We start from the raw sequence: 72,089 nt of genomic DNA, 5'->3' as shown, positions 1-72,089 counted from the left end.
ATTTCCGGTTCGAGCAAACACTCAATCGACCATTTAGCCTAAGGGCTACATTAACTCGAGTTCGAGCAAACACTCACTCGCCGTAAAGCCTAAGGGCTACATTAACTTGAGTTCGAGCAAACACTCACTCAACCATAAAGCCTAAGGGCTACATTTGTTCGAGTTCGATCAAACACTTACTCGACCATTAAGCTTAAGGTCTATTCTTAATTCGAGTTCGAGCAAACCCTCACTCGACCATAAAGCGTAAGGGCTATTCTTAATTTGAGTTCGAGCAAACACTCACTCTACCATTAAGCCTAAGGGCTATTATCAATTCGAGGGCTACATTAACTTGAGTTCGAGCAAACACACACTCGACCATAAAGCCTAAGGGCTACATTAGTTCGAGTTCGAGCAAACACTCACTCGACCATTAAGCCTAAGGGCTATTCTTAATATGAGTTCGAGCAAACACTCACTCGACCATAAATCCTAAGGGCTACATTAGTTCGAGTTCGACCAAACACTCACTCGACCATTAAGCCTAAGGGCTACCCTTTCTTCGAGTTCGAGAAAACTCTCACTCGATCATTAAGCCTAAGGGCTACTCTTATTTCAAGTTCGAACAAAAACTCACTCGACATTTAAGCCTAAGGGCTACTTTTATTTCAGTTAGAGCAAACACTCACTAGACCATTAAGCCTGAGGGCTACATTAGTTCGAGTGTGAGAAAACTCTCAATCGGCCATTAATCCTAAGAGCAATTCTTAATTCGAGTTCGAGCAAACACTCACTCAACCATTAAGCCTAAGAGCTACCCTTTCTTCGAGTTCGAGCAAACACTCACTCGATCATTAAGGCTAAGGGCTACTCTTATTTCGAGTTCGAGCAAACACTCACTCGATCATTAAGCCTAAGGGGTAATTTTATTTCGAGTTTGAGCAAAAACTCCCTCGACCGTTAAGCCAAAGGGATACTCTTATTACGAGTTTAAATAAACACTCACTCAACTATCAAGCCTAAGGGCCACTCTTATTTCGGGTTCGAGTAAACACTCACTCGACCATTAAGCCTAAGGGCTACATTAACTCATGTTCGAGCAAACACTCACTCTCCATAAAGCCTAAGGGCTACATTAACTCGAGTTCGAGCAAACACTCACTCGACCATAAAGCCTAAGGGCTACATTAGTTCTAGTTCGGGCAAACACTCACTCGACCATTAAGCCTAAGGTCTATTCTTAATTCGAGTTCGAGCAAATCCTCACTCGACCATAAAGCCTAAGGGCTCTTCTTAATTCAAGTTCGAACAAACACTCTCTCGACCATTAAGCCTAAGGGCTATTCTTAATTCGAGTTCGAGCAAACACTCATTCGACCATAAAGCCTAAGGGCTACATTAGTTCGAGTTCGAGCAAACACTCACTCGACCATTAATCCTAAGGGCTACCCTTTCTTCGAGTTCGAGATAACTCTCACTCGATCATTAAGCCTAAGGGCTACTCTTATTTCGAGTTCGAGCAAACACTCACACGACCGTTAAGCCAAAGGTCTACTCTTATTTCAGGTTAGAGCAAACACTCACTCGACCATTAAGCCTAAGGGCTACTCTTATTTCGATTCGAGCAAACACTCACTCGACCATTAAGCCTAAGGGATATTCTTAATTTGAGTTTGAGAAAACACTCATTTGACCATAAATCCTAAGGGCTACATTAGTTCGAGTTCGAGCAAACACTCACTCGATCATTAATCCTAAGGGCTACTCTTATTTCGAGTTCGAGCAAACATTCACTCGACCATTAATCCTAAGGGCTACATTAACTTGAGTTCGAGCAAACACTCACTCGATCATAAAGCCTAAGGGTTACATTAGTTCGAGTTCGAGCAAATACTCACTCGACCATTAAGCCTAAGGTCTATTCTTAATTCGAGTTCGAGCAAACCCTCACTCGACCATAAAGTCTAAGGGTTATTCTTAATTCGAGTTCGAGCAAACACTCACTCTACAATTAAGCCTAAGGGCTATTATCAATTCGAGGTCGAGCAAACACTCAATCGATCATTAAGCCTAAGGGCTACCCTTTCTTAGAGTTCGATCAAACACTCACTCGATCATTAAACCTAAGCGCTACTCTTATTTCGAGTTCGAGCAAACATTCACTCGACCGTAAAGCCTAAGGGCTATTCTTATTTCAGGTTCGAGCAAAGACTCACTCGACCATTAAGCCTAAGGGCTACATTAACTCGAGTTCGAGCAAAGACTCACTCGACCATTAAGTCTAAGCGCTACTCTTATTTCGAGTTCGAGCAAACATTCACTCGACCGTAAAGCCTAAGGGCTATTCTTATTTCGGATTCGAGCAAAGACTCACTCGACCATTAAGCCTAAGGGCTACATTAACTCGAGTTCGAGCAAAGACTCACTCGACCATTAAGTCTAAGGGCTACTCTTATTTCGAGTTCGAGAAAACACTCACTCGATCGTTAAGCCTAAGTGCTACTCTTATTTCGGGTTCGAGCAAACACTCACTCGACCATTAAGCCTAAGGGATACATTAACTTGAGTTCGAGTAAACACACACTCGACCATAAAGCCTAAGGGCTACATTAGTTCGAGTTCGAGCAAACACTCACTCAACCATTAAGCCTAAGGGCTATTCTTAATTTGAGTTCGAGCAAATACTCACTCGACCATAAATCCTAAGGGCTACATTAGTTCGAGTTCGACCAAACACTCACTCGACCAATAAGCCTAAGGGCTACCCTTTCTTTGAGTTCGAGAAAACTCTCACTCGATCATTTAGCCTAAGGGATACTCTTATTTCGAGTTCGAGCAAACACTCACTCGACATTTAAGCCAAAGGGCTACTCTTATTTCGGGTTAGAGCAAACTTTCACACGACCATTAAGCCTAAGGGCTACATAAGTTCTAGTTCGAGCAAACACTCACTCGGCTATTAAGCCTAAGAGCTATTCTTAATTCGAGTTCGAACAAACACTCACTCGACCATTAAGCCAAAGAGATACCCTTTCTTCGAGTTCGAGCAAACACTCACTCGATCATTAAGTCTAAGGGCTACTCTTATTTCTAGTTCGAGCAAACACTCATTCGAGCATTAAGCCTAATGGCTAATTTTATTTTGAGTTCGAGAAAAAACTCACTCGACCGTTAAGCCAAAGGGCTACTCTTATTTCGGGTTCGAGTAAACACTCACTCGACCATTAAGCCTAAGGGCTATATTAACTCAAGTTCGAGCAAATACTCGCTTGACCATTAAACCTAAGGGCCACTCTTATTTCGGGTTCGAGCAAACACTCACTCGACTATTAAGCTTAAGGGCTACATTAACTCGAGTTCAAGTAAACACTCACTCGACCATAAAGCCTAAGGGCTACATTAACTCGAGTTCGAGCAAACACTCACTCGATCATAAAGCCTAAGGGCTACATTAGTTCGAGTTCGAGCAAACACTCACTCGACCATTAAGCCTAAGGTCTATTCTTAATTCTAATTCGAGCAAACACTCGCTCGACCATAAAGCCTAAGGGCTATTCTTAATTCGAGTACGAGAAAACAATCACTCTACAATTAAGCCTAAGGGTTATTATCAATTCGAGGTCGAGCAAACACTCACTCGATCATTAAGCCTAAGGGCTACCCTTTCTTCGAGTTCGATCAAACACTCACTCGATCATTAAACCTAAGCGCAACTCTTATTTCAAAGTTGAGCAAACATTCACTCGACCGTTAAGAATAAGGGCTATTCTTATTTCGGGTTCGAGCAAACACTCACTCGACCATTAAGCCTAAGGGCTACATTAACTCGAGTTCGAGCAAAGACTCACTCGACCATTAAGCCTAAGGACTACTCTTATTTCGAGTTCGAGGAAATACTCACTCGACCGTTAAGCCTAAGTGCTACTCTTATTTCGGGTTCAAGCAAACACTCACTCGACCATTAAGCCTAAGGGCTACATTAAAACGAGTTCGACCAAACACTCACTCGACCATAAAGCCTAAGGGCTACATTAGTTCAAGTTCGAGCAAACTCTCACTCAACCATTAAGCCTAAGGGCTATTCTTAATTTGAGTTCGAGCAAACACTCACTCGACCATAAATCCTAAGGGCTACATTAGTTCGAGTTCGACCAAACACTCACTCGACCAATAAGCCTAAGGGCTACCCTTTCTTCGAGTTCGAGAAAACTCTTACTCGATCATTAAGCCTAAGGGCTACTCTTATTTCGAGATCGAGCAAACAATCACTCGACCATTAATCCTAAGGGCTACTCTTATTTCGGTTCGAGCAAACACTCACTCGACCATTAAACCTAAGGGCTATTCTTAATTCGAGTTCGAGCAAACACTCACTCGACCATAAAGCCTAAGGGCTACATTAGTTCGAGTTCGAGCAAACACTCACTTGACTATTAATCCTAAGGGCTATTCTCAATTTGAGGTCGAGCAAACACTCACTCGACCATTAAGCCTAAGGGCTACCCTTTCTTTGAGTTCGAGAAAACTCTCACTCGATCATTAAGCCTAAGGGATACTCTTATTTCTAGTTCGAGCAAAAACACACTCGACATTTAAGCCAAAGGTCTACTCTTATTTCGGGTTAGAGCAAACACTCACTCGACTATTAAGCCTAAGGGCTACATAAGTTCAAGTTCGAGCAAACACTCACTCGGCCATTAAGCCTAAGAGCTACTCTTAATTCGAGTTCGAGCAAACACTCATTCGACCATTAATCCTAAGAGCTACCCTTTCTTCGAGTTCGAGCAAACACTCACTCGATCATTAAGCCTAAGGGCTACTCTTATTTCGAGTTATAGCAAACACTCACTCGAGCATTAAGAATAAGGGCTAATTTTATTTCGAGTTCGAGCAAAAATTCACTCGACCGTTAAGCCAAAGGGCTACTCTTATTTCGGGTTCGAGTAAACACTCACTCGATCATTAAGCCTAAGGGCTACATTAACTCAAGTTCAAGCAAACACTCGCTAGACCATTAAGCCTAAGGGCCACTCTTATTTCGGGTTCGAGCAAACACTCACTCGACCATTAAGCTTAAGGGCTACATTAACTCGAGTTCAAGCAAACACTCACTCGACCATAAAGCCTAAAGGCTACATTAACTCGAGTTCGAGCAAACACTCACTCGATCATAAACCGTAAGGGCTACATTAGTTCGAGTTCGAGCAAACACTCACTCGACCATTAATCCTAAGGGAAATTCTTAATTCGAGTTCAAGCAAACCCTCACTCGACCATAAAGTCGAAGGGCTACATTAGTTCGAGTTCCAACAAACACTCACTCTACCATTAAGCCTAAGGGCTATTATCAATTCGAGGTCGAGCAAACACTCACTAGACCATTAAGCCTAAGGGCTACCCTTTCTTCGAGTTCGATCAAACACTCACTCGATCATTAAGCCTAAAGGCTACTCTTATTTCGAGTTTGAGCAAACATTCATTCGACCATTAAGCCTAAGGGCTATTCTTATTTCGGGTTCGAGTAAACACTCACTCTACCATTAAGCCTAAGGGCTATATTATCTCGAGTTCCTGCAAACACTCACTCGACCATTAAGCCTAAGGGCTACTCTTATTTCGAGTTGAGCAAACACTCACTCGACCGTTAAGCCTAAGGGCTTCTCTTATTTCGGGTTCGATCAAACACTCACTCGACCATTAAGCCTAAGTTCTACATTAACTCGAGTTCGAGCAAACACTCACTCCACCATAAAGCCTAAGGGCTACATTAGTTCGAGTTCGAGTAAACACTCACTCGACCATTAATCCTAAGGGCTATTCTTAATTCGAGTTCGAGCAAACCCTCACTCCACCATAACGTTTAAGGGCTACTTTAGTTCGATTTTGAGAAAACACTAACTCGACCATTAAGCCTAAGGGATATCTTCAATTCGAGGTCGAGCAAACACTCACTCGACCATTAAGCCTATGGGCTACCATTTCTTCGAGTTCGAGCAAACACTCACTCGATGATTAAGCCTAAGGACTACTATTATTTCGAGTTCGTGCAAACACTCACTCGACCGTTAAGCCTAAGGGCTACTCTTATTTTGGGTTCGAGAAAACATTCACTCGACCATTTAGCCTATGGGCTACCCTTTCTTCGAGTTCGATCAAACACTCACTCGATCATTAAGCCTATAGGCTACTCTTATTTCGAGTACGAGCAAATATTCACTCGACCGTTAAGCCTAAGGGCTATTCTTATTTCGGGTTTGATCAAACACTCACTCGACCATTAAGCCTAAGGGCTATATTAACTCGAGTTCCTGCAAACACTCACTTGACCATTACGCCTAAGGGCTACTCTTATTTCGAGTCCGAGCAAACACTCACTCGACCGTTAAGCCTAAGGGCTACTCTTATTTCGAGTTCGAGAAAACACTCACTCGACCATTAAGCCTAAGGGCTACATTAACTCGAGTTCGAGCAAACACTCACTCGAACATAAAGCCTAAAGGCTACATTAACTCGAGTTGGAGCAAACATTCACTCGACCATAAAGCCTAAGGGCTACATTAGTTCGAGTTCGAGCAAATACTCACTCCACAATAAAGTTTAAGGGCTACATTAGTTCGCGTTCGAGCAAACACTCACTCAACCATTAAGCCTAAGGGATATCCTCAATTTGAGGTCGAGCAAACACTCACTCGACCATTAATCCTATGGGCTACCATTTCTTCGAGTTCGAGCAAACACTCACTCGATCATTAAGCCTAAGGACTACTCTTATTTCGAGTTCGCGCAAACACTTACTCGACCGTTAAGCCTAAGGGCTACTCTTATTTTGGGTTCGAGCAAACACTCACTCGACCATTAAGCCTAAGGGCTACATTAACTCGAGTTCAAGTGAGCACTCACTCGACCATCAAGCTTAAGGGCTACATTAACTCGAGTTCGAGCAAACACTCACTCGACCATAAACCCTAAAGGCTACATTAGTTCGAGTTCGAGCAAACACTCACTCGACCATTAAGCCTAAGGGCTATTCTTAATTCGAGTTAAAGCAAACACTCACTCGACCATAAAGCCTAAGGTCTACATTAGTTTGAGTTCGAGCAAATACTCACTCGACCATTAAGCTTAAGGGCTATTCTCAATTCGAGGTCGAGCAAACACTCACTCGACCATTAAGCCTAAGGGCTACCCTTTCTTCGAGTTCGAGCAAACACTCACTCGATCATTAATCGTAAGGGCTACTCTCATTTCGAGTTCTAGCAAGTACTCACTCGACCATTAAGCCTAAAGGCTACTCTTACGTCGAGCCCGAGAAATCATTCTCACTCAACCACAAAGCCCAATGGCCACATTGATTCAAGTTCGAACTATTACCCCAAACAAGGGACTACGTGTCAAGCTTAAGAAGGCTACTATACTTTAAGTCTGAGCGAATCGTTTCATTTGACATCTATCTATCAAGCCTAATGGGCCACCTCAGTTCGAGTTCGAACATTCACTCGGGGACTACCTATAAGAAACGGTCGATGCAGTACACACTATCGGTCCTTACTATCTCAAACTTGGACCTCCGAATATTTATTCAATACTAAGGCACTTTTGACCTTTGTACAAGTTAACAAAAGGCATAAGATTCAGAAGATATGAAAGGAAGAAAAGTTTTTATATTCAAATCAAAATCATTTACAAAGGCAAGACTGTCCGATCAAATTTCTTTACAAAAGACCAAAACGGTCTTATAACAAATACTAAAATGACTTAGTCCTCTCCAGGAGCAGCATCTTCACCCTCAAGGCCTCCTTCGCTCTCAGAACCGCCCGTACTCCCGGTATCATCATCATCGGGAAAGTCCAACACTCTAGCTTCGGCTTCGAGCTCTTTTGCATTCTCGATCTCAGCTGAAAGATTGAAGCCACGAGCATGGATCTCCTCTAGAGTCTCCCTCCGAGATTGGCATTTAGCATACTCGGCAACCCAATTTGCTCGAACTTGAACAGCCTCAACAACCTCTTTTGCTCGAACCTAAGAGGCTTCAGCATCAGACTGGTAAACATTCATCATTGCATCAGCATTAGCCGTGGCTATTTCGGCCTCCGATTTGGCCGCTGATAGTTCTGAGGCAAATCTCTCTCGATCAGAAGTCACTGAGCCCAAAAGTTGGGCCTCGACCGAGGCTAGCTGAGCTCGGGCAACCTCCTTTTCAGAAGCAAGGCGGTCCATGTTCGTTTTCCACTCCTCAGCCCCCGCTTTCACTGCATCCACCTCGGCATGAAGCTACCCAACCATATGGAGCTTTTGCTGAACCTGCTCGGATAAATTGGTTTGTTCTTTCCGAGTTGCTTCTAGCTCAGCTCGAAGTCCTCTTGTTTCTCCTTCCCTCTGCCCAATGGGAATCTTGAATGTATCTCTCTCCTCAGTAAGCCCTCGAATTTCGGTTTCGAACCGGCTTAGCTCCCCTCAGGATCGAAAAAATGCCTCGTGATAGAGCGTAAAAGCCTACAAACAAATAAAATGGAGTTATACAAAAGAAGAAAAATACAAGTATAAAAGTTAACAAAGAGAAAGCGGACTTACCCGATTCAGGGCCTGCTGAGCTTCGTTGAATATACGAGGAATCTCCGTCTTGCCCGAGCTTTTCTTCGAAGCCTCAAAATCGCTCGGACCAGTAGCATCTTCTACTCCAACAAAATAACCACGGAAAGGATCTTCCTTTCCATGGGCTCCCTCCCCATGATAAACCTCCACAGCTTGGGAGTCATGTATCATAGACTGTGAAAACGAAGGAAAAGAAGGGGAATCGCCGATCTCTATTGCCACGATTATGTCTTTCGAGGCGCCGCCTCCATCTCAGGGAACCTCAAACTCGGCTCCCGCGCCACATCAACCTCCTCTTCGACGGATTTGTTGCCCCGAGGCAAAATATCCTCGGTCTCCCTTTGCTCGGGAACTCAGTTTGAAGTCTTCTCCTCAACTTTGTCGGACCTGGGTGAAGCAGAATCAGTCCCCACCGGTCCCAAAGCTTTACTATCATCGGTGCCAGCCCGAGTATGGGCCACCAGTCCAGAATAATCTTCTTCTTCTTCTTCATCCCTAAGACGCAGGACCGATTCCATAGTCAACGGGATTATGTTTCCCTTGGGCTTACGGGTTATCCTCTTCTTAGGATTTAGAACCTCGGAATCCGATATCCTTTTTCTCTTACTTTCCTTCAACGGCTTCAAAACAGGCGGTGAAACTTCTTCATCACCAGACGGTGGCCTCATGACCGCATTTTTTTCGAGACCTACGAAGGGAGAATATAAGTAAAAGCATGCTTCGAATAAACATGTCACCTCGAAAGACAAACGAATCGGTAGACCAAGATGAAAGCTTACCATAGGTACGAGCTTCCCATCGACCTTTCGACAAATCATGCCATGAGCGCTCGACAAATGATAACGTCGAGACCAGGTTTTTGACCCAGATCTCGAGGTGGGAAATCGCACCCGGCATCCAAAGCAACGGCTGCATTGAGAAAGACACTATTATGAAAGGATGAAGAAGTAAGACAAACAGAAATTTAAAATGGGATCATACTTACGTTTCATATTCTACTTCTCAAGAAATGGCATGCACTCGGCCGGGATCAGATCTGAGGTCTTCACTCGAATGAACCGGCCCATACAGCCCCGATCCTTATCTTCATCTATGCTCGACGTGAACACCTTGGCGGCTTGACGTTGAAGCTTTATCAGCCCGCCTCGGTAAAGTCGAGGACTATACAATCTTATAAGGTGGTCGAGGGTGAAGGGAAGCCCATCGATTTTTCTCATAAAGAAACTGATCAAGATCACGATCCTCCAGAAAGAAGGATGAATTTGGCCGAGGGTCGCCTGGTATTTATTGCAAAAATCAATGATGACTGGATCGAGGGGACCCAACGTGAAAGGGTAAGTACAAACACTCAGATACCCTTCCACGTGGGTAGTGATCGATTCCTTCGGTGCCGGTATCACGACCTCTTTGTTTACCCAATTACAATCTTTCTTCACCACATCAAGGAAACTTACTGGTATCGAGCATATGTATCTCGATACCAGCTCGCATCGACCGGCAACCAAAGAGGGTTTGTCAACTTTAAAATCAGAATCAATAACACAACCCCCGGGAACGAGTTCTTCAAGGCGTGGCTCCACCACCATCTTCTCACCGGCCAGCCGAGATGAGAAAATAGCCTCTTTCTGAGGAACGGTTTTAGATATCTTGGCCATCTAGGTTTTCAAAGAACAAAGAAGACGGGAAATCGAAATATTTCGGCATTTGATGAAGAACAAACAAAGAACTTTTCAGAACCTGGAAATAGATAATTTTGGAGAAGACGAAGAACTATGAATGAGAAGAGTTGAAAGTAAAAGTTTAAATTGATGAAGGAAGGAGGCTATTTATAGATTTGACAATGACGATTCAAAATCTGTAGTGGTCGACCATCGTCTGACGCACATTTAATGCCTTGGTAACTGAACCGTCAGGACATTTGGCACATACGCCATAACCTGGCTTGATGCAGACGTCAGTATATATCTAGTCATATCATTGAAAAATCATATCGTTTCTTACCACATTCTTTCCGAGAAATGAGGGGACTATCTGTATACGGTCAAATCTGAGTTTGCCCTTCGTGTAATTAATCGAGGTTAGAACGTGATGAATTGAGGATCGTCACTATAGCTTCGAGATAAGAAGTAAAGTCAGGTTATCGGGCTCAAAACTCAGGGACCGATCCTCGAGTCAATATCAAGCTATGATATGAAGTAGTGTTATCGAGCTCAAGAGCCAGAGACCAAGCAATATCGAGCTCGAGTCAATATCGAGCTCGAGATCCGGAGATCGATCAATACCAAAACCGACCAAGATCGAGCTAAGAGATAAAGAGCCGTTGCAGCCGCACTTTGGGAGAGAATCTCGGCGGGAATTAAGGAAAAAACTAATTAACTAATCTATCATGAGATCCCCATTATGTATTTTTTACTATATCCAAAGTAGGATTTTTCCACTATATTAAGAGTGGATATCATTTCTGTAAAGGAGAGCAGATCCAGAGAAGCAAGCATTGATACACTCACATTCTAAAGATTATTACATTGATATATAGTTGAGATTATACTTTTTTGAGCTTGGACATTGATTCATCTTGCTTGTTTATAAATCAACCTCTACTCAATTTGGTTTGTATTTCATTCCTTTATACAGTCAATATTCGATATATTTCTACTTACTTTTTCGATTTGTACCAAACTATACCACGTATCCTTAGATCTACGTATAAATTTAATTCTATCCGTTTTTCGGATAAACAAATATAAATTGGCAAATGTTCATTTGGCGGAAATATAATGTTAGAAAATACTTAGTTCATGATAAAAGAAAACTCCAATTCTCAAAGAGAGTTGTAGCTCTGGTTCATGTGAACAAAACGTGATCGAGTAAAATCTATTAAATGTGATTATATAGTGAATAGAAGAGAGAATTTCAACTATAAATACCTCACTAATTATATGAGTTGAAGTTTATCAATCGTTTCCAACATTTTACATAACATACATACTTTGATAGCTAAAAATGAAGTTCTTGATAACCTGCATTATACTGCTTTTTAGTTTCAATACATCCGCAACAATTTATTTCTCAGTCAAACTACCACCATATGCCCTCCACCTCCGGACGATAGTGTAAAGACAGTGGTACGTATGGCTTGAAATACTAGTCTTGCTATTTTTTGTTTTATGATTATACTAGTAGTCGTATCCGAGCGATGCACGGCCAATATTAAAAAATATTACTTAAATTAAATTGTGATCAGGGCTTGTTTGAACATTAATCGTATTGTTTTATTAAGTTTTAATTATCATCTTATTTGTTAATATAATATACCCAATAAAAAAATTATTAAATTAAAGTGACTTATATAGTCATTGAATAACATTTTTGTTCTGTATTTTTCTTTATTATATTATCCAATGTTTAGTATTCTTACATTGTTAATAAAAACATCTATTAGCATATTACTTTATTTAATATTTGTCGTATATTTTATTAATCTTGAAGTATTTTTATTTTGAAGTATATTCTATTGTTCACAATAATATTTTTTGAATTTTAATGAATAAAATATCTATTAAATTAAAGGGACTTATATACTCATCGAATAACTTTTTTGTTCTGTATATTTCTTTATTATACAATCCAATTTTTAGTATTATTATATTGTTAATAAAAAGATTTATTAGCATATTACTTTGTTTAATATTTTTGTCTGTTAATTTATTTTTGTAATAATAGAAGATATATATTTTATTACTCCTGAAATATTTTTTATTTTTAAATTTTATTCTATAATTTTCAATAATATTGTTTGAATTTTAATGAATAAGAAACAAAGAATTTAACTAACGTAAACCAACACTCACCCATGTTTGAGTAGTTAATTTTAGGTAGTTAATTTCTTTATCTCTTTTTTTATTTTCTTTTTGTAAAAAAATAATAATTTTTGAGTCTCCAAATTTGTAGGAGGTTTGTCCTAAAATGTGACACTTGTTAAATTTTTGTTGTTACATTTGGATATAGACTATCATATTAGGAAGAAACTACTCCCAAATTTGAATTGATTTTTTTTTATTTTTCTTATTTTAAAATAATTTGAAAACTCCAACTTGAAACTTTTTTTTCTTTTGTTTTTTCCCAAATTAGGAGGATCTATAGTGTTTCCACACTTGCCCTCCAGCGTGACTCAAACTGAGGACCTAACGATCGTGGGTGGAGGTGCTTTACCAACTGAACGAGTCTCACTTGTCTCCAACTTGAAACTACTCCCTGAATTGGCATTTTTTTTTTAATATTATTTTTTTTAAATAATTTTAAAACTCCCACTTTGTTGGAGCTGTCTAAAAAATCTACATTTATCATCGTATTGGTTATGCCATTTGGCATCATATAATTATTTTATTTCTCTTTTCATATATATATATATATATATATATATATATATAATATTAGGAAGAAACTACTCCCTATTTTGAATTGGTAGTTTTTATTTTTTCTTATTTTCGAATTATATAGATATTTAAATTCAAAAACAATAACCACTAACTAATTTTGTAACTAAATAACTAATTATGCGAAGTGACTTTTTTTAGGCTGCCACTTAGCTTAATGTGGTGCTTTTTCTCTAGCTTTTAATAATATATAGATATAGATTTTTATACTTATAGAATTCTAAAAGCTAGCTTCACTCTTCTATTAATGTTTATGCTTAATTTGCATGTACAGTGGAAAACAACCAAAACTTAGCGAAAGTGACATGGATATTACTGCAGGCAAACCATCAACAACACTGATTACTTTAAGGCGGAAGTGACATTTTCCAAAGACGGAAGAATTAAGAAAAAAAATATTCTTAAAAATTTGTCGACTTGAAGAAATTGAGGCAGTTGCTTCAGTTATGTACAATATGCTATGTAGGAATATGTATAATAATCTAACAGAGACTTTAGCTCCTGAGGAATTTCCAGGGACCTGTACCAGTTCCTATCCTGTAAATGTGAAGTAGAAAGCAAACAGATTATTTGGTTATGCTTTTAAGTGCTTTACTTAAATGCACTTTATTTGGAGTACATTAGCAATTAACCATACCTCTAGAAACCTGCTAAAGCTCTTAGGCTCATATAGATTGTCAGAGCGATCCAAATTCCGACGAATTTATAACTTGATGAAAGAATGAACAAGAATACAATGCTGAATATAGCCACTGTAACCTGAACATAAATAGCATTCTCTTTTGTAAATATTTACTAATTAATGAAAAAGGAAAATATATATATTGACATTGTCTTCCGATCATATTCTATTGTCTATTGTTTATTTTCTTCTTCTTGAGCCGAGAGTTTTTCGGAAACAACCTCTCTACTCCTCCAGTCTGCGTACACTCTACCCTCCCCAGACACCACTTATGAGATTTTACTGGGTTGTTGTTGTTGTTGTTGTTATCGTCGTCTTCAGATCATAATCAAGGAAGATATCTGTAACAACCCGATCGGTCGTTTTGAGCTCTAACTCGTTGTTCGGTGGTTTAAGGCCTTGAGTAGCTTCACTTCAGGTATTATGACTTGTACGTGTGGTCGGAATTGAATTTCGGAAAGTTCGGAGTTGAATTGTGAAGAAAATTCTAACTTCAGAAGCTTTGAGTTGGAAGAATTGACTAAGGAATGACTTTTGAGTAAACGACCTCGGAATCAAGATTTGAAGGTTCCAATAGGTTCGTATGATAATTTCGGACTTGGGCATATATTCGGATCGAATATCGGATCACCCGGGAGCATTTCAGCGCTTATTATGGAAGGTTGGGATTTTAAAAAAGTTTAAGAAATTCTTAAGTTTGCCTTGAAGTGGATTTTGATGTTATCGATGTCCGTTTGGGATTCCGAACTTGGGAATAGTTCCGTATGGTGATTTTGGTCTTAGGAGCGTGTCCGGACGTTGATTTGGAGGTGTGTAGGTCATTTCAGCGTCAATTGGGGAAAGTTGAAAATTTGATGATTTTTGGGAACTTTGACCCGGAGTCGACTTTTTGATATCGGGGTCGGATTTCGATTTCGAAAGTGAGAATAGGTCCGTATTATGATTTATGACTTGTGCGCAAAGTTTGGCGTCATTCCGGAATGTTTTGGTATGGTTCGAACGCGTTCCTCGAAGTTTGAAAGTTTAAAGAAGGATTCGATCATCGATTCGTAGTTTCGATATTTTTGGTATGATTTGAAGGCTCGACTAAGTTCGTATCGTGTTTTAGGACTTGTTGGTATGTTTGGTTGAGGTCCCGGGAGCCTCGGGTGGATCCCGGATGATCAACGGATCGAGTTTGGACTTGGAAGAAATGCTGAAGCAGCTATCTTCTGGTGTAACCGCACCTGCGAGGTTTTGGCCGCAGGTGCGGAGCCACAGAAGCATCCAAGAGGGAAGCAAATGCGGATTTTCGTTGGGCAGTGCTGAGACCGCAGATGCGGTCATCTCGCCACAGAAGCGGGACCGCACCTGCGGAGTGGGCAGTGCAAAAGTATGGGCGTAGATGCGCACGAGGGACGCAGATGCGGCCAGCGACCTTGACTTGGTTTCTCACAGGTGCGAGACTTGGAGCCGCAGAAGAGACCTTCTCACCGCAGAAGCGTAATTGGTGTTGGGCAGTGAGGCTTCTTTAAAACGGGGGTTTGGCTCATTTTCATCTCATTTCGTCCATGTGAGCCGATTTTGGAGCACTTTTGGAGTGCCATCTTCATCAACTATAATGAGGTAAGTGATTTCTTCATATTGTGAGTTAAATACATAATTTTTATATGAATTCAAGTATGAAAATTGATAGAAATTGTGAGATTTTAAAGAAAAATCTAGAAATTGGTATTTTGGAGTTTGACCACGAAATTGGACATGAAATTTGGAATAAATTATATATTTGAGTTCGTGGTGTTATGGATAAAGTTTATCTTCGAAAATTTACCGAATTCAGGCACGTGGGCCCGAGGGTTGATCTTATAGACTTTTCGAGCGGAGTTGAGAATTTGTTTAAATTGATTAATTACGGGTATTAGAGTATTTTTTGATTGGTTTGCACATTGTTTGAATAGTTTTGGATCGATGGGCTTTGGTTTGAGGTGTTGGAAGGGCGTTGGAGTCGGTTATGGAACTTCGGAGCGAGGTGAGTCTCCTGTCTAACTCTGTGAGGGGGAAACTACTTGTAACGACCCGGCCGGTCGTTTTGAGTGTATTAGCCCCGATCCCCTATTTACTATTTTCTCCGTATCTGTTTCTGCTTATGTGACTTACCGGGAGGTCTTGTTTTTGATTTCAGAGTGTTTTGGGATACGTAGTCCCTAAAACGGAAGCTTAAGTCTCAGGATTTTGACCGTAGCCGAAAATATATGAAGACGACTCCGGAATGGAGTTTTGTCGGTTCTGTTAGCTTCGTTGGGTGATTTTGGACTTAGAAGCGTGTCCGGACTGTAAATTTGAGGTATGTAGCTAATTTAGGCTTGAAATGGCGAAAGTCGAATTTTGGAAAGTTTGACTGGGGGGTGACTTTTTGATATCGGGATTGAAATCCGATTCTGGAAGTTGGAATAGGTCCATAATGTTGAATATGATTTGTGTGCAAAATATGAGGTCAATCGGACGTGGTTTGGTAGGTTTCGGCGTCGTTTGTGGAGTTTGAAAGTTTAGAAGTTCTTTAAGCTTGAATCCGAGTGTAATTGGTGTTTTGATGTTGTTTTGAGTAATTCAAAGGCTCGACTAAGTTCGTATAGGGTTGTATGACCTGTTGGTATGTTTGGTTGAGGTCCCGAGGGCCTCGGGGTGATTCCGGTTGGTTAACGGATAGTTTGAAGTTGGAAAAAAAATGCAATTGAAGCTGCTGCTGCTGGTGTTTCCGCACCTGCGGAATGGGAACCGCAGATGCGAGGCTACAGGAGAGAAGGAAGAGCTGCAGGTGCGGCTAAGGAAGGCCTGGGTTCAGACCGCGGGTGCGATGGAAATCCCGCATCTGCAATCGTCGTAGAAGTGGATTGAGAGGCGTAGATGCGCAGTTAGATCGCAGGTGCGGCTTGGGCCTCGCATCTGCGATGGCCGCAGATGCGGTCAGGTGACACAGGAGCGTAGTCAGTCTTTTAATGAATTTCCGTAGAAGCGGAGCCCTTTTCGCAGATGCGGTCCTGCAGGTGTGGAACTAGGACCGCAGGTGCGGTTTTGCTGGGAAGAAAACACCAGCTCGAGGTTTTGTCTTTCATTTTCCAATTTTGGACTTGAGGAACTCGGGAGAGAGGCGATATTTCGAAGGTTTTCAAGGAGCAACATTGGGGTAAGTGATTCTAACCCATAATGGTATAAATTTCGTGAATCTATGGCTTTATTCATCATCTAATTAGGGATTTGAACTAGAAATTTGGGGGATTTAGGGCTTGAGATTTGGAGAGTGGATTTTGGGGATTTGAGTGACCAAATGAGGTCGGATTTTGATAAATTTGGTGTGGTAAGACTCGTGAGTGAATGGGCTTTCGGGTTTTGTGACTTTTGTCGGATTTCGAGATGTGGGCCCGAGAGCTGGGTTCGGGCCAATTTTAAATTTTTGGCTATAATTTAGTACTTTTCTTGTGGAATTGATCCCTTTAGACTATATTATTGTATTGTTCTGCGTGTGGCTAGATTCGGGATGTTTGGAGACCGATTTTAGAGGCAAAGGCATTTCAGAGTAGAGATTTGCTCGGTTTGAGGTAAGTGACAGTCTTAAATCTGGTTTTGAGGGTATGAAACCCCGATAATTGGTATGATGTGAGTGCTTGGAGGTGACACACATGCTAGGTGTCGGGCGTGTGAGCGTGCACCGCGTGGGATTGTGACTTGGTCCATCCCGTGAGACTGTAAAGTCAAATAGCGATTATTATTACTTGTTTTTCTTTATCTTTGAGCAATTGACTGCCTTTCATGTTAGAAATCATGCTTAGGCCATATGATATCGTTGTTGGGACCCGCAACGGTCGTATGCTTGTTGAATTGACTGCTAATTGTTGTCTTGTACTCAGTCATATTCTTACTTGTGTGTTACATCTCTGTTCCCTCTCAGTTCTTGTTGATACTTGTTTTATTCTCTATTTGGGCTGATTATTATGATATTCTGTGAGCCCGAGGGGCTGGAGAGGTTAGTGACTGAGATAGGGCCTGAGTGCCAAGCTGTGAGATATGTGAGGTTATATGGATCGGGTTGCACGCCGCAACGAGCCTTATGGCTATCTATGGATTGTGGATCGGGTTGCACGCCACAACGATCCTTATGGCTACTTATATGATTGGGTCGGGATGCAAGTCGCAGCGATATAGCGCTTGGGCTGAAAGGAGCCCCTCCGGAGTCTGTACACCCCCAGTGAGAGCAGGTACCTATTGAGAGTGTGTATTGAAGGCTGATAGCCGAGAGTATGAGTTGTTGAGATGAGTTGAGTGACTGCTTCCTTGAGAGGTTGTACTTGCTTTTATTTATTGTTGCACTTAGTTGTTATCTATTGTTGTGGTAAAATTTCAGGAAAATTCATATCTGTTTTACTTGAGCTCGAACTGATTTGACTTATACTATCGGAATTGAAAGCATGTTCACTCTTTACTGAAAACTTTTGAAATGAACTGTATTTTTATAGCTCGTCACTGCTTCTCAGTTCCTTATTTAATTTTGTTACTTGTTGAGTTGGTTGTACTCATGCTACACCCTACACTTCATGTGCAGATCTAGGTGTGTACGGTTCTGGAGGTCGCTGAGTTCGTGCACGAGCTGACTATCAGAGACTTACGAGGTAGTTGCCGGCGTCCGCAGTCCTTGTTTCTCCCTTCTTATTATCGTTTCTCTCTTATTTTGGCATTTGGCACAGACTGTAGTAGACTCTATTTCTAGATTGGTTGTTAGATGCTCATGACTTAGTGACACCCCGATGTCGGGCTATTTTGTTTTTCAGCACTTATGTTTTAATTGGGTTTTACCCCTTTTTTTATGAAAAACTCCGATTATTTTAAATGTCTTAATTCATTTCTGTTAAATTTTGAAAGTGTTTTGGAAAGGTCGGCTTGCCTACCATGATAGGCACCATCACGATGGGTTAAGTTTTGGGTCGTGATAAGTTGATATCAGAGCCTAGGTTACATAGGTCTCACGAGTCATGAGAAAGTTTAGTAGAGTCTTGCAGATCGGTACGGAGACGTCCGTACTTATCTTCGAGAGGCTGCCGAACCCTTAGGAAATTTCACATTCTTGAATTCTTGTCGTGCGAATCTGTTGATTATAGAAACTAAACATATGTTGTTTCATTCTCTCACAAATGGTGAGGACTTGTACTACCGGGCATGATGGACAACCACCAGTACCACTAGCCAGGGCCGCGAGAGGCCGAGGCCACGGTAGGGGCAGAGGTGCAGCCCGCTCAGCAGCTGGGGAAGTACCTACAGATCCACCAGTTGCCCCAGATCAGGACCAGATTCCAGTTGTTGATGCACTACCTCAGGAACCACTTGTGCCTATTATGATTCCAGGCCTTCAGGAGGCCTTAGCTCAGATTCTGACCGCGTGTACCAGTCTTGCTCAGGCGGTCTCTATTCCGGCCGCAACAGCCATTTCTCAGGCCGGGGGAGGTGCTCAGACTCCCGCTGCCCGCATACCAGAGCAGGTGATATAGGGATTCCAGACACTGAGGGCACCACCAGCCCAGCCGGTTGCAGCTGCTTAGGACTATGTGGTTCCTGCTATGCTTGAGGATGAGCAGCTTAGATTGGAGAGGTTTGGGAGACTCCAGCCTCCATCTTTCAGTGCTGCAGAGGGAGAGGATACACAGGGTTTCTTGGACAGGTGTCAGAGGATACTCCGTACAACAGGTATTCTAGAGGCCAGTGGTGTCTCGTTCACTACTTTTCAGTTCTCTAGGACTGCCTTCAGTTGGTGGGAGGCTTACGAGAGGCGTAGGCCGGTCGGCGCAGCACCCCTTACGTGGCAGCAGTTCTCCGGTCTATTCCTGGAGAAATTCATTCCACAGTCCCGCAGAGAGGAGCTGCGCAGGCAGTTCGAGCAGTTTCGTCAGGGTGATATGTCTGTGATGCAGTGTGAGATGCAATTCTCGGAGTTGGCCCGTCATGCTATCTGGTTGGTTCCCACAGACAGGGAGAGGATCAGGAGGTTTATAGATGGCCTCACTTTTCAGCTGCGATTGCTTATGACTAGAGAGAGTGTATGGTGCTACTTTTGATGAGGTTGTCGACATTGCGCATCAGATTGAGATGGTTCGCAGTCAGGAAAGGGTTGAGAGGGAGGCCAAGAGGCCTAGTGGACAGGGTGGATTTAGCGGTGTTCCTTCTGGGGGCAGTTCCACCACGGTAGGGGTCATCCTTTTCGACATGCTCAGACGGCTCGCCCAGTCCACCGTGGTGCATCATCTGGCCATGGTTCACACAACTATCAGTAGGGCAATTCATCTCTTAGTGCCCTCCCAGCTCAGAGTTCGTCCCGTGCTCCATCGGGTCAGGGCTTGTCTATGCCAGGCCTTCTACTAGTCATCCCGGTGCTTGGGGCTCCCTTTAATCCCAGCACCAGCACCGGGGAGTTGCTATGTGTGTGGAGAGTCTGGCCATATCAGGAGACATTGTCCCTGCCTTACGGGAGTTCCAACTCAGCAAAGGAGCTAGTCTACGACATCAGCACCAGTCTCTTCACCACCCGTTCAGCCAACTTGGGGTGGAGCCCAGTCAGTTAGGGGTCGCCCGAGAGGGGGAGACTGATCAGGGGGTGGCCAGCCCCGTTTCTATGCTCTTCCTGCCAGACCAGATGTCATTGCTTCAGATGCTGTGATTACAAGTATTGTCTCAGTTTGCCACAGAGATGCCTCTGTATTATACGACCCTGGTTCCACTTATTCATATGTTTCCTTGTATTTCGCTCATTTTCTAGATATTCCCCGTGAGTCTTTAGTTTCATCTGTTCATGTATCTACTCAGGTGGACGATACTATTATTGTGGACCATGTATATCGGTCATGTGTGGTGACTATTGGGAGTTTAGACACTAGAGTGGATCTCTTGTTGCTTAGTATGGTTGATTTTGACGTGATATTAGGTATGGATTGGTTGTCTCCATGTCATGCTGTTTTAGATTGTCACGCTAAAACCGCGACGTAAGCAATGTCGGGGTTGTCGAGAGTTGAGTGGAGCGGTTCTATAGACTATGTTCCCAGTAGAGTGATTTCATACTTGAAGGATCAGCGGATGGTTGAGAAGGGTTGTCTATCTTATTTGGATTTTGTGAGGGATGTTAGTGCAGAGGTCCCTGCTATTGATTCTGTTCCTGTGGTGTGTGATTTCCCGAATGTGTTTTCTGCAGACCTGCCGGGCATGCCGCCTGACAGGGATATTGATTTGGTGCCGGGCACTCAGCCCATTTCTATTCCACCATACCGTATGGCACCGGCTGAGTTGAAGGAATTGAAAGAGCAGCTTCAGGAAGTCCTTGATAAGGGGTTTATTCGGTCTAGCGTGTCATCTTGGGGTGCACCGGTTCTATTTGTAAAGAAGAAAGATGGTTCTATGAGGATGTGCATTGACTACAGGTAGTTGAACAAGGTCACAGTCAAGAACAAGTATCCTTTGCCACGTATTGATGATCTATTTGACCAGCTTCAGGGGGCGAGGGTGTTCTCTAAGATTGATTTGAGGTCAGAGTATTACCAGCTAAAGATTCAGGATTCAGATATTCTTAAGACAACTTTCAGGACTCGATATGGCCATTATGAGTTCCTTGTGATGTCTTTTGGGTTGACCAATGCCCCAGCAGCGTTCATGCATCTGATGAACAGTGTGTTTCAACCATATTTGGACTCGTTCATAATTGTATTCATTAATGATATCCTAGTGTACTCTCGTAGCCAGGAGGAGCATGCCTAGCATCTGAGGATTGTGTTACAGCGATTGAGGGAGGAGAAGCTTTATGCAAAGTTCTCCAAGTGTGAGTTTTTGCTCTGTTCAGTGGCATTCTTGGGACACGTGGTGTCCAGTGAGGGTATTCAGGTGGATCCAAAGAAGATAGAGGTGGTGCAGAGTTAGCCCAGACCGTCCTCAGCCACGGAGATTAGGAGCTTTCTTGGTTTGGCGGGCTATTACCGTCGTTTTGTGGGGGGGTTTTATCTATTGCATCGCCCTTAACCAAATTGACCTAAAAGGGTGCTCCATTCAGGTGGTCGGATGAGTGTGAGGAGAGCTTTCAGAAGCTCAAGACTGCTTTGACCACGGCTCCAGTTCTAGTTCTACCATCAGCTTCTTGTTCCTACACAGTGTATTGTGATGCCTCGCGGATTGGTATTAGGTGTGTTCTGATGCAGGAGGGTAGAGTGATTGCTTATGCTTCGCGCCAGTTGAAGACCCATGAAAAGAACTATCCTATCCATGATCTTGAGTTAGCAGTTATTGTTCACGCCTTGAAGATTTGGCGGCACTACTTTTATGGGGTCCATTGTGAGATTTACACTGATCATCAGAGTTTGCAGCATCTGTTCAAACAGAAGGATATTAACTTGCGTCAACGGAGGTGGTTGGAGCTTCTCAAGGACTATGATATCACCATTCTATACCATCCCGGGAAGGCCAATGTAGTGGCTGATGCCTTGAGTCACCGGGCAGAGAGTTTGGAAAGTTTAGCGTATCTTCCAGTAGCATAGAGATCCTTGGCATTGGATGTTCAAGCCTTAGCTAGCCAGCTTGTCAGATTGGACATTTCGAAGCCGAGTCGGGTATTGGCTTGTGTGGTCTCTAGGTCTTCTCTTTATGATCGTATCAGGGAGCGTCAATATGATGACCCCCATCTGCTCATCCTCCGGGACAGGGTTCGACGAGGTGATGCTAGATATGTGACTATTGGTGATGATAGCGTGTTGAGAATGCATGGCCGGATATGTGTACCCAATGTGGATGGGCTTTGGGAGTTCATTCTTGAGGAGGCCCACGGCTCGTGGTATTCCATTCGTCCGGGTGCCGCGAAGATGTACCAGAATTTGAGACAGCACTATTGGTGGAGGAGGATGAAGAAGGATATAGTTGGGTTTGTGGCTCGGTGTCTCAACTGTAAGTAGGTTAAGTATGAGCATCAGAGATAGGGTGGCTTGCTTCAGAGGTTAGCGATCGTATAGTGGAAGTGGGAGCGGATCACCATGGATTTTGTAGTTGGGCTCCCACAGACTTCGAGGAAGTTCGATGCTATTGGGGTGATTGTGGATCGGCTACCCAAGTCCGCGCACTTCATTCCAGTTGGTACTACTTATTCTTCAGAGCGGTTGGCTGAGATTTACATCCGTGAGATTGTTCGCCTTCATGGTGTCCCAGTTTCCATTATTTCATATAGAGGCACACAGTTTACATCGCAGTTTTGGAGGGGGGTGCAGCGAGAGTTGGGTACTCAGGTTGAGTTGAGCACAGCCTTTCACCCTCAGAAGGACGGACAGTCTGAGCGCACTATCCAGATATTGGAGGACATGTTACGCGCTTATGTCATTGATTTTGGGGGTTCATGGGACCAGTTTTTGCCGCTCGTGGAGTTTGCATATAACAATAGTTATCAGTCGAGCATTTGGATGGCTCCGTATGAGGCTTTATATGGGAGGCGGTGTAGATCTCCGGTGGGATGGTTTGAGCCGAGTGAGGCTAGGCTCTTGGGTACAGACTTGGTCCAGGATGCATTAGACAAGGTGAAATTGATTCAGGAGCGGCTTCACATGGCGCAGTCTAGGCAGAAGAGTTATGTTGTCAAGAAGGTCCGTGATGTGTGTTTCATGCTCGGGGAGAAAGTTCTGCTGCAGGTATCACTCATGAAGGGCGTTATGAGGTTTGGGAAGAGGGGCAAGTTGATCCCTCGGTTTATTGGGCCTTTTGAGGTACTTCAGAGGATCGGAGATGTGGCTTACAAGCTTGCCTTGCCACCTAGCTTGTCGAGTGTGCATCCAGTATTTTATGTTTCTATGCTCCGGAAGTATATCGGCGATCCATCCCATATTTTGGATTTCAGCACGGTTCAGTTGGATGGTGATATGACTTATGATGTGGAGACGGTAGCCATTTTAGAGCGGCAGGTTCGGAAGCTTAGGTCAAAGGATATATCTTCAGTGAAGGTGCAGTGGAGAGGTTAGCCGGTCGAGGAGGCGACTTAGGAGACTGAGCATGTTATGCGTAACCGTTATCCTCATATTTTTACCACTTCAGGGATGTCTCTATGCTAGTTCGAGGACGAACGATTATTTTAAGAGGGGGAGGATGTAACGACCTGGCCGGTCATTTTTAGTGTATTAGCCCTGATCCCCTATTTACTGTTTTTCCCATATTTGTTTCTGCTTATGTGACTTGTCGGGAGGTCTTGTTTTTGATTTCGGAGTGTTTTGGGACACTTAGTCCCTAAAACGGAAGCTTAAGTCTCAGGATTTTGACTGTAGTCGAAAGTGTGTGAAGACGACTCCGAAATAGAGTTTTGTCGATTCCGTTAGCTCTGTTGGGTGATTTTGGACTTAGGAGTGTGTCCGGACTGTGAATTTGAGGTCTGTAGCTAATTTGACCGGGGGGTTGACTTTTTGATATCGGGGTCGGATTCCGATTCCGGAAGTTGGAATAGGTCTGAAATGTTTAATATGACTTGTTTGCAAAATATGAGGTCAATCGGACGTGGTTTGGTAGGTTTCGGCGTCGTTTGTGGAATTTGAAAGTTTAGAAGTTCTTTTGGCTTGAATCCGGGTGTAATTGGTGTTTTGATGTTGTTTTGAGTGATTCGAAGGCTCGACTAAGTTCGTATAGGGTTATATGACCTGTTGGTATATTTGGTTGAGGTCCCGAGGGCCTTGGGATGATTCCGGGTGGCTAATGGATCGTTTAAAGTTGGAAAACAATGCAGTTGAAGCTGTTGTTGCTGGTGTTTCCGCACTTGCGGAATGGGAACCGCAGGTGCGAGGCCACATGAGCGAAGGAAGAGCCGCAGGTGCGGATAAGGAAGGCCTGGGTTCAGACAGCGGGTGCGATGGAAATCCTGCATCTGCGATCATCGCAGAAGCAGATTGAGAGGCGCAAATGCGCAGTTGGATCGCAGGTGCGGCTTGGGCCCCTCATTTGCAATGGCCAAAGATGAGGTCAGGTGATCGCAGGAGTGGAGTCAGTCTTTTAATGAATTTCCGCATAAGTGGAGCCCTTTTCGTAGATGCGGTTCCGCAGGTGCAGTTTTACTGGGCAGAAAACACCAGCTCGAGATTTTGTCTTTCATTTTCCAATTTTGGACTTGAGAAATTCGGGAGAGAGGCGAGTTTTTGAAAGTTTTCAAGTAGCAACGTTGGGGTAAGTGATTCTAACCCATAATGATATAAATTTCGTGAATCCATGGCTTTATTCATCATCTAATTAGGGATTTGAACTAGAAATTTGGGGGATTTAGGGCTTGAGATTTGGAGAGTGTATTTTGGGGATTTGAGTGACCAAATGAGGTCGGATTTTGATAAATTTGGTATGGTTAGACTCGTGAGTGAATGGGCTTTCGGGTTTTGTGACTTTTGTCAGATTTCGAGACATGGGCCCGAGAGCTGGGTTCGGTCCAATTTCGAAATTTTGGCTATAATTTAGTACTTTTCTTGTGGAATTGATCCCTTTAGCCTATATTGATTGTATTGTTCTACTTGTGGCTAGATTCGGGACGTTTGGAGAGACCGATTTGAGAGGCAAAGGCATTTCGGAGTAGAGATTTGCTCAGTTTGAGGTAAGTAACAGTCTTAAATCTGGTTTTAAGGGTATGAAACCCCGAGAATTGGTATGATGTGAGTGTTTGGAGGTGACGCACATACTAGGTGATGGGCGTGTAAGCGTGCACCGCGAGGGATTGTGACTTGGTCCATCCCGTGAGACTGTAAAGTCGAATAGCCATTGTTATTACTTGTTTTTCCTTATCTTTGATCAATTGACTGTCTTTCATGTTAGAAACCATGCTTAGGCTATATGATATCGTTGTTGGGACCCGCAACGGTCGTATAATTGTTGAATTGACTACTAATTGATGTCTTGTACTCAGTCACATTCTTACTTGTGTGTTACATCTTTGTTCCCTCTCAGTTCTTGTTGATACTTGTTGTATTCTCTGTTAGGGCTGATTATTATGATATTCTATTAACCCGAGGGGCTGGAGAGGTTAGTGACTGAGATAGGGCCTGAGTGCCGAGCTGTGAGCTATGTGAGGTTATATGGATCGGGTTGCACGCCGCAACGATCCTTATGGCTATTTATGGATTGTGGATCGGGCTGCACGCTGCAACGAGCCTACTTATATGATTGGTTTAGGCTGCACGCTGCAGCGATATAGCGCTTGGGCTGAAAGGAGCCCCTCCGGAGTCTTCACACCCCCAGTGAGCACAAGTACATATTGAGAGTGTGTATTGAGGGCTGAAAGTATGAACTGTTGAGATGAGTTGAGTGACTGCTGCCTTGAGAGGCTGTACTTGCTTTTATTTATTGTTGCACTTAGTTGCTATCTGTTGTTGTGGTGAAATTTATGGAAGATTCATATCTGTTTTACTTGAGCTCGAACTAATTTGACTTACACCACCGGAATTGAAAGCATGTTCACTCTTTACTGAAAACTTTTGAAATGAACTGTATTTTTATAGCTCGCCACTACTTCTCAGTTCCTTATTTAATTATGTTACTTGCTGAGTTAGTTGTACTCATGCTACACTCTGCACTTCATGTTCAGATCCAGGTATGTACGGTTCTGGTGGTCCAAGAGTTCGTGCGCGAGCTGACTATCTGAGACTTACGAGGTAGCTGCCGGCATCTGCAGTCCTTGTTTCTCCTTTCTTATTATTTTTTCTCTCTTATTTTGGCATTTGGAAGAGACTGTAGTAGACTTTATTTCTAGATTGGTTGTTAGATGCTCGTGACTTAGTGACACCCCGATGTCGGGCTATTTTTTTTTCCATAGTTATATTTTATTTTGGTTTTACCTTATTTTTATGAAAAACTCTCGTTATTTTAAATGTCTTAATTCATTTTTGTTAAATTTTGAAAGTGTTTTGGAAAGGTCGGCTTGCCTAGTACCACGATAGGCGCCATCACGACGGGTTAGGTTTTGAATCATGATACTACCCCTAAGTGATGTATTTGTTATGTGTTACTTGTTGAGAGGGATACGTACGCACCAGGTGACGAGAGTCCGTGCGTAGCTAGATTCATGTTATGACCTGGTAGACTTAGGTTCCCGCCATGCTATAACAGTACTATTTGAGTTGTCTCTTGCTTAATAAATTTCCTTCTATTACATTACGACTTGAGACTAGACTTGCGTAGAGTGATAGGCTTGCTATTGTATAGATTTGACGGGTTTCATGATAAGCCGCATATTTATTTGTACTCTGCTACGAGATTCTCCCGCGTTATGCGTTCTCATCGAAATGTTCCCTTAATAATCTATAACTCACACGACTATTCGTGAGTGGGGTCGAGGACCTGTCAAAGCTTCTTATTCTAATGGGATCGGGCCGTTCGCCTCGGCAGGATAGATACATATATGGTTCGTGCCATTCGACCCTCGGTAGTGCGCACACTATGATGGATCGGGCCGTACGCCACAGCGGTATTTATGTACCACACTCTCATAGGAGCGGGTCGTTCGCCTCGGCAATAAAATAGATGTATCTATGGTTTGTTAATATTAAGATGGATCGGGTCGTACGCCTCGACAATTCTATAAAATACTCTTATGAAATCGTGCGTAATAATTGGCAAGAAGCCAGCATATCAGTGAGCTTGTTCCTGATTGAACTGTGACAACCTATCTGGTAAGGTTCAGTATATATGTACTCCGATTGAGGAGGTAGCCACTAGCTGAGAGTCTGAGTTATTGCTGAGAGGAGGATTGTACCTCGTGTTATACTTGCTACTTCGTTTATCTTCTCTGATTCACATATGTTTACTTCTACTGTATCCGTCTTATTAGACTACTAGTAAGTGTCGATGTCGACCCCTCGTCACTACTTCTCTGGGGTTAGGCTAGATACTTACTGGGTACGCGTTGATGTACGTACTCATACTATACTTGCTGCACTTTTTGTGCAGGTACACATATGTCCGGTGGTCTTGGGGCGCAGAGACGCAGCCCTTTTCAGGGACTTTACCGTGAGCTGCATCTCATGTTATGATCCGCAGCCTGCAGAGTCTCCATCAAAGTTATTTATATTTTCTTGTTTAACTTGTATTCCACGCAGATGTTGTATTTTATTATATTTCTTAGTTGATGCTCCTATACTTGTGACACCGGGTTTTGGGGCTTCTTATGGGTTGTTCACTATTGTGGTTCGTGTAAATATTTTTATTCACTCTGTAAATTCTATTTTATACTGTTCAATTAAGGAAAATTATGATTTCAAGATATCTATATGAGTAATTAATTTGGTAAATCACCATTGGCTTTCCTGACGGCGGCGTTATGCGCCTTCACAACCTATAGTGGATTTTGGGTCGTGACAACTTGGTATCAGAGCATTAGGTTCACTTAGGTCTCACGAGTCATGAGCAAGTCTAGTAGAGTCTTGTGGATTGGTGCGGGGACGTATGTACTTATCTTCGAGAAGCTACAGGGCTGTTAGGAGCACTTTCCCTCTTGATTTCCCCATCGTGCAGTTTGATTCGATTGAGGCTTGTGCCTTTATTTCCTTCCTACTCAATCTTATGCAATGCGAAGCGCTTGTTATCAATTGGGCATCGAAGAGTTGTAGTGATACTACATACGTGGTGCTGTATGTTTCTCCCTGCGTGTTTGGGCTGGCTATTATCATCGCCTTGTGGAGTGATGTTCTTTTGTTCCAGTTTAGTATTTGTATCTTCTATAGTTTCGAGACTGTGTACGGATTGCTAAGATGTCGATGGGTTGTTATCGCACAATGTTGGTGAAATGGTAAGGCGCTCGTTTATGTGTTGAGGCAGTGAATGACTTGGAGAGAGGATTTCTCAGTGCGTGATTAAGGGGTCCAACATTTAATTCCAGTAGAGGAAAGACAATCGGACTATAGATGTTCAGGATTGGTTGATGAAGTAATAAGACTCGATACTTTCGAGCGTGGTGGAACTTTCATTGTAATGTGGTGTCGTTGTCCTTGTTTGAACGCATTACAGTTGGCCGGTGTTATGGTCTTCTTTGATTCTGCCTCCGGGGCAGGGTGTTGCAAAATGGTACCTGAGGGGCGGTTGTCATAGAGCGGTGTGCAGCGGTTCAGAATCGAACTGGTGTTTCTATTGTTAATGGCTCGAGAAAGATGATCTTCTAGGAGGTTTAGAGTTGGTAGCGATTTATTCAGTTCAGCTGCTACAGATATGGATTTGATTCGAGGCAACATTTGGGCTGCGAAGTATGAGGGAAGGACATGACGGGAAGTGTCTCGCAGTAGTTGAATTACTAATAGATCAAGTATGAACAACAAGGGTCGGGAAGTTGCTTAAAGAAGATGGTATGACCGTAATGGGAGTGGCAGGGTAGCATATGGATTCTGGGGTAGGAGAGACACGTACCTTAAGAAAGTGTAGAACGGTTTGGGAGTCGTGATTGAAGGTGATTTGGCCTATGGATTTTATTTGGAATGATGGTTACTGTACAAAGAAAGATTGAATATAGCAGAAAGGAGTTAGTTGAGATGAAGAGGGGTATGAAGATTTGATTATTGTTTCAGGTGCAATATGACTTGAGTTCTGAAAGTATTGTTGAACTTTTAGTTGATGTTAACAGGGAAGGAGCAGACTTATACAGATAGTGGGTGAGCATGAGCTTAGGAGAATTTACGAATTACGTGGTAGTTGTACCCAGTGCAGCGTTGTTGGAAGGTGTAAGTAAGGAATTCTACATGTGGGTTATCTCCTGTGAGCAGGTTAGCGGTGGCGTGATGTTGATGAAGCTTCTGCAAGGAATATTACTTGCTACCCAGTAAGAGGTCGAGTGTGTGACTGTGACTAGTAATTCGGGATGTTCATGACAGGTAAATAAGAAGGAGGAACCGTTGTGGGCTCTGCATTATGTGATGGTAGCTTAAAGCTAAATGGGGAAGCCCCACCGTTTATGATTGGATCGCGTGGTTGTATGCTTGTGCGGTTCCTGGTTATCGGTGCGTTGGCAGATTATTTATGACTAAGAAAAGGAAATATCAGGGGTAATTCAACAAAGAACTTGAGGGAGGCGTGCTATATTCGGCTTTACCGATGCATGTTCAGGTTTTGGGAAGACTCAGAGTTTATGCTTTGTAGATGTGACCTACAAGGAAAAGAATCCAGTCGGTTGTTTCTTTGAGAGGGTGTTCATGCGCTAGCAGAGGGTTAGATTTTGGTTATGTTCGAGATCAGGTCGGAGTGGGTGACTCTCAACAATGGTCCTAGTGGATTCAAGAATTAAAGTGAAGCGCCTAAAGATTGTGGTCCGCCGTGTGGTTAAGGACCGAGTCTTCGCAGCGGATTGCGAACGGAACTTGGAATGTTCTATGTCATCGTCGGGTATGCGGTGCAATATTGGAGTAAAGGAAGAAATAACTTTGAATTCGCGGATGGTCTTGCAAAATGGTTGTACCAGTTGAAAATGCTATTGTGTGCGTGAAAAGGGTATGAGATGATTCATGGGTGTTGAGGCGATGTGGTCTCGCGATTCGGGTCACTCGGGATGAGTGCGGATTAAGTTCGTTATGTTGTGAATGGAACTATCATATTTCTAACTCAGGTCAAGGGTAAATTGAAAGACGTTGGGTCGGTTAGTAATGGTTGAACCAACATGATTGTGACAAGGATTAGTTCCTTCGTTATGTGAAGTTATACATGTGGTTTGTGGTTGTACGTGCGGGCTTAACAGCCACCATGACCTGATTGATTTGGGAAGTAGTTGATTCAAATGGCTTTGTTGTGTAAACGGATTACGGAGTAGTCATGACGCTTTAGATCACGACTTGAGGTTTGTGTTTTCTACGGTTTGGGAATTTAGTTGCGTGTTGCATTGGTTTTTCTGAAATTAGTTAAGTGAAAGGTTTCTAGCCGATGAAGTGTTATTCTACTGGTAGTTCAGGGGTTATGACGAATTCGTGCATTCTCGCATAGTGGCATGATAGGTGCAGTGAGCGGCATGGGAATTTGAAAGTTGAGGATCAAGGTTGCAGATCGGTGTTGATAAGAATGTTACGAGCTCGGATGAGCAGGGAAGAATTTAGATGGTTAGAGTGAGTTGGCATTATCTTAGTGTCGCTTGAGAAAGGTATTTTGTGGAAGAGGCGTTGTGTATTGATTTGCGGATTGTGATTTGCCTTACAGGATTAGTACAGTCAGTGGTATGGGTGTGCAAACTTTGCTACCTGAGCGGAAGGTCGTGGGAGCGTACCCCACGGGGAAATTGTATAAGTGTGACATGCTAGTCACTTGATTGTTAAAAGATTGAAACCAAGTATGAATATTTTTGGTACTATCGTTAATGTGATGCCTGAAGGGCGCTCTATTCATGTAGTTGTGAACTGTGGGGGTTGTGTCGGATTGAGATGGCTTGATTATTCGCACATGTGTTGAGGTCCCGTGTAGCTTGTAGTGTCATATGAGCAGGATGGCTCTAGAGATGCAGGTCATTTATCGCACCATAGTCATGCTTGGGTTTTGTAGCGAATGACGCTATCCATCTCCCCAAAGTGGTATTCTTGCACTTAGCATGCTTATGGCCGATATTCGGTATTCCGTAGGTAGAAGCATTATGGCTTGATGAATATGTCCTTATTTATCGTTATGAGTGGATCGGGTGGCACGCTGCCACGGGTACGTTATTTGGATCGGGTTGCATGCCGCAACGGTATCATGTTTGGATCGGGTTGCACGCCGCAACAGTGTTATGATGAGTATGGTTTCCTATATCTATTCCAACATATTTTATTTCTTGTCCTCTGAGAAGGGTTCATACCATCTATTCGATAGTTTTATTCATTTCGCGGGCTGGGTAATTCTTTCCTAGAGTTTGTCCTCCTTATGTGTCATATTCGAGTTGTAGCTTGTCGGTGCATTGATGGCGTCATATAAGATCTGACTCAGTGTTTGAGGCAGCTTATTGCCTGAGCGGCTGGTATTGGGTGAGATGAGATTATTAGACTTGAAATTTGTGCAATCAGATTTATATAGGTACCTTAGAGAGAAAATATCGCTATTCAGTTCTGAATGAGGTAATGGTTCTTGTCAGGAAGAGAGACTCCATGAATTATTGATTCGGTAGGTGGTTATGAGTTTCTACGCGTCTTTTTTGTCGTGGCAGTATTTCGAGATTTGGAACAGGATTTATATGCATCATGAGATGTATTGCGGGCGCCGGATTCATGAAATTACAGCTATTGTGGTTGAAGGATGTTATTATGGACAACTGACATGTGTGGTGCCTGGTGTGATTTCAGCATAGATGCATGCTCGTGTTTTGTTATAGTGCGTGGTGATTGGTACGACATTCGTGTGTTAAATTCAGGCCTTGTAAAGAAATTAGAAAGTTGGAACTTGGTTCTAAAGCTTGTTAGCTAAGGTTATACGGAAGATTTTCAGTATGGATCGAGCTAATGTGTTCAACAGGAATGTGGTGGCATGGGAAGGTGCACAAGGAGTTGTACAGTGATTTTGGACAACTCCGGAGCAGTCTTTAGCACGTTCGAGGATGAACGTATGTTTAAGTGGGGGAGAATGTAACAATCCGACTGGTCATTTTGAGCTCTAGCACGTCAATCGGTGGTTTGAGGCCTTGAGTAGCTTCACTTCAGGTATTATGATTTGTACGTATGGTCGGAATTGAATTTCGGGGAGTTTGGAGTTGAATTGGGAAGAAAATTCTAATTTCGGAAGCTTTGAATTAGAAGAATTGACTAAGGAATGACTTTTCAGTAAACGACCTCGAAATCGGGATTTGAAGGTTTCAATAGGTTTGTATGACAATTTTGGACTTGGGCGTATGTTCGGGTCGAATATCGGATCACCCGAGAGCATTTCGGCGCTTATTATGGAAAGTTGGTATTTTAAAAAAGTTTAAGAAATTCTTGAGATTGACTTGAAGTGGATTTTGATGTTATCATGTCCGTTTTGAATTTCGATCCTGGGAATAGTTCCGTATGGTGATTTTGGTCTTAGGAGCGTGTCCGGACATTGATTTGGAGGTGTGTAGGTCATTTCGGCGTCAATTGGAGAAAGTTGAAAATTTGATGATTTTTGGGAAGTTTGACCGGGAGTGAACTTTTTGATATAGGGGTCGGATTGCGATTCTGAAAGTGGAGTAGGTCCGTATTTTGATTTATGACTTGTGCGCAAAGTTTGGCATCATTCTGGAATGTTTTGGTATGATTCGAACGCGTTCGTCGAAGTTTGAAAGTTTGAAAGTTCAAAGAAGAATTCGATCATCGATTCGTAGTTTCGATGTTGTTTGGTGTGATTTGAAGACTCGACTAAGTGCATATCGTATTTTAGGATTTGTTGGTAGGTTTGGTTGAGGTCCCGGGGGCCTCGGATGGATCCCGGATGATCAATGGATCGAGTTTGGACTTGGAAGAAATGCTGAAGCAGTTCTCTAGTGGTGTAAACTGCGAGGTTTTGGCCGCAGGAGCGGAGCCGCACAAGCGGCCAAGAGGGACGCATATGCGGATTTTTGTTGGGCAGTGCTGAAACCGCAGATGCGGTCATCTCACCGCAGAAGCGGGACCGCACCCGCGGAGTGGGCAGCGCAGAAGCATGGGCGCAAATACGCATGAGGGACGCTATGCGGCCCGCGACCTTGGCTTGGTTTCTCGTAGATGCGAGACTTGGAGCCGCAGAAGCGAATGTCACAGAAGCGACTTCTCACCGTAGAAGCATAATTGGTGTTGGGCAGATCCAACAATAGGTTCGTAGATTCAGCACTAACCAGTATTTCGGGAAAAATACAAGTATAATACAGTTAGATACATTGTATACGGTCGAAATCGGGCATACACAATTTCGGTGGCAGGGGAGTGCCTCGAGGGTAACCTCATAATATATCGGGCTCGAGCTCGAAGATAGAACGCCGAGCCTGGAGATCGAAGTGTTCATTGAGATCGAGGCCAGCAACAATCGAGATCAAGCATGGCCGACTTCGAGTAAGGCGTAATAACAGAATGGCGAGATGTCAGCAATCGGTCGAAGATCACGGCGGAAATCCCGGAACAGATCAAATCAAAGCGGTTATTAGTGCCAATCATGGGGTTTATTTCCGTTTTTAGAGTTGTACCATAATTAGGTTTCCTCTACTATATAAAGAGGAGTTCCAATAATTTGTAAGGCATCATTATTCACTGATAAGAATATACATATACGTTGCTTTCTTTGTCTTACTTATTGTTTATCACTGCTTGTTCTATCCTATATTGTTCATAATAACTAACCTCGAGACTATCTTGAATCAAGGTCGAGGCATCGTTTGCAGACCGGCTTGATTTATTTTATTGTCCAAGTTATCTATTTAATTCGTCGTTTATCAATTGGTGCTATTTTAAATCACATATCTTTAGAACCACAATATAAGTTTAATTGTTACATAATTTTTAGGGTAAACAGTTTGGCGCCCACCGTGGGGCTAAGGATAATAGTGATTGCTCAGTACTGATTCTGGTAAAACACACTATTTTATGCTTGTTCTTGTCAAGTATCTTTGCTTTCAGGTTAAAACATGTCAAACTCACAAAATGCATCCACACACGGTGAAAATGGCCTCGGATTCCATGGTGAAAACGAAAATGTGATTGCTCCAGGAGTCGAGGTGCCACATGCTAATCTCGAGGGAGCACCGATTGCCAACCCAGTCGATGTCAGTTCACACGTTGCTCTAAATGCAGACCTAGGCGCAAATCTCGATGAGAGTGTACGCAGAGAAGGCCGATCTAGTAGCCAAGGAACACAGGGCAGAGGAGATGAAGGAGCCAGTTTCCAAGTGATATTCGAGATGCTTCAGGCTCAGCAAGCCGCTATTGCTCAGTTACAAAATCAACATAGAGCTACGAATAGGGTTGAGCCAGAAACTACTAGCCGTACCGAGCCGGTACCAAAAAGGTGAATGGTAACGAATCGGGGACTGATCCTGCGGTAATGAAAATGCTCGAGGAGCTCGCCAAAAGAATTGAATCAGGGGATAAGAAAATCGAAGCCAACGATAAAAAAGTGGAGACGTACAACTCTCGAGTTGATCAGATACCGGGGGCACCGCCAATCTTGAAAGAAATGGATTTGAATAAGTTTGTACAAAAGCCGTTTCCTCCAAGTGCGGCTCTGAAGCCTATTCCAAAGAAGTTTCATATGCCAGAAATACCTAAACATAATGGGACCACCGATCCCAATGAGCATGTTACTTCATATACATGTGCCATCAAGGGTAACGATTTAGAAGATGATGAAATCGAATCAGTGCTGTTGAAAAAACTCGGAGAGACCCTTACGAAGGGAGCAATGATTTGGTATCACAACCTGCCACCAAATTCTATCGACTCATTTGCCATGTTAGCAGATTCTTTCGTAAAGGCACACGCCGGGGCCATAAAGGTCGCAACAAGGAAATCAAACCTTTTTAAGGTAAGACAAAGGGATAAGGAAATGCTGAGGGAGTTCGTGTCCCGATTTCAAATGGAACGCATGGAGTTGCCACCAATCACAGATGATTGGGCCATTTAAGCTTTCACCCAAGGGTTGAACGAGCGCAGTTCGATGGCATCACGTCAATTGAAACTAAATTTAATCGAGTACCCAGCTATAACTTGGGCGGATGTGCACAATCGATATCAATCGAAGATCAGGGTTGAGGACGACCAATTAGGAGCCTCTTCCAGTTCAGTACATCCAAATAGGTAGGCAGTTAAAACCCAGAGGGACGTCGACAGAGAGCCAAGATCGGACAGAGACCGATATCAACCATATACTGCAGATCGAAGGAACAATGGTTCAGGACGCAATTCCGCCCGGAGCGATCAAAGAAGTGATCGAGGATAGAATTCTCGGGGACTTATGAGAAAAAGTGGTTTTGACAAGTATGTCGATCCCACAGAGTCACCCAGGTTATCAGAATATAACTTTAGCATCGATGCATCGGGTATTGTATCGGCAATAGGAAGGATCAAAGATACTAAGTGGCCTAAACCCATACAAACTGATCCTTCACAAAGAAACCCAAATTTGATGTGCAAGTATCATGGCACGCATGGTCACCAGATCGAGGATTGCAGACAATTAAGGGAGGAGGTAGCATGTTTATTCAATGAGGGCCACCTTCGAGAGTTCCTCAACGATCGAGCCAAGAATCATTTCAGAGAAAGGGATGCCAACAAGAAAATTGAACAGGAGGAACCCCAACATGTCATTATATGATTGTCGGTGGGATCGACATTCCATAGAAACCCATATTCAAATGCACTAAGGTATCAATCACTAGGTAAAAATGAGCCCGAGATTATGTACCCCAAGGCACTTTATCATTCAATGACGAAGAAGCAGAGGGCCTCTCTCAGCCCCACAACGACGCTCTGGTAATTTCTATCTTATTAAATAAAGTTCAAGTTAAGCGTGTTTTAGTGGATCCAGGTAGCTCAGCGAATATCATCAAATCGAGGGTTGTGGAGCAGCTCGGCCTACAAAATCAAACCGTGCCCGCAGCTCGGGTCTTAAACGGCTTCAATATGGCCAGTGAAACAACTAAATGGGAGATTATTCTACCGGTGAATGTGGCTAGAACCATTCACGATACCAAGTTCCACGTAATCGAGGGCGACATGAGGTACAATGCCCTACTTGGAAGGCCTTGGAACCACAATATGAGGGCAATCCCTTCGGCTCTCCACCAAATGATGAAATTCCCGACGACGGCCGGTGTAAAAATAGTATACGGGGAACATCATGCTGTAAAGGAAATGTTTGCGGTCGATGAGGTAACACCGCTATCGACACTATCAACCTCGAAAAGGTCGAGCATCAAAAGTAAACAGGAAGTCAAATAGCAATCACAGCCACCAGCCTCGACTGAATCAGGGAAGCAGGAGATAGAAGAAGAAGAGGAGGATTTTTTGATCCCTCAAACTTTTATTGTTCCCGAAGATTCTGACGCCCCCAAATCAACGGTCGAAGAGCTGGAACATGTTATATTGATCGAGTACCTACCCGAGTAAAAGGTATACTTGGGAACGGGATTAACCCCCAAACTTAGGAAAAAGCTTATTCAATTTCTTATTGATAACGTAGATTATTTCGCTTGGTCCCATTTAGACATGATAGGGATCCCACCGGAGATAACGACGTATCGGCTAAGCTTGGACCCTAGGTTCAAACCAGTAAAGCAAAAGAGAAGACCCCAGTCTAAGGTAAAACACACATTCATAAAGGATGAGGTAACTAAACTTCTCAAAATAGGGTACATTTGGGAGGTGAAATATCCCGAATGGTTAGTCAATGTAGTTGTAATCCCTAAAAAAGGGAACAAACTTAGAATGTGTGTAGATTATAAGGATTTAAACAAGGCGTGCCCGAAATATTCTTTTCCACTACCTAACATCGATCGCATGATCGATGCCACGGCCGGCCACGAGATTCTTACTTTTCTCGATGTCTATTCTGGGTACAATCAAATCCAAATGAACCTGGAGGACCGAGAAAAGACTTCATTTATCACCAAGTATGGAATATATTGTTATAATGTAATGCCCTTCGGGCTAAAAAATGCAGGAGCTACTTACCAATGTCTAGTAAACAAAATGTTCGAAGAACAAATAGGTAAATCATTGGAAGTTTATATTGATGACATGCTAGTTAAGTCCCTACGTGTAGAGGACCATTTGGCTCATTTGCAGGAAACGTTCGAGATTTTAAGGAAATACAACATGAATCTCAACCCCGAGAAATGTGCTTTCGGGGTCGGTTCGGGCAAGTTCTTTGGCTTCATGGTATCGAATCGGGGAATCGAGGTTAACCCTGATAAAATCAAGGCCATCAAAGACATCACCGTCATGGACAGTGTAAAGCTGTGCAGAGGCTAACTGGACGGATAGCCGCCTTAAGCCGATTCATTTTGAGGTCGTCGGATCGAAGCCACAAATATTTTTCTCTGCTAAAAAAGAAGAACGATTTCGCCTGGACCCAGGAATGCCAACAGGCATTAGAGGAATTGAAGCGATACCTATCGAGCCCACCACTGCTTCACACTCCAAAAGCATATGAGAAACTTTACTTGTACTTGGTAGTATCGTAAATCACGTTAAGTGCTGTCCTAGTTCGAGAAGAGCAAGGTACGCAATTTCCCGTTTATTATGTAAGTCGAACCTTAGGAGAAGCAGAAACTAGATATCCACATTTGGAGAAATTGGCACTTGCACTGATAATCGCCTCTAGAAAGCTAACACCATACTTTCAATTTCACCCCATATGTGTATTAACCACTTACCCACTTCGTAATATTTTGTGCAAGCCTGAACTATCGGGCCGATTGGCCAAATGGGCCGTCAAACTCAGTGGGTACGATATCGAATATCAACCCCGAACGGCCATCAAGTCTCAAATCTTAGCGGACTTCGTGGCCGACTTCACGCCAACCCTCATACCCGAAGTCAAAAAGGAACTCTTGTTAAAATCGGGTACATCATCGGGGGTATGGACCCTTTTCACAGACAGTGCTTCGAATGTGAAGGGGTCCGGGCTAGGCATCATTTTGAAGCCGTCCATGGGTAGCACTATTAGGCAATCTATCAAAACTTCTAAGTTGACTAACAATGAGGCCGAGTACGACACCATGATTGCAGGTCTCGAGCTAGCTAAAATCTTGGGAGCAGAAGTCATTGAGGCCAAGTGTGACTCTTTACTGGTAGTGAACCAAGTAAACAAAACCTTCGAAGTTCGAGAGGATAGAATGTAAAGGTATTTGGATAAGTTGCAGGTAACCTTGCACCATTTCAAGGAATGGACTTTACAGTATGTACCTCGAGAACAAAACAGTGAAGCCGATGCACTTGCAAATCTAGGGTCATCGGTCAAGGAAGATGAGATCAGCTCGGGGACTGTCGTTCAACTCTCGAGATCCGTGATTGAGGAAGGTCGTGTCGAGATAAACTCTACAAGATTAACCTGGGATTGGAGGAATAAATATATTGAATACTTGAAGAACGGAAAGCTACCATCGGACCCTAAAGAGACGAGGGCCCTACGAACCAAAGCTGCTCGATTCACATTGGCTGAAGATGGAACATTATAAAGAAGGACATTCGATGGACCATTGGCAGTGTGCTTAGGACTAGGGGACACCGATTATGTTCTATGAGAGGTCCATGAAGGCACTTGTGGGAACCACTCCGGCGCCGAATCACTGATTCACAAAATCATTAGAGCAGGATACTACTGGGATAGCATGGAAAAAGACATTAAGGAGTTTGTTCGAAAATGTGATAAATGTCAAAGGTTTGCACCGATGATCCATTAGCCCGGAGAACAACTTCATTCAGTCTTATCCCCATGGCCGTTCATGAAATGGGGAATGGATATCGTCGGCCCTCTGCCATCGGCCCCAGTAAAGCTAAGTTAATTTTATTTATGACTGACTATTTCTGTAAATGGGTTGAAGCACAGGCGTTCGAGAAAGTGAGAGAGAAAGAGGTCATAGACTTCATCTGGGATCTTATCATATGTCGATTTGGGATACCCGCCGAAATAGTGTGTGACAATGGAAAACAATTTATCGGCAGCAAAGTGACGAAATTTCTCGAAGACCACAAAATAAAAATGATGTTATCAACACCATATCACCCTAGTGGGAACGGACAAGCCGAATTGACGAACAAGACTATCATTCAAAACCTAAAGAAAAGGTTGAACGACGCTAAGGGGAAATGGAGAGAAATTCTACCCGAAGTTCTCTGGGCATATAGAACAACATCAAATTCCAATACGGGGGCAACCCCGTTCTCCTTAGTATATGGCTCTGAAGCCTTGATTCCAGTCGAAGTCGGGGAACCCAGTACCAGGTTTCGACATACAATAGAAGAGTCAAATCACGAGGCTATGAATACTAGCCTCGAATTATTGGATGAAAAACGAGAAGCCGCACTCATTCGAATGGCTGCACAAAAGCAACGAATCGAAAGATATTACAATAGGAGAACCAACCTTTGCCACTTCAGAGTCGGGGACTTAGTCCTGAGGAAAGTCACCATCAACACTCGGGATCCTAATAAAGGAAAGCTCGGCCCAAATTGGGAAGGACCCTACCAAGTCCTCGACATCGTCAGAAAGGGATCTTATAATCTCGGCACGATGGACGGCGAACAACTGCCAAATAATTGGAACATATCGCTTCTCAAACGGTATTATTGCTAAGGTATAACTTTATTCCCTTTTTTCATTTATATATTCGACACTAACTCACTGCAGATGATCGATCGAAGATATCGAGACCTCAGGTTTTAAAGCACGCGTTGCACTCTCTTTCCCTTAGATCGATTTTTGTCCCAAATGGGTTTTTCCGGCGAGGTTTTTAACGAGGCAAAAATTATGTGCTACCTGGGGACAATTCAACAGTATCCAAGGCTTCTTTACAATCAACCTCGAATACTGGGGGGCATCACCCTCGGATGTTACACTATCGAGGAAATTACTCCGTGCCAAAGGGTCTCGATAGAGAAACTTTGTAATGGGCCAAACGGTGAACTGAACCGTGTCCGTATAGATTAGTCGAGCACCGATGGAAAAACATGTACGCATGTATAGATTATACAAAGAAGCATTCTTTCTATATCAAACATCTTGTGTGTCAAATAAAATTTTCTACTATACAAGCTCCATACTTATGATTTTGGGAGAAATTGCTCAAGGGCCAAGTGCAAATATACCTCGTACACTCGTGGACTGCCATCGATGATCGACATATTTGAGTAATCTAAACTAGACCTCAAAGAGGCACCCCTCGATCTATAGGACGAGGGCATCGCTCTCGAGGACTAACACTTCGAACAAGTTTGAAGTGTTATTGGGAAGTAATCCCAAGAATCATACTCAAAGGCTACGGCCAAACTAGGGCGGCTCGGAGACGTCCGAATCTCGCAATAAAAATAGGCCTTCGAATTCTTTGAAAAATTGGTTAAAAAAAGGCTACCCTCGGCAAAAGGGCTTCGATGAAATCAGCCCTCGAAAAACCTTAAGAGGTATTAAATTATCTTAACACAAATGTGCTAAGACACAAAAATCAAAGGGGTTTCAATCGACATCGAACCCTCAAAAAACCCAATGGGTAAAGAATATAAAGAAATTTTTACTAAATCTTCTAAGCCAAAAAAGGGAAAAAGTAGCCATCTTTTGTAGGCCATATCGGCCCAATCTAAAGAGCCTAAGGGCCAATACACTTAGAGTTTGAGATTTTGTTCTCACTCAATTCGGACCTAAGGGTTCCACTATTCTGAGCTCAAATAAAATTGACTCGAATATAGCTTGAAGATTTATCACTATTTGATATAAAACCGTAAGGGGTCTGTTACTCTGAGTTCGAAACTTACTCAAACTCGGCTACAAAAACAGTACAATTACGGCTTCGATCAAGCCATCCGAAATCAAAATCCCGAGCATATTGTTGAGCTTGGGGACTCGCCTTCGCTTAACTAAAAACCCTAAGGGTTTGTTCTACTCTGAGTTTGAGCTGTTGCTCACTCGATTATAGAGGCTACAACAACCCGATTACAATAAAGTTTTCACAAGACAAAGGCAAAACAGAATTTATCATAAGTCATAAATCGGAGACGAAACGGAAAGAAAAGGAACCTTTCATATATGCAAAGTATTTACAAAGACCACACAGGGTCTTACACAAAAACCAAAAGGAGAAAAAATCCTAAGTGCCTAGTCCGCCTCTGGAGCTGCATCTTCGGGAACTTCATCTTCATCTCCTCCGCTCTCGGATCCACTCGCAGAGTCTTTATCATCGGAAAGCAAAGCTTCGACCTCGTCTTCCAAAACTTTCGCACTCTCGATATTAGCCGTGAGGTCGAAGCCACGAGCGTGTACCTCCTCAAGAGTCTCTCTTCGAGATTGGCACCTAGCACGATCGGCAACACCGGACAATCTAACCTCAGCAGCATCAAAAATTTCCTTTGCCCGAGTGTTAGTGGCTTCAGCGTCAGCTCGGTAGGAGGCCACGAGCACCTCTGCCTCGGATGTGGCCCTTGCAAGCTCAGCGGCTAACCGAGTCTCGAGTTCTTCGACCTTCTAGGCTCGGGCCAAGTTCTCCACCTTCACACTTTGGAGTTGACGCTCAACCGAAGACAGTTGGACCTGAATCGCATCTTTCTCCGAGGCGAGATGGTCTATGCTCTGCTTCCACCCCAAAGTCTCTGCCTCTTTCATCTTGGCTTCCTCACGAAGCTGCTCAACCAATTCAGCCTTCTGCTGAACCTGCAAAATCAAAGTGTTAGTCGCCAATATCAAGTAAATACATAACAAGCTCCCAAATATTGACATTACCTGCTCAATGAGCTCGGTCTGATCATGATGAGCTCTTGTCAGCTCGGCTCGAATACTCATGATCTCCTCTTCTTTTTGCACATAGAGGAGTTTGAGGGCGTCTCTCTCCTTCATAAGCTTTTTGAGATCAATCTCATATCGGGCCAGCTCAGCCCGGTATTTGGAGGATGCTTCTCGATGGAGCGTCGTATCCTGTGCAGAAAGAAATAAAATTAGACTTAGAGAAATAAGAACAAACGCAAGCATGGTAACATCATCGACCACAAGTAAAACTCACTGAGATCAGAAGCCGCTGAGCCTCATCAAAAATGAGTGATGCGTCCAGGTCGGAAACATCATCGACCCCCGGGAAGCAGCCGCAAAATATATCATTCCCTTCGGGGTCCGTCCCCACATTGGGTGTCCCCATGGACCGGGCATCCCGAAACTTCTCCTCAGAGAACGTGGGGCCGGGCGACGAATCATCAATGTTAATTGCCCCAAGTGAGTCATTTGGGGCATTCTCTTCTCATTGAAGGGTCTCAGAACTAGACCCTTAGAGCATACCCAACGGTTGCTCATCACGACAGGAGGCATCCCCAACACCCGATGACTCGGGGACTTTGCTTGGACCTTCCTTCGAGATCACCTCGGTCTGCGGCAGAACCTCCTCGACCGTTACCGGCTCAGCAATTCTCAAAACTTCGATGCACTCCCTCTTCCGAGCTACCAGCAGGCAGTCGACATCCTCTTCCTCCTCGTCTTCATCTCGTAGCGTTTGGACTACATCGACAGGCAAAATGGCGATATCAGTCTTTGACTTTTGAGCCCTGCTTTTCTTGGGCTTTGGGGTATCTGGTGGCGAGGCCATTTTCTATTTCTTGTCTTTGGTCGGCTTCGGGACCTCCTCTTCCCCGAGGGGAGGCGGCCTCATAACGACACTATCTCTAAGACCTGTATGAGAAGAAATCAAGTTAAAAGGAAGTATTTCACAAGAAAGCATCAAACACGGATGTGGGAACTTACCATGATTTCTGGCCTCCCATTGACCCTTGGCCAAATCACGTCATGAGCGCTCAGCATACGAAGAAGTTAAAACTAGTTGTCGAACCCAACCTGCAAGGTTCGGGACTGCACCAGGAAACCAGGGGGAAGTTGCACCATAAAGAAGAATATAGATGGGAAGAGGTAAAGGAAACATAACAAGCAATCAAACGTTATCGGTGAAGTTTTACTTACGCTTCATGTTCCATTCTTCGGGGAATGGCATCTTCTCGGCGGGGATTAAATCGGAGGTCCTAACTCGGACAAACCGGCACATCCATCCTCGGTCCTTGTCCTCATCTATGCTCGAGAATAGCACCTTCGTGGCCTGGAGCTGAAGCCTTATCAGTCCACCCCGATAAAGAGGGGGGCTGTATAGCCTAATGAGATAATCGAGGTTGAAAGACATCCCCTCGATCTTGCTCGAGAAGAATCTGAGCAAAACGACAATGCTCCAAAAAGAGGGGTATATCTGGCCTAGGGTTACCCGGTATTGGCGGCAGAAGTCGATTATGACAAGATCGACGGAGCCCAGTGTGAAAGGGTAAGTATACACACTTAAGAACCCTTTCACATGAGCGGTGATGTCCTTTTCGGGGGTAGGAATTGCCACCTCTTTATTCTCTCAGTGGCAGTCCTTTTTCACTTGCTCGAGATCGCCTTCGGATATCGAACAGATGTATCTAGACATGGGCTCGCATCGGCCGGGAACCGAAGAGGGTTTTTCGAATTTAAAGTCTGAAGTAAGTTCACATGGCCCAGGGATGCACTCTTCGATGCGTGGCTTCACCGGTGTTTTGTCACCGGCCGGCCGCGATAAGGAGGCTTTTTCTTCTTGAGGAATGGTCTTTGATGTTTTTGCCATTTCTATATGAGGTTTAAGGAAGAAGAAGGCGGAATTTGTGTTTTAATAAGAGATTGGTAAACGGAAACCGGCAAAATTGATGAACTTGAAGAAGATAGAAGAGCTTTTGAAGATTACAAGAAGTTTGAAAGTAAAGTTTGAGAAGATTATGAAGGTGGTCTATTTATAATAGTCACTTTGACGGTTTGAAAGCACTGGTGGGCGACCATTAACTAGCGTTAATTAATGATTTTGGGAACTGTGCAGACGCGATGCTTCTGTTGCTTACGTTGTGATATTGACGTCATAATTGATTGAGGTATTAAATCAAAGTCTCGAATTCGTTTTCTTGTCATTACACTCCAAAAAAATGAGGGGACTATCTGTATACGGTCAAAATCGGGCATACCCGATTTCGGAGGCAAGGGAGTACCTCGGGGGTAACCTCATAATAGATCAGGCTCGAGCTCGAAGATAGAACGTCAAGCCTGGAGATCGAAGTATTCATTAAGATCGAGGCCAACGACAATCGAGATCAAGCATGACCGACTTCGAGTAAGGCATAATAACAGAATGGCGAGATGTCAGCAATCGGTCGAAGATCACGGCGAAAATCCCGGAACAGATCAAATCAAAGTGGTTATTAGTGCCAATCATGGAGTCTATTTCCGTTATTAGAGTTGTACCATAATAGGTTTCCTCTACTAGATAAAGAGGAGTTCCAATCATTTGTAAGGCATCATTATTCACTGATAAAAATATACATATACGTTGCTTTCTTTGTCTTACTTATTATTCATCACTGCTTGTTCTATCCTATATTGTTCATAGTAACTAACCTCGAGACTATCTTGAATCAAGGTCGAGGCATCGTTTTCAGACCGGTTTGATTTATTTTATTGTCCAAGTTATCTATTTAATTCGTCGTTTATCAATTGGTGCTGGTTTAAATCACATATCTTTAGAACCACAATATAAGTTTAATTGTTACTCAATTTTTAGGGTAAACATACATATTTCATACCCCACTCTCTCGACCCAAAATCTTTACATTTTTTATTCGGCCCTACAATGCACTAAACTATTGGAGTATTTAATACTGCTACTTTCTTTACAATACAACAATGGTAAAAATTACTTCAACGATACTCTCCTAAGATTGCTTTCTCCTTGAAAGGATTTCATAGCAGTTGCTTCAGTTATGTACAATATGTTTTGTAGGAGAGTACGATATATGTATAATAATCTAACGGAGACTTCAGCTCCTGAGGAATTTCCAGGGACCTGTTCCGGTTCCTATCCTGCAAATGGTGAAGTAGAAAACAAACAGATTATTGCCTTATGCTTCTAAGTGTTTTATTTGGAGTACATTAACAATTAACCATACCTCCAGAAGCCTGCAAAAGCTCTTAGGCTCATATAGATGGTCAGAGCGACCCAAATTCCTACGAATTTATAACTTGATGAAAGAATGAACAAGAATACAATGCTGAATAAAACCACTGTAACCTGAACATAAATATCATCTTTATTGTAAATATTTACTAATTAATGAAAAAGGAAAATATATACATTGACATTGTCTTCAGATCATAATCAAGGAAGATATCTCTGGTCATAAGGATGTTTTTCCACTTGTATTAGGATTTTGGAGGTCTTGAGGGGAGGGAGAGGGTGGATTTTGATGTAAGCATCGACTGGCGGAGACAGTTTTAACCAAAGTGCTATTGAGGTAACATTCCAAAACTGCGATGTTTACCACAATTTAGTTAAAGTTTTATATTGATTGCTCTCTGTTAAAAGCTTTTGCACCACTTGAGGATAACACATTTGCTTTGTGTTATAAAGAAATTCGAAAGTTGGAACTTGGTTCTAAAGCTTGTTTTCTAAGGTTATAAGGAGTATTTTCAGTCTGGATTGAGCTAATGTGTTCAACAGGAATGTGGTGGCACGGGTAGGTGCACAAGGTGTTGTACAGTGATTTTGGACAACTCCGGAGCAGTTGTTAGCACGTTCGAGGACGAACGTATGTTTAAGCAGGGGAGAATGTAATGATCCGATCGGTAGTTTTGAGCTCTACGGCATCGTTCGACAGCTTGAGGCCTTGAGTAGCTTCACTTCAGGTATTATGACTTGTACGTGTGGTCAGAATTGAATTTTGGGAAGTTCGGAGTTGAATTGGGAAGAAAATTCTAATTTTGGAAGTTTTGAATTGGAAGAATTGACTAAGGAATGACTTTTGAGTAAACGACATCGGAATCGGGATTTGAAGGTTTCAATAGGTTCGTATGACGATTTCAGACTTGGGCGTATGTTCGGGTCGAATATCGGATCACCCGAGAGCATTTCGATACTTATTTTGGAAGGATGGTATTTTTAAAAAGTTTAAGAAATTCGTAAGTTTGACTTGAAGTGGATTTTGATGTTATCGATGTCCGTTTGGGATTCCGAGCCTCGGAATAGTTCCGTATGATGATTTTGGTCTTAGGAGCATTTCCGGACGTTGATTTGGAGGTGTGTAGGTCATTTCAGCGTCAATTGGCGAAAGTTGAAAATTTGATGATTTTTGGAAAGTTTGACCGGGAGTGAACTTTTTGATGTCGGGGTCGGATTCCGATTTCGGAAGTGGGAGTAGGTCCGTATTGTGATTTATGACTTGTGCGCAAAATTTGGCGTCATTCCGGAATGTTTTGGTATGGTTCAGACGCGTTCGTCAAAGTTTGAAAGTTTGTTAGTTTAAAGAAGGATTCGATCGTTGATTCGTAGTTTCGATGTTGTTTGGTGTGATTTGAAGGCTCGACTAAGTCCGTATCGTATTTTAGGAATTGTTGGTAGGTTTGGTTGAGGTCTCGAGGGCCTCGGGTGGATCCCGGATGATCAACGGATCGAGTTTGGACTTGGAAGAAATGCTAAAGCAGTTGTCTTCTGGTGTAACCGCACCTGCGAGGTTTTGGCCGCAGAAGCGGCCAAGAGGGACGCAGATGCAGATTTTTGTTGGGCAGTGCTGAGACCGCGGATGCGGTCATCTCGTCGCAGAAGCGGGACCGCACCTGCAGAGCGGGTAGCGCAAAAGCGTGGGCACAGATGCGCATGAGGGACGCAGATGCGCATGAGGGACACAGATGCGGCCCGCGACCTTGGCTTGGTTTCTCGCAGGTGTGAGACTTGGAGCCGCATAACCGGATGTCGCAGAAGCAACCTTCTCGCCGCAAAAGCGTAATTGGTGTTGGGTAGTGAGGCTTCTTTAAAACGGGGGTTTGACCCATTTTCATCTCATTTTGTCCATGAGAGTCGATTTTGGAGCACTTTTGGAGTGCCATCTTCATCAACTATAATGAGGTAAGTGATTTCTTCATATTGTGAGTTAAATACATAGTTTTTATATGGATTCAAACATGAAATTTGGTAGAAATTGTGAGATTTTGAAGAAAAACCTAGAAATTGGTATTTTTGAAATTTGACCACGAAATTGGACATGGAATTTGGAATAAATTATATATTTGAGTTCGTTGTGTTATGGGTAAAGTTTATCTTCAAAAAAACTTGGAACCCGGGCACGTGGGCCCGAGGATTGATCTTATAGACATTTTGAGCGGAGTTGAGAATTTTTTTAAATTGATTAATTATGGTTATTAGAGTATCTTTTGATTGGTTTGCACCGTTTTTGAATAGTTTTGGATCGACAGGCTTTGGTTTGAGGTGTTAGGGGCGTTGGAGCCGGTTATGGAACTTCGGAGCGTGGTGAGTCTCCTGTCTAACTCTGCGAGGGGGAAACGACCCCTAGGTGATGTATTTGTTATGTGTTACTTGTTGAAGGGGCTACGTACGCACCAGGTGACGAGAGTCCGTGCGTAGCTAGATTCATGTTATGTCCGGGTAGACTTAGGTTCCCGCCATGCTATAATTGTACTATTTGAGATGTCTATTGCTTTATAAATTCCCTTATTTTACATTACGACTTGAGACTAAACTTGCGTAGAGTGATAGGCTTGCTATTGTAGAGATTTGACGGGCTTCATGATAAGCCGCGAATTTAATTGTACTCTCCTACGAGATTCTCCCGCGTTATGCGTTCTCATCAAAATGTTCCCTTATAAATCTATAACTCACATGACTATTCGTGAGTGGGGTCGAGGACCCGTCAAAGCTTCTTATTCTAATGGGATCGGGTTATTCGCCTCGACAGGATAGATATATCTATGGTTCGTGTCGTTCGACCCTCGGCAGTGCGCATGCTATGATGGATCGGGTCGTACGCCAATGTGGAATTTATGTACCACACTCTCATGGGAGCGGGCCGTTCGCCTCGGCAATAAAATAGATGCATCTATGGTTTGGTAATGTTATGATGGATCAGGTTGTACGCCTATAAAATACTCTTATGAAATTGTGCGTAATAATTAGCAAGAAGCCAGCATATCTGTGAGCTTGTTCCTGATTGAACTGTGACAACCTATCTCGTAAGGTCCAGTATATATGTATTCCGATTGAGGAGGTAGCCACTAGCTGAGAGTCTGAGTTATTGCTGAGAGGAGGATTGTACCACGTGTTATACTTGCTACTTCATTTATCTTCTCTGATTCACATCTGCTTACTTCTACTGTATTTGTCTTATTGGACCACTAGTAAGTGTCGATGTCGACTCCTTGTCACTACTTCTCTGGGGTTAGGCTAGATACTTACTGGGTACGCGTTGATTTACGTACTCATACTACACATGCTGCATTTGTTTTGCAGGTATACATATGTATAGTGGTCTTTGGGCGCAGAGAAGCGACCCTTTTCGGGGATTTTACCGTGAGCTACATCTCATGTTACGATTTGTAGCCTGCAAAGTCTCCATTAGAGTTATTTATATTTTCCTGTCTAACTTGTATTTCAGGCAGATGTTGTATTTTATTATATTTCTTAGTTGATGCTCATGTACTTGTGACATCGGGTTTTAGGGGTTCCCACGAGTTGTTCACTATTGTGGTTCATGTAAATATTTGTATTCACTCTGTAAATTCTATTTTATACTGTTCAATTAAGAAAAATTATGATTTCAAGATATCTATATGAGTAATTAATTTGGTAAATCACTGTTGGCTTGCCTGACGGCGGTGTTAGACGCCATTGCGACCTATAGTAGATTTTAGGTCGTGACAATATCTCTGGTTATAAGGATGTTTTTCCACTTGCATTAGGATTTTGGAGGTCTTGAGGGGAGGGAGGGTGGATTTTGATGTAAGCATAGACTGGCGGAGATAGTTTTAACCAAAGTGTTATTGAGGTAACATTCTAAAACTGCGATAAAGAGGCAGTCCGGTGCACTAAACTCCTGCTACGTGTGGGGTCCGGAGAAGGATCGGAGCACAAAGGTCTATTATATTTCTCTTCAAAGTCTTTGGTTGTATTAAGCCTTCTGGGGATAATGGTGCTCACCGTAGGAGGAGCAACATCATCAGTGTTTTTCTTGTTCTTTGAAGAGTTGGGGTTCTTAGAAGAGGAGGCCATAATTAGCAGAAGAAAGTAAGAGTTTCTACGAAGAAGAAGGTTAAAGAGAGTTGAAAACAAGAGAGTTGAATAAGAAAAGTTGAGAGAGTTCGAAAAATTGTAAAGTGTAAAAGGAGAAGAATGAAGCGTATAAGTAAAGGAATAGGCGGCTAAAATCATGGTCATGATTAACTCGAGAACCGATGAGAGTATTTCTAAATTGTGGGATGATGCGTGTTTAGGGCATTAAATACGGAAGGACGTGCGTCTAATCAAGCGTCAAAAACTTTTTTTGGGGGGGAGGGGGGGATAAGAGAATTTCCCTCCAAGAAAGGTATCTTCACCAACTTCCCGGTGACACAAGGATATGCCACCGGAAAGCAGGGGGGCTATCTTTATAGGGCAAAATCTGTTCATATTAATTACTTGCATAATAGAGCGACACGTGGAGTCGGAGACAAATGAAAAGCGAGACAGGTGGAAATCAAGTCCGGGGGCAGCAATCTCGTTTGTTCTCGAAGGGAATGTTGCTCATAAAAACAAATAAATGTCTGTCACCCGATAGTATTCAATGGAGAATATTCTGCAGTATTAAATACATAATCCGTTATAGAGAATATGACATTCATAGCCAGCTGTTACGCAATCTTCAATGGCCCCCATAATTGTCATTTAACAGAGGCTTGATCCTAGGACCTAGTTCCCTAGGTGCAACTATAAATAGTGAGTTCAACAGCCATTAGAGGGACACAAATTTTCTGACAAACTTAGGCTATATACTATTCAAAAGCTTAATAACATTTTATTTCTTGCTTATTAATATTGCTATTACTGCCTTCGGGAGCAGAGCTCCCGGAACCAAGTTATATTTTGTCTTATCTCGATTTCAACGCTAAGTCGCATTTTTATTTTGATTTATTTATCATTTTGGTAACAAATCGATTCGCTTGTCTATAAACCACATAAATTTAACTGTACCGTTTTACGGGTAAACAGAAAGAGATAAGAGAAACGGACACTCTATCCATAGCATCCGTCCATAGCATCCACGGCAGATCCAACAATAGGTTCGTAGATTCAGCACTAACCAGTATTTCGGGCAAAAATACAAGTATAAATACAGTTAGATACATATTTCATACCCCACTCTCTCGACCCAAAATCTCTACATTTTTTATTCGGCCCTACAATGCACTAAACTATTGGAGTATTTAATACTGCTACAATGGTAAAAATTACTTCAGCGATACTCTCCTAAGATTGCTTTCTCCTTGAAAGGATTTCAGAGCAGTTGCTTCAGTTATGTACAATATGCTTTGTAGGAGAGTACGATATATATAATAATAATCTAACGGAGACTTCAGCTCCTGAGGAATTTCCAGGGACCTGTTCCGGTTCCTATCCTGCAAATGGTGAAGTAGAAAACACACAGATTATTGCCTTATGCTTCTAAGTACTTTATTTGGAGTACATTAACAATTAACCATACCTCCAAAAGCCTGCAAAAGCTCTTAGGCTCATATAGATGGTCAGAGCGACCCAAATTCCGACGAATTTATAACTTGATGAAAGAATGAACAAGAATATAATGCTGAATAAAGCCACTGTAACCTGAACATAAATATCATCTTTATTGTAAATATTTACTAATTAATGAAAAAGGAAAATATATATATTGGCATTGTCTTCAGATCATAATCAAGGAAGATATCTCTGGTCATAAGGATGTTTTTCCACTTGCATTAGGATTTTGGAGGTCTTGAGGGGAGGGAGAGGGTGGATTTTGATGTAAGCATCGACTGGTGGAGACAGTTTTAACCAAAGTGCTATTGAGGTAACATTCCAAAACTGCGATAAAGGGCCGGACCACAAAGGTCTATTGTACGCAGCCTTACCCAGCATTTTTGCAAGAGGCTTTCCACGGCTCGAACCCATGACCGTCACATGGCAGCAATTTTACCAGTTACGCCAAGGCTCCTCTTCATTCCAAAACTGCGATCTTTACCATAATATAGTTAAAGTTTTATAGTGATTGTTCTTTGTTAAAAACTTTTGCGCCACTTGAGGAGAACATGTTTGCTTTTCGTTGTCGATAGCAGAAAAAAGGAATGTCATGTGAGCTAATTACCATCGAGTAGGCAGAATATGCAAAGTCAGATGCACCAAAGTTTACACCGTCAAAGACAAAGGCCAGGGCATTGATTGGTTGAGTTGCTGCGACAAACTGAAATAAATAAGTTGTGAGTTCCAAATACATAGCTTATTTGAAAAGGTAGTTAAAGTGCACTGACAAGCATATTAGGATATGGCGAATACCGGTATGCCAATGCCAATTAGGTGGATGACATTGATGTCATTTGTAAATAATCTAGCTCCAAAGTGTAAACCAACTCCAAGGATGAGAGCTAGCACCAATCCTAAAACTAATCCCAACTGCAATTTTCAAGAATTCTAAGGTCAAAAATAGTTACATTACTGAAATCAAGGATATGTTCAGATCTACTACGGAACAACCTAATTACCTGTAATACTCTTGATGCTGTAGCAGTAGCTCTACTGAAGTCCTTCTGAGCAAACGCACTTGCTAGTATCGCCTGATATGATAAAGAAAGGTCAAAATTCCGAATTTTGATACATTTTCTTAATGCTGATGATTTTACAGGCTAGAAGATTAAAATAATAGTTATCGGCTTATCGCTACAAACTGCGTCAATATATGAATCAAGAAATATCTCTCAGATAACACTTATTCATCTGTCAATTATATTGTTTCTGCAGAAAAGATTAATATTAGAAATCTACGTTTGAGGCTAGTAGTACTAATTATTGATTCACATTTGGGCTTCGAAAGTGAATAATTTGCTGCGTTGTAGCGAATAACAATGTAAGGTGCTAACTCGCTTCGAGAAATGACACTCTAGTAGCGAAAGCCTTGTTGATGTTGCAACAACTATAGGTGTGCATATAGTGACAGGTTATTTTGAGAGGGAATAATTGCGACCTTTCTTCAGTACATCAGGAATTCAAGGACAATACGGTAGTAAAATTTTAGGATAGACATTCTTCCACTTTATTACTTAAGCATTTGGAATAGATCTTTTTGTAGCATCTGGCTGTTTTATTATTCGAGACAGTTGATAGAAACTGGCTTTTAGCAAATGAAAGGAAGATCTATATCACCTGACCCGCAACAGCCAACCCATCAGCTAAAAGAGATGTAGCCAACCAAACCTGCAAGCAGACCTGAAATGCAGCCATTTCGGTTGGTCCTAACCTTGCGGCCAATGATGCAGCTAATGTTACGCAGAATGTAACTGCTATTACCCTCATTAACAATAGAAATCCTGAAATTCCAGAAGAGAAAAATAGAAAAAAGATAGAGAAGTTAATCCACTAATTCATCTTTATACTTGAGCATTAAAAAATTATACTATTTAGTAGAAGATTGAAAAGCAGAACGAAATCTGGTCACTAAAGAATTTCAACATCTCGGGGAGAAAAACATAGTAGAAAGTTCAAAACTTGAGATATCTCAGATTAACTTAATGTTTGTTTCACAGAAGTAATGTTTCCTTTGATGATTTGTGCTGACTATGTATCAGAAAGCAAATAGGTTACAGTTACTAAAATAAAAGAAAGACAATGCATTTGTCAATAATCTTAAAAAGCTGTCAATACTCACTTCAACTTCATATTGCAATTGCCAAAGCAACAAAATGTTATTTACGGAGGAACACGAATGTGGTGACATGTGATATAAAAAGCGATCAAATTTCTTGTTACAGAGAGTCTGCAGCTTGAAATCATTAATTTTTATGAACCAAAAGTTTCTAGTTCAGATAACTGCAAAATCATGGTAAAAATAATCAGAAAACAGATAAGCTGAAAAAAGGGAAACAGCCTACCTATCACGATACAAAAATATTATTTAAGAATTTCTTAAGCCTCATTATAACAAATTTGCAGAACATTTTTTGTTGTATATCTGTCTGTAGTAAACATTAACAACATCGGAGAGAAGCTCACCATTTGTAAGAAATCGAGCAAATTGCAGATACTTTAGACTAGGAGGTAAAAGATCAACTTGTTCCATCAATCTCCAAAAAAGTATTACTGAAATTAGGTACCTGCACGACGAAGTCATATACGTAAGAATCTACATCTTACCATTTACCAAAATACTTTTCTGTAAAGCAATGATATATTGGAGAACTGTTCTCTCACAATTTTTGTCTTTTGGGAGACATGATAATCTACTCACTGTGAAATTACATGAGCAATCGCAGCACCTCTGACGCCCATATGGAATACAAAAATGAATATAGGGTCCAAAATTATATTTGTCAAATCTCCAGCCACTGATGATAACACAGAAACTAAGTTAGATTTTACTTACTAAGTTTCAAACAGAAGTAAATGTTTCTTAACTGAATTTTGAACTTTATCTATCTGTGGAAGCTTGATTCAATTTCTTAGTTGCTCACCAGTTGCAAAAAGTGGAGTTTTTGTATCTTTAAATCCTCGGAAAACTCCTTGCATCGCCAATGAGAGAAGAACTGCTGGTGCACCGAGTGACCTCAATTTCAGGTACTCTTGGGCAGGTTTTAACATAGGTGATCCCTATAATATGATAGGAATTAACGGAGGCGGATTGACCATATATTCAACAGGTTCAACTAATCCTAGTATTTTTGACACGGATAGATATATGTGAAAGATCGCAAATATATAGTAGTACATGTTGAATGTATAATTGCAAAAGAAGAATCAATAAATAGCCGCTCACTCAACCGCTGAAAGCCGGCAGACGTATAATATATGTACAATCCATGTATAATATGTTTATAACCGTGCATAATCACAGTATAATCTATGTATACTGGCTAGGAAAACTAAACAGTGAATTCGGCCGGCTATTTATGTAAAGATCCCATTTCAAGATGAATTTAGCGCAAAGAACCTTAAAGATAGAATCGTTCAAATTTAAGTCTTGATTACTGGCAGTAAATACTGGCCAACTGTATGATCCCTTCCTCGGCCCAAGAAAACTAAAAGAAAAAGTAGACATAGGTAAAATTTTGCATATCATTCGACAAAAATTTGTGTCTTTTGCTACTTTATTAAGAACTTTACTCACAGATTTGACTCCCATGAAGTTTAATATAGGCTTTGCTCCAGAAATTAAAAAAGCTGCTTGGATGAAGCCGAGGATGGCACCGATGATTAATGCAGACGATGCAGATGGAATGTGCCTCTTTTCCGGCTTTGGCTTCAAAACTTCAAAGGTGGTAGCTATCGTTTCGGACTTGTACATACTCCCTACAAAATCAATTGATAAAACGGAAGTGAATATCATTATCACAAAGCGGAAGGAACTTACATGTAAACTTTTCTACATAATGTGACAAAAAAAACATGTTGAACATGGATTTCCTACTTACTACTTTGAGGTATGAGCTCTTTGTTTTCACTGTTTGATTGGGACTCTGTATCCAATCCTTCGGCTTCTTGTGATTGTAGATCCTGGCTCTCAGTGTCTCGTGATTCGGGGCTTACTTTTGTGATGGTATCCTCCTCAGCAACCATAGATGTAGTGACACTAACAAGTGGGAATATTGCAATCCTCGACGCTTGATTAAAAACAGCAATCGAAACTCCCACAGCAGCAAGCTCGACAGGACCTATATCAGTAAATTTTGATGGTTATAATCTGTTACTGTAAAATGGTAAGTCTAATGAATTTTACATGATAATACCTATTTGGCCAATGAATGCTGTATCAACAAGAGATGCAATAGGATCTGCTGTTAAAGCTAGTGCAGCAGGGATGGCTATTCTTGCAATCTCTTGGCCTAGCTCATCCAATTTAAATACTGATCTGCTCATGCCACACAATGAATAAAAGAGAAATATATTACTACCAGTAACTTGTGAAAATCTAAACATATCAAAAACATCAAAAGTCTCTTAGGGATATTAAATTAGTACATATAGCACTATGTGAAAGGAATGAGCAAGTCCATAAGAAAAAGGCAGCCAGTGCACAAAGCATCCCGCATTTATGCAGGATCGGGGAAGGGCCGCATCCCAAGGAGGTGTCATGTAGGCAGCCTACCCATCAGTAGCTGATTCCACAGCTCGAAATCTTGACCTATAGGTCACACGGTAGACAACTTTACCGTCGTTCCAAGGCTCCCCTTCGAATGAGCAAGTTCATAATCTAAAACAAAAATTGATCTAATAGATTTTCAAGAAAGTAATTGAGTATAACTATCGGATCACCTAAAAGATAACTACATTTAACCATCCTTAAAACTGGAACTAATAACCTTAAAAACAAACTTACCTGCGACATGTAAAAACGTATTAAAATAGACTAATAGTGTTGTACATCTTCTTTATAATGATGATCACAAATATGAACAAGGAAAAAACTTAGAAATACCTTGCTTCCCTAAAGAAAATGCAGAGTGGGATTTTTCCATTATCTGAATATGGAACTTCTTTCTCTGCCATACTAATAGCTAACTCAACCAAGAAAATGGTTTCCACTCCCCTCTACTGAAAATGGTAAATTCACAATATTAAATACAATTCAGATTTTCTTAAAATACATTTAATGTACATCTCCCCCCCCCCCCCCCCCCACAACAAGACCCCTTTAACAACTTAAAACACTCATATATGATATATGTACATGTTTTTGTATTAATGGAAAAAAGTTAAGGAAGATACAGCAAAGTCACAACTCGCTTCCAAGAAAGTTGAATTTGAAGTTTAAGTTTCAAATCTAATTAAGATCAAACAAAGAAAGAAGTTTCACTCATTTGACAAGAAAAAGTCCCAAGAAAATTCAAGTGGAAAGATATACCGAGTAAATACCAACTTACAAGAATATTTTGAGCTTGGAAAATGGAATGAAAGAGAGAGAAGCTTCAACTTTAAAGGAAAAAGAATTGTGTTAAATTTAATAAAATCTTTTCATTGTTCACTAAAAAGTACCATACTATTAATGGACCTAAATTAAAGATGCAAATGAGAGGAAGACAACACTCCTTTAATGCAAAAGTTTCTCTTCTTTTTTCTTTTGTTTCTCAAATTGCTCGAAGACCAAAATCATGAAGTTGGCTCTGACACGTGTCTACGATGTATTTCAAGAAAGAAAACACGTCTTGGAAGTCCTTACTAGTCACTTTCTTTAAATAGTTAGACGTTATAAAATAAAGACCGTAAAGTAAAGACAAATATAAAGAGAAACTGATATATTATTCAAACTTCAAATTTATGTACATAATGAACTGAATTCTCCTCTATTTATAGAAGAAAGGAAGTTGCTGTGTAAGCTGCTACTGCAAGCTGCTGTGTAAGCTGCTACTGCAAGCTGCTTGTAAGCTGCTGTGTAAGTTGCTTGTAAGCTACTGTGTAAGCTGCTTGTAAGCTGCTGTGTAAGCTGCTTGTAAGCTGCTGTGTAAGCTGCTTGTGCCAGATATAGATAATCTTCTATCATGGGTAATATTTATCCATAACGGAGTACCGAAAGGATAAGCTTCTTCAGGAGGCTTATTTCCAATAGAGTACTAAATAGATAAATATATTTATGGCGGAGTCTCATATGGATAAACTTCTTCAGGAAGCTCATTTACAACGGAGTACTAAATGAACATCCATAATATAATATATTCATAACACTCCCCCTTGGATGTTCATTAAAAGATAATGTGCCTCGTTAAAACCTTACTAGGAAAAACCCCATGGGAAAAAAATCCTAGTGAAGGAAAAAGAGTACACATATTTAGTAATACGCATTGCTAGCTGCCTCATTAAAAACCTTATAAGGAAAACCCTGTGGGAAAAAACCTTAATAAGGAAAAAAGAGTACATCGCATATTTTACTCCCCTGATGAAAACCTTGTTTCAAATATTTAAGTCTCCGCATTCCAATCTTGTATACCATCTTCTCAAAAGTTGAAGTTGGTAAAGATTTGGTGAATAAATCTGCCGGATTGTCACTTGAACGGATTTGTTGTACATCAATGTCACCATTTTTCTGAAGATCGTGTGTGTAGAATAATTTGGTGAAATGTGCTTCGTTCTATCTCCTTTTATAAATTCTCCCTTCAATTGGATTATGCATGCAGCATTGTCTTCGTATAAAATTGTGGGTCTTTTCTCACATTCCAAATCATATTTTTCTCGAATAAAATGAATTATTGATCTCAACCATACGCATTCCCTACTTGCTTCATGAATGGCTATTATTTCAGCATGATTTGAAGAAGTAGCAATAATAGATTGTTTTGTGGAGCGCCATGATATGATAGTACCTCCACATGTAAACACGTACCCGGTTTGAGATCTAGCTTTATGGGGATCAGATAAATAACCTGCATCTGCATAACCAACAAGATCTGCACTATCTTTGTTAGCATAAAACAAACCCATATCAAGAGTTCCCTTTAAATATCGCAATATATGCTTAATCCCGTTCTAATATCTCCGTGTAGGAGAAGAGCATATCTTGCTAGTAAATTAACAAAAAATGCTATGTCAGGCCTTGTAGCATTAGCAAGATACATAAGTGCACCAATTGCACTGAGATAGGGTGTTTCAGGACCCAGGAGTTCCTCATCCTCTTCTGGAGGTCGGAACGGGTCCTTATTCACTTCAAGTGATCGAACAACCATTGGTGTACTCAATGGGTGCGCTTTGTCCATGTAAAAGCGTTTTAAGACCCTTTCTGTATAGGCAGATTGATGCATAAAGATCCCATTTGCTAAATATTCAATTTGCAGTCCAAGACAAAGTTTTGTCTTTCCAAGATCTTTCATCTCAAATTCTTTCTTAAGATATTCAACTGCCTTTTGGAGCTCTTCTGGAGTTCCAACAAGATTTATGTCATCAACATAAACAGCAAGCATAACAAATTCTAATGCCATTTTCTTTATAAAAATACATGGACAAATAACATCATTTATGTAACCCTCTTTCAACAAATATTCACTGAGGCGATTATACCACATGCGCCCAGATTGTTTTAAACCGTACAAAGATCTTTGTAATCTGATTGAGTACATTTCCCGAGATTTTGAATATGCTTCAGGCATTTTAAATCCTTCAGGGATTTTCATGTAAATCTCATTATCAAATGACCCGTACAGATAAGCTGTAACCACATCCATCATATGTATTTTAAGCCTTTCACGTAAGGCTAAACTGATGAGATATCGAAATGTTATGGCATCCATAACGGGTGAATATGTTTCTTCATAATCGACTCCAGGTCGTTGTGAGAATCCTTGTGCGACAAGGCGAACCTTGTATCTTTCAACTTCATTTTGCTCATTCCTTTTTCGCACAAAAACCCATTTATGACCAACTAGTTTTATACCAGCAGGTATTTGGACTACTGGTCCAAAGACCTCTCTTTTAGCAAGTGCGTTCAATTCTGATTGAATTGCCCCTTGCCATTTTGGCCAATCAGATCTTTGTTGACATTCTTCGATAGATCGGGGTTCAAAATCCTCACTATCTTGCATAATGTTAAGTGCAATATTATATGCAAAAATATTATCCACCACTATTTCAGATCGATTTAAATTAATCCCATCACCAGTAGAACTTATTAAAAGTTCTTCGCTCACTTGAGTCTCGGGTTTATTGATTTCTTCAGGAATCTCATAACTAATTAGATCTTGGGTCTCTTCAGGAGATCCCTTCATAATATCATTTTGATCATTTGTCGATTTTCTTTTTCTAGGATTTCGATCCTTAGAACCCACAGGCCTACCACGCTTCAGGCGTGCTTTAGGTTCACTAGCTCTCATGCTAATAGATGGTCCTGCTGGGACATCAATTCGGATAGGCATATTCTCTGCAGGGATATGTGACTTAGTTATCCTTTTCAAATCAGTAAATGCGTCTGGCATTTGATTTGCTATATTCTGTAAATGGATATTCTTCTGGACCTCCTGATTACATATAGGGGTACGTGGATCAAAGTGAGATAATGATGAAATTTTTCACACAATTTCTCTTTTGATTTCCTTTTTCTCTCCCCCTAATTGTGGGAAATTTGTTTCATCAAATCGACAATTTGCAAATCGAGCAGTAAATAAATCTCCCGTCAATGGTTCAAGATAGCGAATAATAGAGGGTGATTCAAACCCAATATATATTCCTAACCTTCTTTGGGGGCCCATCTTACTGCGCTGCGGTGGTGCTACTGGCACATATACAGCACATCCAAAAATTCGTAGATGGGCAATATTTGGTTCATGACCAAAAACTAATTGTGACGGAGAATATTTATTATAATGTGTTGGTCTGAGACGGATAAGTGATGCTGCGTGCAAGATAGCATGGCCCCAAATAGTAGTGGGCAGTTTTGTTTTCATAAGTAGTGGTCTTGCTATCAATTGCAGTCGTTTAATAAATGACTCTGCAAGGCCATTTTGAGTATGAACATAAACTACCAGATGTTCAACTTTTATCCCAACTGATAGACAGTAATCATCAAAAGCTTGAGATGAGAATTCTCCAGCATTATCAAGGCGAATAGCCTTTATAGGATAATCTGGGAATTGTGCCCTTAATCGAATTATTTGGGCTAATAACTTTGCAAACGCCAGGTTGCGAGATGATAATAGGCACACATGAGACCATCTTGAAGATGCATCTATTAGGACCATAAAATATCTAAACAACCCACTTGGTGGGTGAATAGGTCCACATATATCCCCATGTATACGTTCTAAGAAGGTAGGGGACTCAATGCCAACCTTCATTGGTGATGGTCTAGTGATCATTTTGCCTTGATAACAAGCATCACAAGAAAATTCATTATTTGTAAGAATCTCCAGGTTCTTTAATGGATGCCCACTTGAATTTTTAGTAATTCGTCTCATCATTATTGATCCAGGATGACCCAAACGGCCATGCCAAAGCACAAAAGCATTTGAATCAGTAAACTTCTGGTTTACGATAGAGTGTGCTTCAACTGTACTAATCTTTGAATAATATAAGCCAGAAGATAAAGTTGGTAACTTTTCTACAATGCATTTCTGGCCAGAAATATTATTTGTAATACAAAGATATTCCACATTCATTTCATCTATTATCTCAACATGATACCCATTTCGACGGATATCTATAAAACTCAACAAGTTTCTTCGGAACTTGGAGGAGTATAATGCATTGTCGATAATAAGTTTTGTTCCCTTAGACAGAAATACAATAGCTCTTCCGGAGCCTTCAATCAAACTTATATTACCAGAAATTGTAGAAACATTTGCTTTTTCCTTATGCAAATAAGAAAAGTATTTCTGATCTTTGAATATGGCATGAGTTGTTCCACTATCAACTACACAAATATCTTCATGATTGGTCGTTGATCCAAAAATAATTTGAGGATTATCCATATTCTTCAAAATGACATAAACAAAATAAATATGATAGTAAACATTATTATCAAAGCATAACTTTTATTTATGTACAATAATTACATAACCATACTATCTACTACAAACAACAAAAATTAAAATATTTACATCTCTACATATTCACTACCGATCACATGACTTGTTTCTCCTTCTGGGAGTGCAAAGTAATCAGCTACATCCAAATGCATGAAGTCTAAATTATCTTCAGAAATAAAATTTGCTTAAGCATTTTTCTCTGTCTTCTTCAGGGAAGCTTGATATAGCTCAACTAGGTGCTTTGGCGTACGGCATGTACGTGACCAGTACCCTTTTCCTCCACATCTATAGCATGCATTTTCTAGCTTTGCTGTTTGCACCGCTTCATGCTTTTGTTCCTTTCTTTTCCACTGCTGGTGGTGAGGAGGGTTCTTTGGTGCATTATTATTACCATGATTAGAGTTTTCTCCCCGACCACGGCCATGACCACGACTGGGGCCACGTCCTCTTCCACGTTTAGCTTGGTGGAAGTTCGTCTCATTCACTTCAGGGAATGGACAAGAACCAGTAGGTCGGCTTTCATGGTTTTTCATTAATAGCTCATTATGTTGCTCGGCTACAAGAAGATGTGAGATAAGTTCAGAATACTTTTTGAATCCCATCTCTCGATATTGCTGCTGCAGGAGCATATTCGAGGCATGAAAAGTGGTAAAAGTTTTCTCAAACATATCATGATCAGTAATATTATCACCACATAATTTCAATTGGAAAATAATTCTGAACATAGCAGAATTATACTCACTGATAGATTTAAAATCTTGTAGCCTTAGATGAATCCAATCATAACGTGCCTGTGGAAGAACGACCATCTTCAGGTGGTCATATCTATCTTTCAAATTACTCCACAGTATGACTGGATCTTTAACAGTAAGATATTCCATTTTCAGGCCCTCATCAAGGTGATGGCGTAGGAATATCATTGCTTTGGCACGATCTTGGTTTGATGCCTGATTTTTATCTTTGATGATGTCTGCCAGACCCATCGCATCAAGATGAATTTCGGCATCAAGCACCCAAGACATATAGCATTTGCCCGATATATCCAGGGCTACAAACTCAAGTTTAGAAAGATTTGACATTATTTAGAAAAAGAAAGTTCGTACCTCTGATACTCTCAAAGTATTTTCTCGAGATGGCAGAGTCTCGTGCTGATAACGTATTATAAAATAAAGACTGTAAAGTAAAGACAAGTATAAAGAGAAACTGATATATTATTCAAACTTCAAACTTATGTACATAATGAACTGAATTCTCCTCTATTTATAGAAGAAAGGAAGCTGCTGTGTAAGCTGCTACTGCAAGCTGCTGTGTAAGCTGCTACTGCAAACTGCTTGTAAGCTGTTGTGTAAGCTGCTTGTAAGCTGCTGTGTAAGCTGCTTGTGCCAGATATAGATAATCTTCTATCATGGGTAATATTTATCCATAAAGGAGTACCGAAAGGATAAGCTTCTTCAGGAGGCTTATTTCCAATAGAGTACTAAATAGATAAATATATTTATGGCGGAGTCTCATATGGATAAACTTCTTCAGGAAGCTTATTTACAACGGAGTACTAAATGAACATCCATAATATAATATATTCATAACAGTTGACATGTTTGTCATTTTTTTTCAGTTTTAATTTAGATGATAGTTATATCTGAATTGACACAAAATTTAAGGGAAAAAAAAGATTTTTAAAAGCTTAAAGGGACATGATATCTATATGGCTATAAAAACTTCTTAGTAAAGATATAGTAAAAACATAAAAAGTTTAATGTAAATTATTTTTGAACATAAAAATATATCATTCTTTTTTGAACGAACTAATAAGAAAAATATGTCAATTAAATTGAAATGAATGAAGTATTACCTTTTGCAAAATAAAACAATCCAGCTAATATTAGTTGTCCTATAAAATTTTCTTACACCCTTTTAAGGCAGTTAAATAATTTTAGTTATAAAAATATTTTTCTAAATTATACTCTTTTTCCCACTTAAATATCTCACTTACCAAACTACTTTTGGTCCTTATAATCTCAAGAGTACTGCCTGAATTACCTCTATCTCTTCCTTAAACGTGTACGTAACATCCTCTAATTGGAGCAGCAAAGATAGAATAGAAAATAATAATAATAATAATAATAATAATAATAATAATAATAATAATAATAATAATAATAATAATAATAATAATAAAAAATAAAAAAAACCACTTTTGGTTTCTTTAAAACGTTAAATATTTTGAAATAAATTAGTATGCTAAAGCGACTAATGTTTGAGACAAAAGAAAATAATCATACCTACTGTTGGAGCTATAAGGGTAGATTTAGAAAGTAATAAATGATTTTTAACCAAATATATTATAACAAATTTAAATTATCAAAACGACTAATATTTAAGATCGAAAGAGCACTAAAGAAAGAGATTAGTAGACGTATATGCGTGTTAGCCTTGGAAATCCATGCCCCTTTGTAACGATCCGACTTGTCGTTTTGAGAATTAACGTCCCGTCTAACGGTTTAAGATCTCAAGCAGCTTCGTAATGTGTATTATGACTTGTGTGTATGGTCGAGTTTGGTTTTCGGACGATTCGGGATCAAATTGGAAGAACAATTCTTATTTAAGAAGTTTAAAAGAAAAGAGTTAACCGGAGAGTTGATTTTTGTGCAAACGACTCTGGAATGGAGTGTTGATGATGTCAGTAGCTTCGTATGGTAATTTCGGACTTAGACGTATGTCCGGATTTGGATTTGAAAGCTCGTAGGACAATTCGGCGCATTTTTGCGAAAATTAGAAAGTTAAAGTTTTTGAAACATTCATAAATTTGACCGTAAGTTGATTGGTTGATATAGAGGTCGGATTTCGATTTCGGAAATTTGAACAGCCCCATTATGTCATTTAAGACTCGTGTGCAAAATTTAAAGTCATTCCGGATTGATTTGATATGTTTCGGCGTAAATTATAGAATTTGAAAAATTCATAAACTCATAATTCGATTCGAAGTGCAATTCATAATTTCGACGTTGTTTGATGTAATTTGAGACCTCAAGTAGGTTTGTGTTATATTAGGGACTTATTGGTATATTCGGACGAGGTCCCGAGTGGCTCGGGTAAGTTTCGGACGGGGTTCGAATCGATTTGAGCATTTGGAAGATTGCTGAAAAATGGGTTGCTAGTGTAATCGCTTCTGCGATGCCGTGGTCGTAGAAGCGACCTCGCAAAAAGCGAGAAAATCATCGCAGAAGCGACTGGAAAAGAAGCTGGGCAGAAGCTGGCGTGAGCTCGCAGAAGCGAACATTTCTGCGCACCTGCGTGATCACAGAAGTGCAAATAGGATCGCAGAAGCTGCTTGCTTCGCAGATGCGCAAGTTTGCATTGCACCTGCGATTGTGCAGAAACGGGAATGAGTCCGCAGGTGCGATGGGATCAGCTAGTCAGCAGAATCGCAGAAGTGATATTTGCCTTGCAAAAGCGAGCTCGCAGGCGTGCAAAAATCTGTCTGCAGAAGCGAATTGGACAAAAACATTTAAGGATCAGACTTGGTCATTTTTCCATTTTCGTTTTGGATTTTTGAGCTCGGTTTTTGGGTGATTTTGGAGGAGTCCTTCACGAGTTGGAATTGGGTAAGTGTCCTATATCCAAAAGTGATTATATTTCATGATTTTATGGTTATATTCATCAATTATTAGTGAATCAATTGGAAGAAATGAGATTTTTGCAAAATCTTTCAAAAACGAAAAATGAAGATTTGGAGGTCAATTCGTTCTCGAAATTTGATAAAATTGGTATGGTTGAACTCGTATCGGAATGGATGTTCGGATTTCATAAATATTTATCGGGTTCCGAGATGCGGACCCCGGTGTTGACTTTCGGGTTGACTTTTTAGAATAAAATTAAAAATTGGCGTATTATTATCCGGAATTATTTTCTATGAATTGTAATTATTTTATAAAAATATTTTGACTAGATTGGAGTCGTCTGAATGTCGTTTCGCGCTAAGTGTCTTGTCTAACTTTGTGTAGAGAAAATCACCCCTTAGGATATGAGATGATTGTGTCATTCTGTTATGTGAAGGTCGTGTACGCGAGGTGACGAGTGGGTACACGACCTATATGTGGTATTTGACCGGTTTGGACCATTAGGCTCCTTCTATGCAATTAATTGTAGTTATCATTTCATAATTGTATATTTTATCGTTAGAATTGTTCTTACGTGCCTTACTTGAAATTGTTAACACATGTTTCATCTTTGTTGTCAAGTTCACCCTTATTTGCCAATTGTTGATTATAATCACTTGTTGAATTCATATTTTATCTGCTACATACCTTAATTGTTAATTGATGCTCATAAATTGTGCCTTGGTTTATGGATTGCCATTTTCTTGCTATTTGATTTCGTGAGCTATCGTGTAGTCTTTTTCATTAGTTGTGACTTCTTTGTGTAGCCTCGTTATTCCTTTTGATTTTGTGGTACACCGTAGTTGGTTGTAAATTGATTGCTTAATTTGTGTTGCTTGAGGAGCGGGTTGCACGCAGCAACAGAAATAAAAATGATCACTGATAAATGATAAATGAGAAATGATTATTATTGTGTGGGATCGGGTTGCACGCCGCAACAGATATGATTATTATTGTGTGGGATCGTGTTGCACGCCGCAACAAATGTACAGATATGAAATTATTGTGATATTAAGGTTAATTCCGATTGTGATTCTCATGATGCATTTCATGCTAGGACGGTTACTGTGGTTTCTTAAATCACTTCATTGTATTTTGATCATAACTAATTAACCGTCAATATATTAAAAATGGAACAATATGGACTCCTTGTGTGAGTCATGCATCATATGTAATATGTTAAGTTGCTAAAAATTTAGAAGAGGTAAATGAAAATTTTTTCAAGCTGTTCCACTTGTGTGTCTTTCAAAAACAAAACTCATATCTTATTCGGAGATCTACTAATTTAAATGATGATTATATTTTTACTCTAATTGATACCTCAACTTTCTCATCATCTTATTGTCGTGTAATTTACGTGAAAAATTGTTATTACGCTTTACTTTTATAAATCTCATATTTATCTCGTTAAAACTTGATTGAATGTCTTATTTTGTATAAATATAATATTTTATGGATCTCATATATTTCTAAACTAAACTCAATTGATATTCTATTTGTACAACCTCTCCACTATTTTACCTTATTTAAATCCTAAATTAGCTTAATGACTCATTTGATGCTTCGCTGTATTTAATTTAGGAATTTTATTTAATTGTATCTAAATTATTCATTGGTCATCTTGGTCGATATTGATACGGAAACTATACACATGGTAGCACGAGAATTTTTCCGTGCAAAAGTGATTCAGAAAGATGTGGGCACAAGATGCCACATGTGTAAGAATTGAAAGTTGTGAATCATGATTTGAGATTTCGAGGAGTGATACCTCGGGTAATTTATGTTGAAATTCATGCATTATAAATAATTTAATTGATTGATTTGTCATATGATTCTTTACTTGAACCCATTCATATGTCATTTGTACTCTCACTAAGTTATTGCTTAACTACTTGATTGTTTTCTCGTTGCCATCTGTGTTCTCATTGTTGATTTGAATTGAAAATTCTTCTGTTATTGGACTTACATTGATATTCTTTCCTTGTTAGCTTTATGTAATATTTTGTACATGTTTATATGTCTGGTAGGTGTCTTGACCTTGCCTCGTCACTACTCTACCGAGGTTAGGCTTGATACTTATTGGGTACCGCTGTGATATACTCATGATACGCTTCTGCATATTTTTGTGCAGATCCAGGTACCTCAGAGTTGTTGATATTCCTGTTATTTGATCGGGCATTTCTGTGGAGACTTAAGGTACACCTGTTATCGTGAATATTTTGAACACAAAATACATGTAACTTTAGGTATTACGTGGTATAAATTTGTATACTTATGATATTTTGGAGTCGATAAATAGATTTTATTCTCTAAAAAATTGATATAAAAATCACAATGTGCTTTGAACCCTCAAGAAAGTTAGTAAATGGCTATAACAACAACAACAACAACAACAACAACAACAAACCCAATGGGATCCCCATAAGTGGGGTCTGTGAGGGTAATATAACACTCTGTAAATTTGAACTAGGTGTGGACGTGTTAAATGAGTATTAATGTGACATATTAGACATATGACGTCCTATTGGGATGAGTATGGGTGGAAATAGTTATTTTGGAATCAAGACGGAGAGTGAGGTGCATAAGATTCGATAAAATCGATAAATTTTATGTAAGGTCTGTCTTCTAGCAGGATTTAGTAAAAATCTGTTGAGAATTTGGGAACACATAAAACAGGAAAGTTGTAGCGCTTTGAAATACCTTTCCAATGATATATTCTGGAGCCCTAACGAATTTATGTATAAAACTTTATGTATGTTTTACTGGACAATGCGCAGTCTATACACTCAAGTGCGCGCTCAGCTGTTCCCGTGCGCAGCCGCGCACTTGTGGCAGTGCCATTGCCATTTATACGCATTTAGGTGTGCGGTTGGGCCTTCAGTTGCATACCCGGGAAGTCGTTTTATAAGCCCTACTTCGTCCCCCACCTCTCAAAACACAAAAACTTGCTCTAGGAAGGGAAGCTTTTAAGAACTAACTTCCTCCAAGGTCCCTCCATCACCCAAGGCAAATTCTAATGATGATTCTAATTTAATTTTAATTCTCTAATACCTTATTAACATGGGTAAACCCTTCAAATCATTAGATATTCGATTGAGACATCATTGTTGAGAAAAAAAACCCTAGAACTCGAATTCAAGAGGGTTGAACGATAAAAAGGTAATATCTTCACCCACTCATTGATTATAACATTGGATTAATAATTATAGACTCTAATTTCATGAGATATGAATTGATGGGTTTGATAAAAAAGCATGGACGGTTATAAGTTTGGGTTGTTGATTGTTGATTATTGATTAAGGATGTTGTTTATCTTATGGGTGATGAAGAATGATATTGATTATAACAATTTGAGATTTTAGAATTTATCTAGGAGTAAGTGAATGGGTTGTTGGATGTAGAAACACCATTAATAAAGACTAAAAAGTTTTACGCCCATCAAGTGTTTGATAAAATACCTAAGTGACTAAAACATGAGCATTAGTGTTAATATTGGTTCCTCTTGATATATATTGTCATAGATTATCGGTGAAAGAGATGACGAACATTGTGATTCGTTTAAAAATGCCAGATTCAAGGTATGTGAGTCTAAATCTTTATGTTTGGGAATGTTAATGATTCTCCCTACACTACGTTTCTTCTACGACGTTACTAATTGCCTAAGAAATAAATTCAAGCATAGTTCCTCGAATAGTTGCAGAACTTATATTCTCTAGCTTCGTAACTCGTTCATGACTTTCATTTCGAGCATTGTGAGCTCAGTGCATAATCAATATAGACTTATGTTTGATGCCCATGAGTCTTAGTGTAGATTACTCAACGTGTCATAAACAACTGAAGTATCAGTTTTCATAATCAGTTCATGATTACATGTCTCAGTCTAGTCCTATTTAGTATTCCAATATCATGTAACTTAGTATGATTCAGTATTTCAGCATTGCATAATGCAATATGATTCTCAGTTCCTGAATTTAAATTCTTGAATAATGAACACTTATATTTGAGCCTGAGGCCGTAGTTTATGCCTTATGGATGTTTGGGCCCGAGGCTGTGGTTCATGTTTGATGCATATTTGGGCATGAGGTCGTAGTTTATACTTTATGCGTCTTTGGGCCTGAGGCCATAGTTATGTATATGTATACTTGGGCCTGAAGCCGTAGCTTGTGCACATATATATTGGGCCCGAGGCCGTAGTTTTTTCCAGATAAACAGGTGGTTCATGATTCAGAAGAGGGAGTATTCATATCCTTACTTCCTTTGTTCAGTTATCAATTATCAATTATCAGTTATCAGTTATTTCAGTTTCAGTTTCAGCAGTTATCATTTCGGTTATCAGTTATCAGTTCTCGGCTATCAGCTCAGTTTTAGTTTCAGCATTTTCAGTTCTTTATTTTAATTGCTTTACATACCAGTTCAATTCAAATGCACTGACATCTCTTTTGTCGGGGGCTTGCATCTCACGATGCAGGTAATGTTTACAGGTTGACGATTCAGAGCGCTCGTACCAACTATTTGGTGAGCCCCAGTTCTTTCGGGTCATTATCATTACTTTATAGTTTTTAGTATTTTCAGACAGTCAGTATTTTTAGTACTTCATTAGAGGCTTCATAGATTAGAGTAACAGTTAGATAGAGTCACAGGCTTTTCATGTTACACAATGTTGGCTACAGATATGTTTCAAACTTATGTTAGTATTTCCGCACTTGATTTATATCATTCAGACTTTTAATATATCAATATGTATTAGTTTATCTTCTACATTCAGTATGTTATGATATCACATATTGATTCAGCCAGCCAATTGGTTCGCTCGGGCACATATAGTTAGGCACCGGGTGTCGTATTACGTCCAGGCCCAGGTTTGGGGCGTGACAAAGCTTGGTATCAGAGAACTAGGTTCAAGTGTCCTAGGGAGTCTATGTGTCAGGACCCAATTTCACCTATAGGTCGTGATGGCACCCAACACTACAGCTAGGCAAGCCAACTAGTAAGTCAAACGTACATTGGTTAAACTATTATTCCAAAAAAATAATAAAATACCAACTTCTACCAATGTGTGTGCCAAGACCCGGTGTCACAAGTGCATGAGCATCTAGTAGATTATACAAAACTTCAAATACTGTCTGAAAAGAAATAGACAGAATATAAATATAAGAAGAGACACTGGTAGCTGCAGAACGGCTCAGAAAGGCAGCTCACCACTATGCCTCGGGATGACGTGGGTATGTGATGATAGGTCCTCCGCTAGTACCTTTCTCAGATCCTGCACAAAAAGTACAGCAAGTGTAGTATGAGTACGTAAACAACGTGTACCCAGTAAGTATCAAGCCTAATCTCGAAGTGGTAGAGACGAGATGACTGACTTTGACACTCACTATGGGTCAATAATAATAACTGAAATAAAACTAGGATATTTAAATCAGCATGATTTACAGAATTTATAATAATTTATTTAATCAGTAGAAATAATCAAATTCCTTCAAATGTAATAATTCTCAATATATTAATTAAATTCCTTCAATTCAAATAATTTCCAATTTATCAATTAAACCTCATTTACAGGAGTAACAATTAATTCCTTAACAAGCAAGAGTAATAATTCATTAAATTCCAAGGATTTTTCAATTTATTAATTACCTTCACAAGCCGAAATAAATTATTAAAATATCGTATAATTATTATTATTACGCACGATTTCTGTCGAGGACGTACGGCCCGATCCAGAGTGTCGTGTACACTGCCGAGGGATGTGCGGCACGATCCATAGATGCATCTATCCCGCCGAGGCGTTCGGCCCGCTCCACAAGAAAGGAGGACATTTTCTTATGTGCCTCCGGAAGGAGAGTATATTTATTATAAGATAAATTTGGGAGGAGAACAATTTCTTTTAATAATTAATTGATTTAAACAAAAATTAAGCATATGAAAATTTCATATTTTTTTACTTTTCATAACAATTCACAATATATACATCAATTATTTTAATTAATAAAGAATACAATTCACACAAGTAATTCATGCTTTGAGTCTTAAACTACCCGGACTTTAGCATTAATAGTAGCTACGCACGGACTCTCATCATCTCGTGCGTACGTAGCCCCCGCAATTAGCAACAATTATTTACTTTAATCCCTATGGGGTAATTTCCCCCTCACAAGATTAGACAAGAGACTTACCTCGTCTTGCTCCAATTAATCCACTATAAGGCCTTTTTCACGATTATCCAACTCTGTCTGGCTCGAATCTATCCAAAATAATTCGATACAATCAGTAAAAATTATAGGAATCAATTCTATAAGAAAATACTATATTTTTAAATAAAAATCCCAAAATTAATTAAAAATTCGTCCGTGGGGCCCACATCTCGGAATCCGGAAAAAGTTACGAAATCCGATAACCCATTCAATTACGAGTCCAACCATACCAGTTTCACTCAAATCCGACTCTGAATCGATACCGAAATCTCAAAAATTTATTTCTATGAGATTTCTAAAACTTTCCCAAATTTAAATCTCAAAACACTAATTTATGGTGAAAATAATGATATACTTGTATATGTAGACCAAATCCGAGTTAGAATCACTTACCCCAATATTTTTCCCTTGAAAATCTGACAAAAGTTGCCTCTCCTCAAGCTCAAGTTCGTCAAAAATAGCAAATGGGACGAATGTCCTCTGTTTTTATAACTTACAGCTCTGTCCAGTTCGATCAAGGAGCTCGATCAGGGGAGCTCGATCTTGGGAGCCCGATCTCAGGGAGCTCGATCTCAGGGAGCTCGATCTTGGGAGCTCGATCTTGGGAGCTGGTCATGGCCTCGATCAGGCCTCGAGCCTAGGACATGGTCATGGCCTCGATCAAGTTCGATCTTGGGTCTTGATCCTGGCCCTCGAGCCTTGCCTTCGATCGTGGCTTAGATACTGAGCCTCGTCCCTGACTTCGACTTAGGCCTCGATCGTGGGCTCGATATCTTGGTTCGATCTGGGGCTCGATCATAGCCCAGAATATACAGCAGAAGGGAAAATTGCAGCAGCTTTTTAAGTCCAACTTTTGATCCGTTAACCATCTGAAACTCACCCGAAGCCCTCGGGACCTCAACCAAATATACCAACAAGTCCTAAAATATCATACGAACGTAGTCGAACCTCTAAATCACATCAAACAACGCTAAAACCATGAATCATACCCTAATTCAAGCTTAATGAAACTAAGAGTTTTCAACTTCTACATTCGATGTCGGAACCTATCAAATCAACTCCGATTGACCTCAAATTTTACACACAAGTCATAAATTACATAATGAAGCTATGAAAATTTTAAGAACTGGATTCCGACTCCGGTATCAAAAAGTCAACTCATCGGTCAAACTTCCAAACTTAAATTCTTGTTTTTAGCCATTTCAAGCCTAATTTAACTACGGACTTCCAAATAAAATTCTGAACACGCTCCGAAGTCCAAAATCACCATACGGAGCTGTTAGAATTATCAAAATTCTACTCCGGCATCGTTTTCTCAAAATGTTGACTGAAGTCAAACTTAGCACTTTAAGGCCAACTTAAGGAATCAAGTTTTCCGGTT

General features: G+C 40.8%; 1 protein-coding gene across 7 annotated transcripts; it reads right to left on the bottom strand.

Moving 5' to 3' along the window:
- Positions 1-13,497: 13,497 nt before the first annotated feature.
- On the bottom strand, positions 13,498-56,477 carry LOC104092489 (protein DETOXIFICATION 42). Of its 7 annotated transcripts, none has more exons than XM_070188053.1 (15): positions 56,264-56,477; positions 55,827-55,942; positions 55,138-55,259; positions 54,823-55,062; positions 54,519-54,700; positions 54,342-54,410; positions 53,866-54,001; positions 53,643-53,739; positions 53,408-53,508; positions 52,562-52,725; positions 51,904-51,975; positions 51,698-51,814; positions 51,510-51,605; positions 13,648-13,769; positions 13,498-13,547 (listed from the first exon to the last, which is right to left on the bottom strand). In XM_070188053.1, the coding sequence occupies exons 2-14, from the start codon at positions 55,895-55,897 to the stop codon at positions 13,650-13,652; spliced, it is 1,587 nt and encodes a 528-aa protein (XP_070044154.1). In that variant the 5' UTR covers positions 55,898-55,942; positions 56,264-56,477; the 3' UTR covers positions 13,498-13,547; positions 13,648-13,649. The 7 variants fall into 7 exon arrangements, with proteins under 7 accessions (XP_070044154.1, XP_070044157.1, XP_070044151.1 ...); XM_070188050.1 differs by lacking the exons at positions 13,498-13,547; positions 13,648-13,769 and adding exons at positions 50,438-50,784; positions 50,871-50,992 and having other exon boundaries at positions 56,264-56,475; XM_070188051.1 differs by lacking the exons at positions 13,498-13,547; positions 13,648-13,769 and adding exons at positions 50,438-50,784; positions 50,871-50,992 and having other exon boundaries at positions 56,272-56,475.
- Between the last annotated feature and the right edge of the window lie 15,612 nt (positions 56,478-72,089).

Source organism: Nicotiana tomentosiformis, chromosome 11, assembly GCF_000390325.3.
Source record: "Nicotiana tomentosiformis chromosome 11, ASM39032v3, whole genome shotgun sequence".
NCBI lineage: Eukaryota > Viridiplantae > Streptophyta > Magnoliopsida > Solanales > Solanaceae > Nicotiana > Nicotiana tomentosiformis.
This window is presented reverse-complemented; position numbering and strand designations above follow the sequence as displayed.

Coding starts and splice junctions, on each gene's coding strand:
- LOC104092489 (XM_070188050.1), bottom strand. CDS start 55,897: ATGGCAGAGAAAGAAGTTCCATATTCAGATAATGGAAAAATCCCACTC. Junction 55,260..55,826: donor ATTTTCTTTAGGGAAGCAAG/GTATTTCTAAGT, acceptor TGGCATGAGCAG/ATCAGTATTTAAATTGGATG. Junction 55,063..55,137: donor AGCATTCATTGGCCAAATAG/GTATTATCATGT, acceptor TTACTGATATAG/GTCCTGTCGAGCTTGCTGCT.